The 72089-nt window shown below is 32.1% G+C and overlaps 3 protein-coding genes across 3 annotated transcripts; all 3 read right to left on the minus strand.

Moving 5' to 3' along the window:
* Positions 1–24219: 24219 nt before the first annotated feature.
* Positions 24220–27209, minus strand: LOC130903092 (uncharacterized protein K02A2.6-like). The gene is made up of 2 exons (XM_057815353.1): positions 26951–27209; positions 24220–25210 (listed from the first exon to the last, which is right to left on the minus strand). The coding sequence occupies exons 1-2, from the start codon at positions 27207–27209 to the stop codon at positions 24846–24848; spliced, it is 624 nt and encodes a 207-aa protein (XP_057671336.1). The 3' UTR covers positions 24220–24845.
* A 6988-nt stretch (positions 27210–34197) lies between these two features.
* LOC130903033 (uncharacterized) lies at positions 34198–36725 on the minus strand. Its single transcript, XM_057815299.1, has 6 exons — positions 36225–36725; positions 35665–35868; positions 35268–35576; positions 34886–35178; positions 34633–34804; positions 34198–34530 (listed from the first exon to the last, which is right to left on the minus strand). Exons 1-6 carry the CDS (start codon positions 36505–36507, stop codon positions 34358–34360), a joined length of 1434 nt encoding a protein of 477 aa, XP_057671282.1. The 5' UTR covers positions 36508–36725; the 3' UTR covers positions 34198–34357.
* An 8748-nt stretch (positions 36726–45473) lies between these two features.
* LOC130903093 (uncharacterized) lies at positions 45474–46892 on the minus strand. Its single transcript, XM_057815354.1, has one exon. It carries the CDS (start codon positions 46890–46892, stop codon positions 45474–45476), a length of 1419 nt encoding a protein of 472 aa, XP_057671337.1.
* Positions 46893–72089: the final 25197 nt, after the last annotated feature.

Genomic DNA, 72089 nt, shown 5'->3' on the forward strand with positions numbered 1-72089 from the left:
CTTCAGTAAAAACGGCATGCACATATCCTGGAGCTGATATATCCACATCTGCCGGCATAAAAATATCCCTTTCAAAGGCTAAAAAGGAAGCACCAAGACGTACAATAGCACTAGATAAACTGCATAGTCCAACCATTAAATCTGTATTAACGAACCGATTAAACTCTCAGATACAGAAGTTAGAGTTCACGGTCGAAGAGGACGACCCCTCAAAATCATGGGTAAAAATAGCAAGTGTTTTAAGAAATACCTCACAAAGTGTTCTAGGATTCAAAACTAGAAATAAAAAAGAAAAATGGATGACCGATGAAATTTTGCTCTTAATGGATGAGCGTAGAAAACTAAAAAAGGACATAAATAAGTACAGAGACTTACAGAGATTCATAAGATCAAAAATTAGAGTTGCAAAAAAAGAATGGCTTAAAAACGAGTGCAACGAAATAGAACAACTGCAACGAAGACACGATGATTTCAACATCCATAAATGATTAAAGGAAGCCGCTGGTATATTTAAAAAACGAAGTCTGGGTATAATAACCAACCAGGACAACCAGATAGTTATAGAAGATCATGAGAAATACAGAATATTGGAAGACTATGTAGAAGAACTTATTGACGACAATAGACCAGACCAGACCAGAGAACTCGATGCAGAAGAATGTCTAACTGGATCTTCTATTACCAAAGAAGAGATAGAAAAGGCTGTACTAGTCGCTAAAAACTATAAAGCAGCTGGTCCAGATGAAATACCATCAGCAATACTGAAACTACTGGACGAAAGGGGCATTAGAGTAGTGCTTCACAAGCTGTTCAACAAGATATATGATACTGGTCATTAACCTGAACCTGGCTATCTTCGGTTTTTAATCCTATCCCAAAAAAATCGAACGCACGAAAGTGTGAAGATCATAGGCTAATTAGCCTTATGAGCCACTCCCTAAAAATATTCCTAAGAATAATACATCAGAGATTATATAGAAAATGTGATAATAATATAAGCGACTCGCAATTTGGATTTAGACAGGGGTTAGGTACAAGAGAGGCCTTAGTCGCAACACAGGTCCTTGTACAGAACTGCTATGACCAAAGAAAAAATGTTTGTCTATGCTTCCTAGACTACATACATAGACTTCATAGACTACATCACAAACTTATGCAGCTCCTCAAAAAATTGGATTTGGACGAAAAAGACATTCGTTGTATCGAAAATCTGTCCTGGCACCAAAAAGCGCAAGTTAAAGTAAATCATGGTCTAACTGAGCAAGTTCGGATTCGCAGAGGAGTACGTCAAGGTTGTATATTGTCGCCGCTCCTGTTTAATATATACTCTGAAGCCATCTTTCGAGAGTCACTTGAAGCTAGAGACATTGGAACCAAAGTCAATGGAGTCGGGGTCAACAATATACGTTACGCCGATGACACAGTACTGATTACAGATAATATAGATGACCTACAACAACTAATTAATATAGTAGGCGGACATAGCCAAAACATGGGATTAAACATCAAAAAAACTGATGATGATTATCACTAGGGAAGCGAATACGTTTAGAATATCTAGAGTAACATATAATGGAAAACCTATAGAACGGGTAGAAAAATTTAAATATCTAGGAACATGGCTATATGAAGAATGGTGGTCGGTCGGTGAAATAAAATGCCGAATTGAACAAGCTCGAAGTACATCCATGGTCCATGGTCAGTGCTTCTTTACGGGATGGACGGTTGGACACTTAGGTGAAAAACATCAACAAATTAGAGGCATTCGAAATGTGGGTATATCGTAGAATCCTGAAGATACCATGGACTGCCAAAGTGAGGAATGAGGATATTCTCAGGCGTATCAATAAAGACCGTGAACTCTTTAACATCGTGAAGAAACGAAAGATTGCATATCTTGACCATATAATGCGAGGCCATAAATATCAATTCCTCCAGCTGATAGTCGAGGGCAAGATTGAAGGTAAGAGAGGATTGGGGCGGAAGAGGATGTCATGGTTGCGGAACGTGAGGAGGTGGACAAGTATATAAGATATTCAGACATTGATCCATACCGCTAGAGATAGAGAAGCCATGAAAAATGTGGTCGCGAACATCAATTAATGGGTAAGCATCAAAAGAAGAATTTTTTAAACAAAAAAAAATAATAGTTCGATGAAAAACCGTTTATCTCGATTTCTTGCAGTCTTAAAGAAGTCTAATAAAAAAAAGTTAAATGACAAAGTTGTAAAAAATTAAAAGATCTATAACTTTTATTTCAAAATTTTTTTCCATATACTCAAAATTTGTGTTTGATTTTTTACGTAAAAAACCCACATTCTAATATCTAGTTCTAAAACAATAATTGACAGCTTATATATCAAAATTGACAGATCTGTTTTGACATCTGTCATAATTACTGAATCGTTTATTATAATAATAAACATGAATATATTGAGAAGAAGAACCAGCGATACTTCCACGCAAACAGAATGTACATTCCCCATTGTATTTTTGGAGAAATTACCTCGAATACCAACAAGATTCGTGAGTCCAGTTGAAAGAAGCTTTGAAGATTTGAAGGTATCTATTATGTTAAGCGAACTTTCTAGTTCTAAACAAGATCTCAAACTGGTTACTATTATTGAAAACGATAACGAAGATACGATAATACCTCAACTAGAAGTAGCTTTCGATGAAGACGCTGTCAATACTTCTAATCGTGAAGAAAAACCAGACAATGATTCCGAAAATTTAGATGATGTTGGAATAGTTACTATTAGAGCTCATACTGTTATTATTAACAATCATTTTTTCAAATAAATAACTTTAATTTGTTAAATTGTATGAATAAATTTATTTAAATATATATAAGTTGTTGTTTTTTGAACATTATACAAAATTATAGTTTCTGAACATCGTCGTTACTTTAACAGCTTCATTTTACCACCGTCTGCAACTTTTATTACGAATTTCCATGTTTTATATAAAAGTACACTGAGAAACATGTAAAAAATTAAAAATTACCTACTCTTACTTTTTAATTGTTGATATTACGAAAAAAAATTATTCTTTTTAAAATGTTTTGCATGGTTTAAAATCTATTAGATTTAGAAAATTTTCACTCGTATACGAGATATGATAAAATTATGAATTTCATTCAACTTAAACTAACAAAACGCTGCAATTTGATAAAAAATCGCTTAAATTTTTATTTGTTTTGACTATTATTTGTTCTTTTTCTATTTAGATGCGTTTTGCGTTTCTAGACCGTTTCTACCATAGTCTTTCGAATATATCTTTCGATTAAATTGATGAGTTTTTCAACATTTTTCTTGGTGTAATTTTTAAATGTAGAATTCTGCAATATATGATTCTATTTAATAACAGGGGTCGTAAAAAGCTCTTTTACGTCCCGTTGTAACATTCATTCTTGAATCTTTTAGATACTAGCTAGGGAAAACCATGTATAGCGATGTTTTCAAAATGAGAAGTGAGAAGAAAATGATTATCTTTTTGGGAAAAAATGAACGAAATTTCATTTTGCGAAGGATATTGACTATAAAACTGTCTGAAATCTCGTGGATCGTTCAGTTTATTCATAGCAAACATACTCGACATGTACATCGTGTTTTAACTGAAAATTTTGACATTAGAAAGTTGAGTACAAGATGGATGCCGCGTTTGCGCACATTGAAACAAAACCATCGACGCGAAAATGTTTCCATCGAGCGTTTAACAGAAATAAAACCGTTGTATGTTATAGATGAAACGTGGGTTCATAACAACGTCCGCGAGATTGGGTTTCATCACCGAATTCTTCAACATTAGTTTAATCTACGTCGAAAATCGTAGTAAACAACACGATCGTCATTACAAATGTCAAACTTTATGATGACAATGACAGATTTCATATATGTATTCACATCAGTGTTGCCGTACATATTTAGTATCCTTTTTGTCTATTTTTCGACATTATTTCATTGAATTTTCTTCTTCTTCTTCTTGATTCTAGGCCTATTCCGTTTTTTTTTCGTAATTTTTGAAATACAAATAAAAATTTGACGTTTTTTAAAACAAAAGACTCCAAAAATCAAGAAAATCTAGAAGTATAAACATATTAAAAGGTCTAAAAAATAAGAAATTAAATATTAACATATACAAAAGTCAGACAAAGCTTTCGAAAAATCAGATATCTATGCAGGAGCTTTCGAGGGCTTAAATGCACTTAGAATACACAGTTTATCTTCAGTTTCTGAAGATGATATAACTTGGTTATCGAAACGAGCGTCAATCTATATCGGCGTGAACAATGTATTCAGTCTGTTTGGTTATATAGCCACTGCTTTTTATGAATAAACCCCAGGCAGTACTCTCTATCACGAAATAAACTTCTACATTTCGTATAAACAGTATAATAATCCGTATAAAACGGATATTTTAAATTTCAAGAAGTCATAAAAAAACATCACGAATCCCTAATAAAACAAACAATATCCAATAGAAAGTTTGAGTATTGAATTAAATTAAATTAATATTAAGTTTTACGAATTGATAAACGTAATTGGCTAAAAATCGATTAGTTACGATTAAATAATAATCGATTATGATCGAATATTCAAGTGGTAATCGTTTTGATTGTCAAGATATGCCAAAGCATTACATTACGCAATGAAATTCGAATTTCCAGAAAATGTGGCTTGAAATATAAGAAAAAAGTTTTTCCTAAGCAATTATTCACATCTTTCTTCCGGTCAAGTGTGAAATAAGGACTCAAAAATCCCAACCGTTTGAAAGGTATACCAATTTAGTCCAAAATTTAATCCCTTCTGGCGTTTAGATTAATGCCACGACGTTAAGCTGATTTATATTGTTCGTTAGTCTTACCAGTTTAGTAGAAATTGTGGAACATTACTCCGCAAAGAAAACTGTCGGCTTTTTATTTATCTTTCGGATTTTAACTAAATTAAAAATTAAAGTAAATCAATCTACTAACTAAAATCTACAGTAAAATATCAATACCATCACGATCGAGTCTTCAATATTGAAACATTTGGTCTTCGAAGGTCGTACGGTCTCGTATAAACTTTGCTACACAATATTTTACTGTTTATAACGAACTAGCAATCTCGCCCTGCGTAGAATTCAGTTCAGCTTTCATATTATTTAGGCTAACGCCTTTCAAATAAAAGTTTTGTATAGATTGTGTACTTTTTAATATTTTTCAAATAACTACCTCCATCTTTAGGTCAGGCTAGGTACTTGTGGGAGCACCCACTACACTGAAATTTCTCTAAAACGGCCTCGTTGAGAATTTTTTTATTCGGAATATTTTTCGCAACGTATTTTATTTTGGGGGATATTTTATGTCTTTTTTTTCCAGGATGTAAATGAAGCTCTAACGGTTTGTAAAACTTTACTTTGTATACGTTTTTATTAATTCATCCTCCTTAATAAATAAAAGCGTGGAGGGAAAAAAGTTGGAAATGGAAAACAAAAGGTGAACCTCCTAGTCGAGTTTATAAACTGTGTTACAGAGTAATTTTGTTGTAACTCATTAAATTAGATCGTTGAATACAATTATTGTTGATTAAATAGTCGAAATTATTCTATTTTGAAAATGGACGTTCACATGTATTGTTTGATATATAAAATAATCTCGGATCTTATTTTCCTTAGAGGTTATGTATCTCTCCCTAAGTCCACTTATTTCTGGTTCCTAGAAATTTTTCTTTTTACAAACTTTATTTAATCAATTCGTTGGTTTGTCTGTCTATCTAAATAAAACATCCACCAACATTTTTTTATGATAACAGAAAATTTATTTTTGGAAAAAACGGTTTCTATAAACAAATTTCGTTTGTTTTTTCGAATACGATAGTTCTGGAAAACAAACGTCGGTTTATTTTTGAAGTTTCTGAATATGCTTTCTAATTGCAAAAGAAAGTCTCTTGTGATAATATTTTTTTGTTTTCGAAAAACAAAGTTTCTAAAGACGAATTTTGTTTTTTATCGAAATGGCAATTCCCGAAGGCAAATTTTGGTTTGCTTTTCCAAAAACAAAGTTTGTAAAGACTAATCTCATCTTATTTTTGGAGAAATGAAATTTGTACAAACAAATTTTGGTTTCTAATTGAAACAGAAAGTGTCTTAAGACAAATGTCTATTTTTTTTTTTTTGAAAAATAAAGTTTCTAAACACAACATTTGGTTTGTTTTTCCATAAACAGAAATTTCTAAATACGAATTTTGTTTTCTATCGAAATGGCAATACCCGAAGGCAAATTTTGGTTTAATTTTCGAAAAACAAAATTTCTTAAGACGAATCTCATCTTATTTTTGGAAAAATGAGGTTTGTTTAAACAAATTTTGGTTTCTAATTGAAACAGAAAGTCTCTTAAGACAAATGTCTATTTTTTTTAAATAAAGTTTCTAAATACAAATTTTGGTTTGTTTTTTCAAAAACGGAAAATTCTAAATACTTATTTTGGTTCATTATTGTTCAAATGTTTTTGGTTTTCAAAAAGAATGTTCGTTAATACCAATGTCAGTTTTTTTTAAAAAAAATAAGTTTCTAAAGACGATTTGTGTTTTTTTTTAAATGGCAACTCCCAAAGACAAATTATAGTTTGTTTTTTGGAAAACAAAGTTTCTAAAGACGAATCTCATTAACTGATGATAAATACAGAGAGTAGGTACCGCTAACAAATGATCGCTTGAACTTTAATTCAAAATTACTTCTTGAACCCACCGTGAACAATATTTATTTTACCGATAAACTTATAAAATCCATGAGGTGTCGAAATTGATAATCGGAAATATTTCCGATTATGGAATGTGTTTATACAAATTTAGTAAATAATTATTTAACGACGTCCATGTTTATTCGATATATCTATGGGGGGGACGTTATTTATGCATAGCAACTACCGGAGCCCACAGGGCTGGAAAGTATTAAAACGAACCGCAGCTTTGCGGCGGACATGTTCCTCTATCCTTTAGGCGAAATTATTATTTTGTATGAATAATCAATGATATGTAATTTGTATTTGGGCATATGATATGTAGATATGCCGCATATATACACGATTCTCTATTTGTTAGTTTAGTTAGTTATTGCCCTACGTAGATATTTATTTGGTTTTCTTTCAATAGATACTTCAATGTTTTGTTAAAGAAAAAGTTCGCATACATAAATATGAAAATTGAAATAATATCCCCAATATCCATACGGGGTATAATATTGAATTGCATATAACATTCAGATCTGAAACGACACTCGAAAATGATAAAACAGTCATCATGTTATTAAAAATTTCGTTCGTATCTTCGTCATATTTGAAAAATGAACGTAAACCACTGAACAGTCACGCAAAGCGACTCAATTAGTGATTTCTCTTTTCAAAAAGTGATAAGCAATCGACTCACCAATTGGTTTCAAAGAAGAATATATCAAAATTGTTACAAAACCAAAGGAAAACCACCTCTACGTCGAATGAATGAAAGTTTTAACTACAAAACAGAACCATGTTCTAATTAAAACTGTCTTGAAGTTCTGTGAAACTCTACCTGTCGAATAAGTCTTGGAAAAACTGCTCTAGGTGGGGATTTTGTTGAATAAAGTTGTTCGAATCTGGACCTCGTATAATCACTATGGATTTTTGATCTTGAAGAAGACTTTGTAAAGCTTCCTCAGTTAAATCGACAACATTCACAAATACACTGATTGATTCGCATTTATATAACTATGTTGTCGTCTTCAAAAACTGCAGGTAAACATTTCAGTGGATTATCATTATAACAATCGTCGTTTTATATTCCTTTCATACAATATATTTATTTTCGTAATCACATCGACAATCGTTTTATTGGTAACATATTCTGCGAGTCCAAATTGAAAGAGTTAAAAAAAAGTTACTTTCTGACGCATATTCCATATATCTTACGATAAAACGGAAATGGTCTGGTAGGTGATACAGGACTTTGTTGTAATGCGGCTATTTTACGGTTTTCCGATAAAGATGATCCCCTTAAACGGCCGTGGCGACGGGAATAACTCCTAAACTACGTAATCTTCTGGTAGAACTGGGACAGTGTTTAGTTGAAAATACAATGAAAAAATATCCACATGACCCATTTCGTTAAACCACAAACTGAAAACGCGCGAGAAAGACTCATTGAGTAAATAAAAAAGAAATAAAAAAAGTTGAACCAAAGAAAAAAAATTGAGGAATGTATGGTCAAATCGTTTGACATACATAAATCAACAACAACCAAAGAAAGTAAAACGTTTTGGGTGTCCAATAGCCCCCACTGAAATCCTCCAATCATATTAGAATAAAACACCACAATATGTTATGCGCAGTGAATAACTCTCAAAAAAAACTTTATTAAAAACGTTAGCCCAACTTTATTGGGATACATAAATAATAGTAATACTTTAGCCCAACTTCCTGGGGATACATAAATGATAGTTATACTTTAGCCCAACTTTATTGGGATAGTTATACTTTAGCTCAACTTTATGAGGATACATAAATGATAGTTATACGTTAGCTCAACTTTCTGGGGATACACAAATGATAGTTTTACTTTAGCCCAACTTTATTGGGATACATAAATGATTGTTATACTTTATCCCAACTTTATTGGGATACATAAATGATAGTTATACGTTATCCCAACCGGGTTTAAATCACAGTCCCACCAAGTTTAGGACACTTGGTCCAAGTCTGGGCCTATACTGGACACATCGTAAAATCCCATATGGGGAACAATAAGATGCTTTTATTATGGAGCTCTTCGAGGAAGTCTTGAGATTAAAATTGATTATAATACACGTATATAGAAACGAAATTTTATAATAAAACTGAATTTGCATTACAAACAATTTCGTATTGAAACACGAGAGAATTCTCTTTTGAATATATCCTTGGAGAAACGGGCAAAACTACACACAAACTCGGATGAGATCTGATATCAGCTCCTTTGGATTCTCTCTAATTAATTAAAAGTACAATTTCAATCATTATTTCGAGATAAATTGTACAGTACAAAAGCTCAACTGTCCTCATTATCAAAAATAAAGATTAATAACGTCATAAGCTCGAATTCAGTATCAAAACGGTACGTTTTGAACAACGCGGGGTGATTTAATTATTGAGTTAACCTCGAATCAAAAGTTCGTAGGTTTAAATAATTAATTTTTGAAATTTGAAAAATTTCTGTTTCTGTTCAAGAAACGTCAATTATTTAATTCTTTTTTTTTTGGATTGGGTAATTTAAAAATGGTAATGACTGCGCGTCGTCGTTTTATAACCCAACGGCTTTTGGGGTGCTATTACGTTTAAACAAATACCAGTTTAAGACTCAAAATTTAATTAATTTAAATCTTCATCCGATTGAATTTGTGATTAAACTTAATACCGGAATTGTCAGAAATATCACGAGGCTTTGAATACTACGAGGTATATGCAAAATTTAAGTTCCGTTTTTATATCTTTTAGTAGCAGTGCTTTGATCGCAGCTTCGACATGATTATTAACATATCGCTTGTCCAGTTCAAGACTGGTCTAACTCAAAATAAAGCGATTTTCAGTTTTTTGCATGAATTATCTTCAAATTGCCTCTACTAACTCTGTGCAAGACCGTTTCTTAAAAAACTCAGTGGATCACCCCTAGATGGAGTGCATGTAAGTGGGTCATCTTTGATTTGTGGAGGGGGGGCTGTGCAAGAGTGATTCTTGCCACACATAGAGAGAGTGGAGTTCTATTGTGCAATAGTGGGTTATTATGTGATAAACCGACAGTAAGTAACTTTTTCATATCAATCTTTAGTACAAAACTGAACTATTATGATAATGGCTCTATTTTGAATGGTAAATTAACTTATTTCCCTCTAGATTATCCTCTTCAAGAAAGAGCCAACTTGAGATAGCCCTCTTTAGCTCTTAAATTTTCAGAAATTATTGGAGACAACCTGAGATAGCCAACATAAGCGAGGAAACGCGCATAGAAATTTTTACTAAATACTGGAACCTCTCGAATATCCATTTGCAAAGAGCGTTCTTAAACAGTTGTCTTTCTGAAGTCAACCCCCGATACCGATACGGCCGATTAGATAAAACACCAAGAGCCCTTAACAAAGTATTTTATTTTACTATTGATAAGAAAAAAATACGTGTATGCAAGATCTTCTTCTTGGCCACTCTCAATATCAGTGCTCGAGCTCTCAACACTGCGATAAGAAAAGAAAAATCCAACATTGGTGGTATTTTTGAATCAGACCAAAGAGGAAAACACCATAAGCAACCCACTCTTCCACCTGAGATGAAGGAAGGTGTACAAAATCACATCAACTCCATACCTCGGCTCGAAAGCCACTACTGCCGATCGAATAGTAAAAAGGAGTACATTGAAGGAGGAAAGTCTATTGCAGATCTGCATCGTGATTATGTCGGGGTTCAGAAAGAGGCAAGCCAGCCATTCGTTAAGTATTCAATGTACGCCTTCATATTCAACACCGAGTTAAACATTGCTTTCCACCGCCCCAAAAAAGATCAGTGTAATTTTTGTTTGGGCTACCTGAACGCCTCTGAATCTGAGAAAGCACAGCTCGAAGATAATTACCAAGAGCATTTAAGAGAAAAGTAGATGGCTCGATTAGAAAAAGATACAGATAAAGGATTAGATAAAATTGTGACCGTTTTTGATCTACAAACTTCCCTGCCTTGCCCTCAAGGAGAATCATCAGCCTTTTATTACGTGTCCAAATTAAACGTGTATAACTTCACTATGTATGAGCTAAAGTCCAAGAAGACATATTGTTACATGTGGCATGAAGGCCAAGCAAAACGGGGTGCCAACGAAATTGGCAGTTGCATCTGGTTATACTTCGAAAACCTAAACAGAACTGTCAATACCCCAGTTGATGTCATTTTTTACAGTGATAACTGCGGAGGTCAGCAAAAAAACCGGTTTATTTTTGCCCTGTTCATGTTTGCCACTTGGGAGCTTAAAAATATCAGATCTATAGTGCACAAATTCCTAGTAACTGGACACACTCAAAACGAGGGCGACAACGTTCACTCTGTTATAGAACGGGCTATAAAGAAATATAGAAAAGCCTCACTTATCTACGTCCCAGAAAATTATATTTCTATCATCTCACAAGCAAAGAAGACACCTCCAGCAAAGCTGACAGCTGACTTGACAATAAAGGACGCTTTGTTCAATGAAGACGGTGTTAAGGTACCAATCGCTGATATCTGTGTGATTGAGACCCACAAAGATGAGCTTGGATTTTTTCGATATAAAACATCATTCTCTCAGCAAGATTTCAAATCTATCAACATAGCAAACCAGAACAAGAAACGTCGAAGCAGTTCATCTGCTTCTTGCAGTTTCAGTTTCACTCCAACTGTAACACTCTCCAAGGCCTATACAAGAAAGTCGAGCATCACTAATAAAAAAAAAGCATTACTTTCTCTTTTCCAGGAAAAAACCAATGGTGTAGCTGTCATGCCTCTGTGTTACAAAGAGTTTTACAAAAATTTATAAAAGGTGCAAACTAATCGCTTCCTTGGTTTTCCTACAATTTTTGTTATTTTATACTATTATTATTATTTTCATTTTTTTCCAAAGCAATTGTATTGTTGATTTCCTACAATAGGAAACGAATTAGCCCAGTATTTTTCTCTCTCTTTTTTTAAGTATCTAGTTGTAAAAGTCATTACATGCATTTTTTTCCAAGTAATTGTATTGTTGAGTTCCTTCAGTAGGACACGAATTGGCACAGTATTTTTTTTTCTCTTTTTGTAGTATCTAGATATAAAGTTTTACATGCATTTATTGTACAAAGTCATATTTTGTAATAAGCTGTGATTATCTTAAAATAATGAAAATGTTTTTTTGTCTACAATTTGTGATAAGAGTGCCTACCTAGTCTGAAGAAAGACGTAGTTACCACTGAGAATAAAGACTCATGACTTTTTTTCACTAAAAATGTCTCACTAGTCTCAAGGATTTTTGAATTCATGAAGATATTTATTATGTTTTACACTTTTGTTCTTATTTTTGTACTTGTTTCATAAAAAATAAACAGCTTTTGAATGATTAATAACTGGAGTTATCTATAAAAACCTGAAATATTTCGGTGCAATATAGGATCATCTTGGAGTTTTGCTCATAATTACTCATAAAAAAAAATAGTATAGAGAGAGGGGAAAACCTCTGTAAATCTATAGAGGAGTACTTTTATTGTGATGATTCGGATAATGCAATCATCGGATATCAATTGAAGAGAAAAGCATAAACTTTAATCAGCTCTCCTGAGAAATCGCTTTTTTTGAAATAAACCAGTCTTGAACTTGACAAGCGATATGATAGTTGGAAAATGCAGTTTTGTGGTCACGTATATTTCTGACACAGCTACCTGGGAAATCGCGCGCGGAGTTGTGCATACAAAAACTAATAGTTTCCCTCGTTATTACATTTATAATAATTTAAAATCCCTTACGGCTCAAAGTCCCGCAGATTTTTCTACAAATAGAGTTTATTGTACCAAACATCCGTACGAAAAATATTTTCGTAGTCTGTTATAATGTAATTTTGAGCAAAAATCTATCATGTACCCCCACGAGTTTTTTTCAAGTTTTGGAAAATTCGAAATAGGTTATAAGTCACTAAATTTAACTGCTGCGAATTTTTTTTGAGGGGCTGTTTAAAGTCAAAAGTTTATGTTACATTTATGTATCGAGAATAATGATCTAAAGATATTAGATGATGTGAAGATTGATTTGGAAAGAAAAGGGGTGAGAAACTAGAGGTTAATAACTATGGTTAGGTACAAATGGAAAGTATCGGTAAATAAGAGTAAGTTTGAGGATGAACTTACCTTGAAAAAGGCTGGAAAAGAAACTCCCGGAGTTGGTAGTAAATACGAATAATCGTAATAGTTTAAGAAATTGTATAATAATGATTCTGAATATCTACATTTTGTGCTTCAATTAACAAAACTCTTTCGCTATTCTTAGTTTTATCCTTAACATTGTCTTTTTTATAAGAAAATTTATTATCTTCGGACGTACCGCAATTAATAGATGTAATAACACCGTCCGATTGCATTTTAAATCTCTTCATTCTTCGATGTTTGATGTTTTCTTCTTTGGTAGCTTCGGGTGTTGGTTTAGAATTATCTCTAGCGCTCGAACTCGTTGGGATGCTACTACAATCGTTATTACTATCCGTAGCGGGTGTCTCATTTCTCAAATTTTCCATAATTTTGCGTTTATAACTCAAAGGACCCGGTTTAATTGCATCGCAAAAGCACCGCTTCTCTTTTCTCAATCTAGACATATCGGTTTTCAATTTATATCAATATTTGACATACGAACGACGTTGATATCAAATTTAACTAACTTAACCTCAAAAAAACATTTTATTTATTACAATTGATTATTTGTATCCAACATACTCATTATAACCTCGAAATATCCTTCTTCTTTTTTATACGTCTGAGCGGTGTCAGATTCAATTAGACACTGTTTGAATCGGATTACGCGGTCTAAAAATGCTAATAAAAATAAATGGATTTCCTCAAAAAAAAGTAACTAATGTAAATACAAATTTAGATTTCGCAAATCACTTTGTGTGCTAAGAATTAACGTTAAATATTATTTTTAGGAAACGAAAGAATATTTGTGTAAAATGTTGAAAAATGAGTGAACTTCTGAATAGAAGAGAGCAAATTTAATGCATAAATTTGCCGTATTTGCACAATGCAAATGTAAGAAAAGGGGCATTATCAGGTCCATTATATTAACATACGCGGTTCCAGGTAATTGGAAGACAAAAAAAAAACAAATTTGAATCGAAATCCACACATAAACGTCGAATCTATCTTCAATATTATAATTACATTAAAATCCTCGATCATTTCCTTCAACAACTTCCTGTTTTTCGTTTTTTTCCCGCTAGTTTATAAGTCCTACTTTCCTAAAGTCCTAGAACTGCAGTTTCAGTTTCTCTGATTACATCACATCGTACTGTATATTGAATAGGGACACAGAAATACGCATTTGAAACTGAAGATGAAAAAATCAAGATCAAATGGTTCGAAAAGTATTTGTCAATGTTTGCAAACATAAATCTAAACCTAGACGTCTGAATAGGATTCATGGAATGTTATTTGTGGTCAGTCCTTCTGTAGAAAAAGAAATTTTCACCTGGATAGCTCAAACGATCAAACAATTTGAGACACGGCTCTATAGACGCATCTTGAAGACACCTTGGACTGACTGAATCACCAACGACGAAGTACTAAGACGCATTAGTCGCAACAAAAAGCTGTTGACAATTATTAAGATTGCGTACGCCGTGGAAACAACCGTCATACATAAAAAAGAAGAAGAAGAAGATTGCAAAAAAAATAAAGAAATAGATGGGAGGAGAAAATGTGAGGTATAGAAAAGATTAAATTTGGCGAGACACATAATGAGAATAATTGTAAGAATAATAGATACCTCTATGGTCTATGAGCTAGAAACAAAGACAGATGAGGAAATACCTGTAGAAATCGAATTGAAGGAGAAGACAGGACCAAAAAAAAACTGCAGCAAAAACCTCAAGGGGAGTAAACCACCCCAATAAAAATATATTACGAGACCTTAGTTTATTCTACAGAATTAAGCTTCCAAGTGGTTTTTACTGGTCGCACAATAAAATAAGAAAATTGTAAAATAATTCAATCTACGAGTTTAATTTTTAACCTCCGATTCTCCAAATATCTATGAGAACTTTTGTAAGAAACCTCGTATAATAATCAAGTTTGCACAATCAACCGTTTCGACATTGGAGTTCTCACTATCAACAGTCGAATGTCTAGGTTAAAACGAAAAAAAAAATTAGGGACTTCTTCGGTGGCGGAGACGGGGGGAGTCGAGGACGTCATTAGACTAAGCGAATGTCTTTTAATCTCAAATTCGGCATGACACCATTTTAATTAATAGCGTGTGCTTTAGTCGATATCATTTCAAAGAGCAGACGGATGTAAAAGCAGACATAATTTATTTGATGTATATGCAGCAAATGTCGCTGTTAGTTTTTTTGTTTATCACATGAAAACAACTCAAATTTTAAAACTACTCGGACCACCGAACGTCTATTTTCGTAAATTCAAACATCAGATATTATAGCGTAGATTTCATCAATGTTTGGCTTTTGAAAAATCTTCAATAATATTGATAATGGTTATCCATTGAGGAAAAGTCTTCTCGCCTTACTAGGAAAGCAAGAAGACTTAAACATTATCCTAATTGATACCATTAACTCCCAAGATACTTCCCAGGAGCTTGCCTGTAAAACACAGACACTGGATTATAGCTCTAAACGAATTATCCTTTTTTGAACGAAACCAGATTTGTTTTATTCGATGATAGTAGTTTGGAGAGGTCTAACGCGTTCAGAAAGACTAGATTTTTCCAAAAAACGTCTTTCCATACTAAAGAGGAATAGTCTTTTTTTGGGTACAGATAGCATTTGGTGGAACAAACAAGATTGTTCTCCATTAACAGACACTAAGAACACAAGACGACTTAAATATCGTCTATTTTCAGGTGAATATATAAAAATAAGTGTTCAGAATATCTATTTTCAAAGAAAAATGTCTCGGTTGCAAAATATCAAACAACGGACCTACCTACACGATATAAAGTTGTTAATACAGACGAAATAATAAAAAAATTTCAACGCAAACACCCATTAATGGATAGTATTATAAAAATGATCCAAATCGCCTAAACTTGCTGGAACCGATGTAGGACACTATCAAATATACCCAGGATACTTCTCAGAAGCTTGGCTATAGAATGCGAACACCAGATTTTAGATCTAAACTAATTATCCTTTTTTGAACGAAACCAGATTTGATTTAATCGATGATAGTAGTCAGTAGTAAGAGGTCTAACGCGTTCAGAAAGACTAGATTTTTCTAGTTCCATACTAAAAACGAACAGTCTTTTTTGGGTACATATAGGATTTGGTGGGACAAACAAGGTTTTTTTCCATAAACAGACACTAAGAACACAAGACGACGATTTTTACTGGACACCCTATTTCAAGAAAAGTTGTAGATGCAAAGAAAAAAAGTATGGACAAATGTTGACTCGTTTTTCCTGAATATTCTGTATCTGAGTTGAGAAGCTATGTGCACATCCATGTACCCTGCTAGTGCACTAAATACAATTAACAGGACCTATTCGTATATTCAAAAGGAGACAAACGTCGTTGTCATTGTATAGTTTTGAAAATCAATTATAAAATTACAAACGATAATGACAAAGTTATTGACAATAAAACTTCGTATACGAAAAAAATCTATATATGATATAAATTGTATCAAAATATTTCGATTGAGAAGTGAAATTCTGGTAATACTTGAAGAAATTAACACTAAAGACTTCAATTAGATGCTAATATAAAGGATGTCCATCGCATTTTATAATTTTAATCCAAAGTTCGTTACGACAAGTTCTTTAAGACCTTTGTCTTTGGATTTAGATACCAGAAACTGTCGCACTTTATTTCTGAATTGTCAATTACTAATTTAGAAACCTCATATATCATTAATATTTTTTCAAGTGTCATTTTTCCATTTTGTTAAGTATAGTATCAATTACTTCATCATATTTCGACCCTCGGCGAGACTTAATGACCATGTACACTTACCACTCGAGACGGAACGTAAAAAATAATAGAAAAAGAATCTCGAGTGGAAACGACGCACAGACGTTTTGAATAATTTTTTTTTTCTATATGGAATTTCGCTTCTTTACCGATCAAAGTTCCTAAAGGAAAATTACGTGGTTTGAAAATAATAACTGAATGTTTTCCATACGTCACACCCGAATGTTCGTCCTTGAAAAGGCACTTCCTTTGTACTTCTGAATGATGCGAGATTACTTGGGTTTGAAGAGTAGTCGATTAAGGAATTGGAAACATCATTTCGTGACTTACGGATTTGGGATGTTTAGTATTTTCTCTTCTGGGTACATTAGTTTGTTGGTTACCATTCAGAACAGAAAAGGCCATAGAAATTAATTAATTTAATATTAATATCGACTTTATTAACCTTAATATATTTACTATAACTGACTTATTCAGCTAAAATATTACTATTTTCCACCAAATATTACTTTCATTTCACCAATTTACTTTTTTACTTCACTATGTGAGTCTTCACTTACTAAAAATAAATTATTTGTAAACTACTTCCAGTATTGGTGTAGTGCCTATACTTGATATTAAAAAAGATAATCAAATACTTGCCAACATCATAAAAGCATTTAGCTTGTTTAAATTATATTCATCAAAATAAAACATTGTGGTGTGTACGTGAGCATTTTAAAATACACAAGTACGTATAGGTATATTAAGTTCAAACCTCTGACATCAATCAAAGGTGTACAAAATGTGCAAAATAATTGTACATACCTACTATAAGAATCAATATTTAATAAAAAATATACCTTTTTTGTCAAAATTTACTTCATAACTTAAACTATATTCACCTAATCTTCACGTATAAAAACTTAAACATAAGTAATTTTTCCAACTAGATACCATTTCCGTTCCTATCATTATAATGAATTACGAAGTTCTTTTGTTTGAAACTTTGGTTTACTTTGATCTTGAATGAATAAAAAAGATGAACCCAGCTGGCATGTTTGAATATAATTGAAGCCAACTTACAGTAAACCTCAATGTTGTCAAATTTTACAATTTATTTGTTTATTATCTAGATGCATAGTACGTTTCAAAAATATTTATTTATACATCGTAATATTATTAAAAATCAATAAGAATCTGGCTCTAATTCTTACTAAATTTGGTAAATACACAATATTTCCCACAATTGATCTAAACAAAGATCAAGAAAATAATTTTGGCGAGAATGTTTATGAAAAAATATAAGCTATGTAAAATTTCTATGTAACTGTAATCGTTTATGCTTTTGTTTTATCTAGCATAGAATGTTTGGATGAAATAATATCAAATACTAATTACCAGGAACATTTAAGAGAAAAGGAGATGGCTCGATTAGAAAAAGATACAGATAAAGGATTAGATAAAATTGTGACCGTTTTTGATCTACAAGCTTCCCTGCCTTGCCCTCAAGGAGAATCATCAGCCTTTTATTACGTGTCCAAATTAAACGTGTATAACTTCACTATGTATGAGTTAAAGTCCAAGAAGACATATTGTTACATGTGGCATGAAGGCCAAGCAAAACGGGGTGCCAACGAAATTGGCAGTTGCATCTGGTTATACTTCGAAAACCTAAACAGAACTGTCAATACCCCAGTTGATGTCATTTTTTACAGTGATAACTGCGGAGGTCAGCAAAAAAACCGGTTTATTTTTGCCCTGTTCATGTTTGCCACTTGGGAGCTTAAAAATATCAGATCTATAGCGCACAAATTCCTAGTAACTGGACACACTCAAAACGAGGGCGACAACGTTCACTCTGTTATAGAACGGGCTATAAAGAAATATAGAAAAGCCTCACTTATCTACGTCCCAGAAAATTATATTTCTATCATCTCACAAGCAAAGAAGACACCTCCAGCAAAGCTGACAGCTGACTTGACAATAAAGGACGCTTTGTTCAATGAAGACGGTGTTAAGGTACCAATCGCTGATATCTGTGTGATTGAGACCCACAAAGATGAGCTTGGATTTTTTCGATATAAAACATCATTCTCTCAGCAAGATTTCAAATCTATCAACATAGCAAACCAGAACAAGAAACGTCGAAGCAGTTCATCTGCTTCTTGCAGTTTCAGTTTCACTCCAACTGTAACACTCTCCAAGGCCTATACAAGAAAGTCGAGCATCACTAATAAAAAAAAAGCATTACTTTCTCTTTTCCAGGAAAAAACCAATGGTGTAGCTGTCATGCCTCTGTGTTACAAAGAGTTTTACAAAAATTTATAAAAGGTGCAAACTAATCGCTTCCTTGGTTTTCCTACAATTTTTGTTATTTTATACTATTATTATTATTTTCATTTTTTTCCAAAGCAATTGTATTGTTGATTTCCTACAATAGGAAACGAATTAGCCCAGTATTTTTCTCTCTCTTTTTTTAAGTATCTAGTTGTAAAAGTCATTACATGCATTTTTTTCCAAGTAATTGTATTGTTGAGTTCCTTCAGTAGGACACGAATTGGCACAGTATTTTTTTTTCTCTTTTTGTAGTATCTAGATATAAAGTTTTACATGCATTTATTGTACAAAGTCATATTTTGTAATAAGCTGTGATTATCTTAAAATAATGAAAATGTTTTTTTGTCTACAATTTGTGATAAGAGTGCCTACCTAGTCTGAAGAAAGACGTAGTTACCACTGAGAATAAAGACTCATGACTTTTTTTCACTAAAAATGTCTCACTAGTCTCAAGGATTTTTGAATTCATGAAGATATTTATTATGTTTTACACTTTTGTTCCTATTTTTGTACTTGTTTCATAAAAAATAAACAGCTTTTGAATGATTAATAACTGGAGTTATCTATAAAAACCTGAAATATTTCGGTGCAATATAGGATCATCTTGGAGTTTTGCTCATAATTACTCATAAAAAAAAATAGTATAGAGAGAGGGGAAAACCTCTGTAAATCTATAGAGGAGTACTTTTATTGTGATGATTCGGATAATGCAATCATCGGATATCAATTGAAGAGAAAAGCATAAACTTTAATCAGCTCTCCTGAGAAATCGCTTTTTTTGAAATAAACCAGTCTTGAACTGGACAAGCGATATGATAGTTGGAAAATGCAGTTTTGTGGTCACGTATATTTCTGACACAGCTACCTGGGAAATCGCGCGCGGAGTTGTGCATACAAAAACTAATAGTTTCCCTCGTTATTACATTTATAATAATTTAAAATCCCTTACGGCTCAAAGTCCCGCAGATTTTTCTACAAATAGAGTTTATTGTACCAAACATCCGTACGAAAAATATTTTCGTTGTCTGTTATAATGTAATTTTGAGCAAAAATCTATCATGTACCCCCACGAGTTTTTTTCAAGTTTTGGAAAATTCGAAATAGGTTATAAGTCACCAAATTTAACTGCTGCGAATTTTTTTTGAGGGGCTGTTTAAAGTCAAAAGTTTATGTTACATTTATGTTAGAAACAATGAAAGAAAAGAATGAAAATAAAAGTTGGATGATCGAGAATAGTGATCTAAGGATATTAGATGATGTGAAGATTGATTTGGAAAGAAAAGGGGTGAGAAACTAGAGGTTAATAACTATGGTTAGGTACAAATGGAAGGTATCGGTAAATAAGAGTAAGTTTGAGGATGAACTTACCTTGAAAAAGGCTGGAAAAGGAAGTCCCGGAGTTGGTAGTAAATACGAATAATCGAAATAGTTTAAGAAATTGTATAATAATGATTCTGAATATCTACATTTTGTGCTTCAATTAACAAAACTCTTTCGCTATTCTTAGTTTTATCCTTAACATTGTCTTTTTTATAAGAAAACTCATTATCTTCAAACGTACCGCAATTAATAGATGTAATAACACCGTCCGATTGCATTTTAAATCTCTTCATTCTTCGATGTTTGATGTTTTCTTCTTTGGTAGCTTCGGGTGTTGGTTTAGAATTATCTCTAGCGCTCGAACTCGTTGGGATGCTACTACAATCGTTATTACTATCCGTAGCGGGTGTCTCATTTCTCAAATTTTCCATAATTTTGCATTTATAACTCAAAGGACCCGGTTTAATTGCATCGCAAAAGCAACGCTTCTCTTTTCTCAATCTAGACATATCGGTTTTCAATTTATATCAATATTTGACATACGAACGACGTTGATGTCAAATTTAACTAACTTAACCTCAAAAAAACATTTTATTTATTACAATTGATTATTTGTATCCAACATACTTATTATAACCTCGAAATATCCTTCTTCTTTTTTATACGTCTGAGCGGTGTCAGTTTCAATTAGACACTGTTTGAATCGGATTGCGCGGTCTAAAAATGCTAATAAAAATAAATGGATTTCCTCAAAATAAAAGTAACTAATGTAAATACAAATTTAGATTTCGCAAATCACTTTGTGTGTTAAGAATTATTTTTAGGAAACGAAAGAATATTTGTGTAAAATGTTGAAAAATGCTCTATAGACGCATCTTGAAGACACCTTGGACTGACTGAATCACCAACGACGAAGTACTAAGACGCATTAGTCGCAACAAAAAGCTGTTGACAATTATTAAGATTGCGTACGCCGTGGAAACAACCGTCATACATAAAAAAGAAGAAGAAGAAGATTGCAAAAAAATAAAGAAATAGAGGAAGAACTGGGAGGAGAAAATGTGAGGTATAGAAAAGACTAAATTTGGCGAGACACATAATGAGAATTTGTAAGAAGAATAATAGATACCTCTATGGTCTAAGAGCTAGAAACAAAGACAGATGAGGAAATACCTGTAGAAATCGAATTGAAGGAGAAGACAGGACCAAAAAAAAACTGCAGCAAAAACCACAAGGGGAGTAAACCACCCCAATAAAAAGATAGAAAAATTTTGTTTCTTTTATAGACAAGGAGTTTGAGGGCGTTGTTAGGATTTGACGAGACTAACATTTATTAGATTTACGGTAATAAGATAACAGTACAAACCGATCACAAGCCAATAATTGGCATTCAGCAAAAAGATATTAATAAAATTACGTCCAGACTACAGAGAATGCGCTTGAAAATCTTAAAATATAATTTCGAAGTTGAGTACATACCAGGTTCAAAGATGTATGTAGCTGATCTTTTAAGTAGGTCATTCATAAAAGACAAAGTAAATGAAGATTGTGAAATGGAAGAGGTTGTGCATACGATTGACATTGAAAGACCCATTACAAATAGACGATTAGCTGAGGTAAGCAAGGAAACTTTGTATGATAGTACTCTTAAAAAAGTTACTGAATATTGCATTAAAGGTTGGCCAGATAAAAAAGTATTAGATAACACTGAACTAAAGCAGTATTATACAATAAAAGACGATCTACTGGTTCGCCATGGAATTTTATTTTTCAATGAGCGAATTTGCATACCCAAAAAACTACAAAATCATATGACTAGAGAGCTACATAAATCTCATTTTGGTATGGAAAAAACAAAGAAGTGGGCAAGGAAAATATTATACTGGCCGGGTATAATAACTGATATTGAAAATTTTATTTCAAGGTGTCGCATATGTGAGAAATTCAGCAGAAATAAAATAAAAGAACCGCTAATACCGCACGAGGTACCTAAATATCCATTTGAGATAGTGGGGTCTGATATATTAGAATATGCATCAAAATATTATTTACTTGTAGTTGATTACTACAGCAATTGGATTGAATTGAAAGAAATACAAAGAAAAAGTATAGATGAAATCTTAAAACAATTAAAAGTAATATTTTCTAATTTTGGGTTACCTGCAAAGTTTATATCTGATAACAATCCCTACAACAGCTTTAAATTTAAAGAATTTTGTAATCAATACAATATACAATGTGTTTTTACGAGTCCCAGGTACCCAAGATCGAATGGGTTGGCTGAAAAAGCCGTACACATATGTAAACAGTTATTAAAAAAGTGTAACAATGAAGACGAAATATTTGTTCATTTGTTAAATTAGAGTTACACCACTATGTGGTCTTGAGGCCTCACCTTCAGAGTTATTACAAAGTAGGTTACTAAGAACAGGTTTGCCTATATCCAACAGATTATTGGAACCCAAAACCACTAACGAGTAAGGGAAAAAAGTAGAAAGAAAGTTGGCAGTAAAAAGCTATCATGATAAATCTGCACGTAGCAGCTCAGATTTTAACGAAAATCAAGATATACTATTTAAATTGAAGAAGGATGGGTATTGGACACCGGGAAAAGTCTTATCAAATACTAATTCTCCACGATCATACTTGGTGAGTGATGAAAATGGCAGAGTTTATAAAAGAAATTCTTCCTTTCTAAAAAATACAAAAAATCCAACGGTTATAAATGCGTCAAACAACAACGAAAATATAAACATAAACTGTAAACCTAGTAGTGCTGATGAATCAAGTGAGAACACTTGTTTGTCTAATAGCACTGATGTATATAATGAAAACGATTGTGGAACTAATAATAATAAAACGGCAAATGAATGTACAAGTGTCAAGGAAGCAAATAGCAAATGCACAAGATCAGGTCGGGTCGTCAATGTACCAAATAGGTTAAGAGACTATTATACATAGCGGAAAAATATTATTATTAGTTTCATGTCTAGTTAATAGTATTAGTTAGTTAGTTAGTATTTCAATTATTTCAATATAAGTCCAAAAAGGGGAGATGTTACGTATATGACACTTCACAGTGCCAAATTTTTAGTTCTATTTCATCAATTTTAATACAATATTTCTTTTTTGATTTTTTTATTTTGGTATTCATGATGTAGGTAATCATTATTACTAAAAACATAAAAGGTTCTGAGAAAAAGAAGTTGAGGAAAAATAATATAATATAAATAAAACAATAAATTAAGAATTTAAATCTTTTAATGTGAAGATTTAGAAGGATCATTTTTTTGTTGTGCTGCTCCAACGTGCTTCTTTTCCTTCTCATAATTTCAGTTTCCTCTACCATTAATATTTTTTTCATATTTTTTTTACTTCTATCAGTGGATTGGCTATTGATCTAAGTTGTTGGTTCAAAGATTTTTGAGTTTACATGAATACTGTATTCACTAAAGTACACATTATAAGAATCAAGACATTTTTCTGGCTGTAACTTTCGCTGTCTGACACTACAGTAGATTTAGTCTGCAAAATACAACGGGTCACATGCAAAACATCAAATAACTTAGTCTTTGCTTCTTTCTACAAGTTTTCGTATTTAGCTTGGAGTTGTTGAATCTTTCCAAAATTGGTAGAAAGAACTCTTTTTGTTTCATTATCAAGAATCAACCAGAATAAGGAAAAAAATTACAATTGAAAATAATAAATATCACTGATTAAAAATAATTGTTGAATTGAATAATTGATATAAAAATTCTATAAATGACAAATCTGGACCTGTTGAGAGTGTCGACATTGGAAACAAGAATCGAGTCATATATCATTTTTTTCTCAACTCTAATCAAGACATTATATATATATATAATAACCTAACCACGAGTGAAAACTCACTAACTTTATTAATTGAAAAAAAAAAACAATTCGAAAATTAATATTACAATGGATTCAATCTGACAACAGTGTAATCGATGTTAACAGTTCAATGATTCGAATAGAAGAGTGCAGGCGAGCTCCTACTGCAATAAGGAAACTGTACATGCATACAATAAAAAATAACTCTAAACGCCTGCGCTAAATATTCGAAATATCGTAAATATAAAATTAAGAAGTAATAAGAGTTGCCTATGCTTATTGGAACAAATTTAATATTTAATGTGGGATACATTACACTTTCCCTCCCTAAAAAAAAAACAAAAACTAAAAATAAAATAAATTAATTACTTAAAAGTATTTCATTGATTTAAGTTTCCTTTTACTTCTTCTTGGGGTACAGACATCAGGTATTAAATTAGATGTAACAGGTTCAGCAGATTTACAATAATTATCTTCATCAGATTCATGACAATTTTTGTTTTCATTAATTGGACTGATATTTTTGGTAGGTTTATTACACATGTTATGGTCAGAAGAATGTACGTCAACTGAAAATTCAAAATCTACTATTTGATTTATGTGCCTCCTCCATGTTTTATCTAGACTAGGTATAAATACAAAATAAGTTTTTGAACCTATCTTCTTATGAATTATTCCCTTTAACCAAGAAGGTTAATTAACAACTCTATAATCCCTTACTGCTACATGATCTCCTATTACATTTTGTTTACTAATACTAAAGTCTGTTACATCAATAGCTGTATGATTTACAATATTTACATTGTTATTCCAAAAATCATAAACACTTCTTATGTTTATTTGAAACATTAAATTGGCTGGATATTTTCCTGTAGAACAGTGTGGTGTAATTCGATAAGATAAAAGAAAATTGTTTAAATTACGGTTAAGTTCTGACAATGAACTCCTTTTTAAAATCTTAAGTATTGCTTGTTTAACTGTTTTAACCGCATTTTCAGCTTGACCATTAGATGATGGATGAAAAGGTGCAATTTCTTTAAATTCTATGTTGTTTTTACCTAAAAATGTTTGGAATTCATTATATTTAAAAGTAGTAGCGTTGTCAGAAACTAAAGCAAAAGGTAAGCCAAATCTACAAAAAATATCCCTTAAAATATTTATTGTTGCACTAGATTTAGTGTTTGAAGTGACAACAGCTTCTAGCCATTTTGTATGAGCATCAACTAACACTAAAATATATTTATCAAGAATTGGACCTAAAAAATCAATATGAATTCTTTCCCATGGTCTATCAGGAAAATCCCAATTTTTTAATGGTGTTTTGGGAGGATCACTTTTAGTTTTTAAACAATATTCGGAAGATTTAATTACATTTTCAATATCATAACTAATTTGCTGCCACCATACATAAGAACGAGGCAAGCTTTTAGTTTTGATCATTCCAAAATGAGAAGAATGTAGTTGTTTTAAATTACAGGGAATTACGACTTTGTGTCCCAGCATCAAACAACCATCGACAACAATAAAGTTGTTTTTATAATTAAGATAAGGTTTACATAACTGTGGTATCTTTTTCGGCCACCCCATATTAACATATTTACAAGTTTGTTGAGTTTCCGTCTTGATCTGTTCCCAAACAATCGGCAAATCAGTATTTGAGGCAATAAAGTTTAACTAAGAACTCTCAATGTCAAACTCTTTTAATTCTTCCCCTAAGGGTAAACGAGAAAAATAGTCAGCTGTATTATCTTTTGATTGCACATACTCCACATCAAAAACAAAATTAGAAAGTATTAGAGCCCAACGTTGCAATCTATTAGTGGCAAGTGGTGGAATGCCTCTCTTATTTCCAAATAAAGTTACAAAACATTTGGCATCAGTTTTTATCGTGAATCTCCTACCATACAGATACTGATAAAACTTCTTCACACCAAAAACAATGGCTAAAGCTTCTTTTTCTACTTGAGAATATTTTTGTTGACTGCTAGAAAGTGTTAAAGATGCAAAACCAATGGGTTTTTCTACATTATTAATGGCATGTGAAATCATAGCTCCAACACCATAATAAGAACTATCAACAGTTAACTTTATTGGTAAATTTGGGTTATAATGCTCCAAAAAGGAAGCAGAGCTAATTATGTTTTTAATTTTATTATATGCCATTGTACATTGTTCAGACCAAATAAACTCAACATTTTTCTTCAATAAACTGTACAAATGCTGAAGTACTGAGGCCGCGTTAGGTATAAATTTATTATAAAAATTCACAAACCCCAAAAATGATCTAAGTTGAATAATATTTTGAGGTACTGAGCTTCAACAATCGCTCTAACTTTATGTTCACTTGTATTCAATCTGTATTTATCAATTGTGTAACCCAAATAATGTACTGAGTTTTTGAAAAATTCACATTTGTCTAATGCTACAATAAGACCACTTTTTTGTAACCTATCCAAAACTTTTTCAACCTTTTTTAAATAAAAACCCCTGATTTTTCCAGTAATTAAAATGTCATCTAAAAAGCAAACAACCCCATCTAAACCTAAGATTTGTTCCATTATTCTTTGAAACATTGCTGGAGCACTAGTAATACCAAAAGGTAAACGATTATAAATAAATAACCCCTTTGAAGTATTGAAAGTTGTTAATTTCTTTGACTCATTGTCTAACTCAATCTGCTGATATGCTTGAGAAAGATCAATTTTTGAAAACTCAACTCCGCCTTGTAGTTTCCTCAATACAGGGCAATGGGTATTTATCAATTAACAATACAGGATTAAGAGTAATTTTATAGTCACCACAAATTCTGATGGTTCCATTTTTCTTAGCTACTGGTACAATGGGTGTTGCCCAACTGCTGTATGATACTGGGCTCAAGATGTTTTCAGTGACAAGTCGGTCTAGTTCCGCCTCAACTCCTCGGCATAAGGCAAAAGGAATGGAACAGGCTTTGCAAAACTTGGGCTTGGCTCCCTCTTGCTTATCCAGTCGCAGAGTACCTGCATTAAATTTACCCAAGGAAGGAAAAAATACTTTAGAATACTTCTTCGATAACATTTTCATTATCTTAATTACATTTATATCCTCAATTTGTAGCAAGTTTTCATTTTTATCAATCAATCAATTATTAATGCCATTTACATTTAGTTTAAATAAATTGAAAAAATCTCTACCCAATAATGGAGGGCCCCCATTAGAAATTATATAAAACCGTATTGTTTTTGTTTTTAAATTAAAGGTCACTTCTACCTCATTAAATCCCAAAGGATGAATACTTGAACCATCATAACTTGCCAAAGTTTTGCTGGTTCGATAAACAATGAACTTATTCAAATGTTTTTCTCTAAATAGTTCAGAAATTACAGAGACCGAGGCCCCTGTGTCCAATTGAAAAGTAAACAGTTGCTTATTTATTGTTATTTCAATTGTGATTTCATCATTTGAAGCAGATAAATTAAAAATGTGATCAAACTTACTATTTTCATCAGATGATAAATCAGAATTATTAATATTTAAAAAATAATTACACCTCTTAAGTTTTTTCTGGCAAATATTGGCTAAGTGGCCTTTTTCATTACAAAAATTACAAAAATAATTTTTAAAAACACACTTATCTCTGTTATGTCATGTTTTTCCGCAGACCTGATTGACATTTGACGAGTTGACAGGTTGGCGTCAACTAGGGCCGGCTCCATCTTGCGAACTCCGCTCAAACTTGCGTTGCTGTCGGTAGCTTCCATTTTGTGGTACAGGAAACTGACGTGGTCTTCGCAGCGGCGGCGCCGACCCCTTCGTTGATGCACATGGTATTGATAGAAAATTTCTTCTTTCACGGTTATCATGTTGATTTCTTACAATACTGGCTATATATACCATTGCTCTGTCGAGGGAAATTGTCACCTTTTCTTCAAATAGTCTCTCCAGGACCTTGGTATTATCCATCCCCATGATGAACTTGTCTCTGAGCAACGCTTCTAATTCAGTTCCGAAATCACATTTCGAAGCCAGGTTACGTAATCTTGCGGCCCATTCAGCGACCGTTTCAGCACGACTCTTCGTGGCTTCATAAAACTTCTGGCGTGCTGCAAAGGCACTGGTTGTTGTTTTAAAATATATGTCGAAAAGCTTCACGTACATCACAATGAAGCAGGAATGCTTTGTGCTTACTTCACATTTCATCGCACAGAATGGCACAAAGTCGAGATTGCTTAGGCCGTGACTTAATGAAATTTACAACCTTAACTTATCTCTCAGTCGTCAGTCTAATACTAACAAAGGCTAATAGATTAGCCTGGCAAGCAACTTCGGTACTTTCATCAAGTTGAAGAGAAAAGTTTGTTTTAAAACTGTAACTGTGAATTTGACCGATTTTTTTGTTCCCTTTTCAGTGAATAAACTTTCGGATATTATTTGGGCTGATGGTAAAATATAATTCTACCCTACAGAGTGAGTTGTTCCATTTTTAGCTATCAAAAAGGATATTCGATAAGATTCAATTGTAGCTTGTCTATTTTGCTCACCAGAAATTGATGTTTTCATTACTGAGTGTAACTTTAAGAATAAGTTTGAATAAAGGGTGAGAATGCTTATCTTATCGACGGTCTGATAAAATCATGTCATGAACTGCAACGATATTTTCGGGGATTGACACAGAAACTAGTCTTCCCGATTGGTCATCATCTTCAACGGAAAATTCACCTGTTTTGAAGCTCGAAGTCCAATTTTTCACGGGCGCATACGAAGGACATTGATCACCAAGGTTATTGAGCATATATTCGTAAATCTGCTTACCTCTTAACCCTTTTAAATGCAGGTTTTTGATGATGGCTCGATACTCCAATTTTTCGATTTTCATAATTTCGGTGGACATATTTTTTCTTTTAATTTATTGCGTAACTCTGGTTTATTTTTTTGGCATGAAACTTTACACCAACACTTCTAATAAGTTATTAAGTTCGTTGCTATGATAACGCAATATTTTGTTTATGCATGGAACTGGTGTAGGCTATCTAGATATAAATACATGGTCGTATAGTTCAGATCAGGGACGACAATGACCCTCCACTTTGGGATTCTCAAATATTTGAGGTTATCTACTCGAAAATAACGTTTTCATCACTTTAGGGTTATGTAACACAATACCTATTTGTTGGGGTTTATATAGAGGATACAAAAATATTAAATTGTCCACAGTATCCAGTACAAGATGAGTAATTATTAAACTTACCACTGAATTTTTAAGTTGTTCTAATTCAGTCTAAGTAATTATAGCTAGTATTTCCTTCAAGAAATAATCCATCGATGATTTGCAGTTATTACAAATACCAAAAACAGTTGATATCTTATGAATCACCTCTTCCTGTAGTTTTTTGTTTCTTTCATAAAAAATGGATCAAATCACTCGGTAGTATTTTTTTGTTTTGTAGAAAACACATAAAAACTAGAGGGAACATCGAAACAGTCGTCAGACAGTGTAATAGTGACTGTGTTGGTAATAGGAGTAGTAAATGCAGCACACAAATTGTCTTCACGTATTTTATGAAATAATCATTACTTTTCCCCTTTTGTTTTCTATTATCATATTATTCATTAGCCATTCGAAGTATTATCTGATCTGGAATTGTCAGTATTGTTATTGCCATTCGTTTTTTTAATGCTTATTACATCTCAATTCGTCAGTCCTCAATCGAATCAAACGTTTATTCCATAATTCTATCCATTCAGGTTTGAGATCATTATTGGAGGTATCTACGGCTTCATTATCTAATTCTTCATACTTATACAATCATACATATTATGTATGATTGTACCATTCAATGTACACATTACTACAAATATTTCGAAATATGTTGTTTAAGGTAGTTTTAAAAATAATAAATTGATGCAATTAAATATTTTGTTGTTGAGCTAAGTGGTTTTTAAAATATTTATTTTGCCAATCTATTACGAGATTTAAGAATATCAAATATGAAAAATTTGAAGAAATTCAGTTGTAGCACCTGCATTATGGAAATATGTATTAATATCTGTTCTCGATAAATAAAGAAGAACATCTGTTGTACTTTGGGTTGCCAATTTAACTTTCATAGCTATTATGAGAGAGAGAGAATGAAAAAAAAATCTAGCTGCACAGTAACCATCACAAAAAGCCATTACATTGTCTTCACCTTTGCATTGATAAATTTCGCAAATCATGCAACTTCGAATTTCGTCGAAATGGTCCAATTACAACTCTGGTTAGCAAAAAGATATCGAAACAAATTATATATCGTTAAAAAATCTACACTCTAGCGATGTTTATAAAAAAACAACAGCTTCCTATCACCTTTACTTTTTTTTAAACGCATGAATTGTTGTAATAATATGAATATTTAAGATACATTGCATACTGTAAAAGTTACGAAGTTATAACTTCTTGCATAAGTTAAAATAAGAAGAGACATGAAAATCAGAAAAATTGAAGAAAATAAAGTGAATTATTGAAGAAATGAGTCGTTTTAGAAAATATCTTGTTTAACAATCAAAAAACTTTCAAAGTAAAATTGGGTTGGACGTCAGTAATTTACAAAAAGTTTTTGTCCTAATAGTACAGCAAGTCAGCAATGTAAAAAATGCGCGTTTCCTCGCTTATGTTGGCTGCACAATGAAAGCGACATTTAGTTTCATTGCACGGTGGCTGTACCTTCCTGGCTTCCCTCAACTTGACGAATTTTTCTTTGGAGACATCAGGATTTTTCCGCACTCCCAATGATTCGTAACTTCTTCCAGATATCTCCATAATAGATCACTTACCAAGAACAATATTACTAAAAATTTCAGTGTTAAAGAGGGCTATCTCAGGTTGTCTCCAATAATTTCTGGAAATTTAAGAGCTAAAGAGGGCTATCTCAAGTTGGCTCTTTCTTGAAGAGGATAATCTAGAGGGAAATAAGTTAATTTACCATTCAAAATAGAGCCATTATCATAATAGTTCAGTTTTGTACTAAAGATTGATATGAAAAAGTTACTTACTGTCGGTTTATCACATAATAACCCACTATTGCACAATAGAACTCCACTCTCTCTATGTGTGGCAAGAATCACTCTTGCACAGCCCCCCCTCCACAAATCAAAGATGACCCACTTACATGCACTCCATCTAGGGGTGATCCACTGAGTTTTTTAAGAAACGGTCTTGCACAGAGTTAGTAGAGGCAATTTGAAGATAATTCATGCAAAAAACTGAAAATCGCTTTATTTTGAGTTAGACCAGTCTTGAACTGGACAAGCGATATGTTAATAATCATGTCGAAGCTGCGATCAAAGCACTGCTACTAAAAGATATAAAAACGGAACTTAAATTTTGCATATACCTCGTAGTATTCAAAGCCTCGTGATATTTCTGACAATTCCGGTATTAAGTTTAATCACAAATTCAATCGGATGAAGATTTAAATTAATTAAATTTTGAGTCTTAAACTGGTATTTGTTTAAACGTAATAGCACCCCAAAAGCCGTTGGGTTATAAAACGACGACGCGCAGTCATTACCATTTTTAAATTACCCAATCCAAAAAAAAAAGAATTAAATAATTGACGTTTCTTGAACAGAAACGATTTTTCAAATTTCAAAAATTAATTATTTAAACCTACGAACTTTTGATTCGAGGTTAACTCAATAATTAAATCACCCCGCGTTGTTCAAAACGTACCGTTTTGATACTGAATTCTAGCTTATGACGTTATTAATCTTTATTTTTGATAATGAGGACAGTTGAGCTTTTGTACTGTACAATTTATCTCGAAATAATGATTGAAATTGTACTTTTAATTAATTGGAGAGAATCCAAAGGAGCTGATATCAGATCTCATCCGAGTTTGTGTGTAGTTTTGCCCGTTTCTCCAAGGATATATTCAAAAGAGAATTCTCTCGTGTTTCAATACGAAATTGTTTGTAATGCAAATTCAGTTTTATTATAAAATTTCGTTTCTATTTACGTGTATTATAATCAATTTTAATCTCAAGACTTCCTCGAAGAGCTCCATAATAAAAGCATCTTATTGTTCCCCATATGGGATTTTACGATGTGTCCAGTATAGGCCCAGACTTGGACCAAGTGTCCTAAACTTGGTGGGACTGTGATTTAAACCCGGTTGGGATAACGTATAACTATCATTTATGTATCCCAATAAAGTTGGGATAAAGTATAACCATCATTTATGTATCCCAATAAAGTTGGGCTAAAGTAAAACTATCATTTGTGTATCCCCAGAAAGTTGAGCTAACGTATAACTATCATTTATGTATCCCCAGGAAGTTGGGCTAAAGTATTACTATTATTTATGTATCCCAATAAAGTTGGGCTAACATTTTCAATAAAGTTTTTTTTGAGAGTTATTCACTACGCATAACATATTGTGGTGTTTTATTCTAATATGATTGGAGGATTTCAGTGGGGGCTATGGGACACCCAAAACGTTTTACTTTCTTTGGTTGTTGTTGATTTATGTATGTCAAACGATTTGACCATACATTCCTCAATTTTTTTTCTTTGGTTCAACTTTTTTTATTTCTTTTTTATTTACTCAATGAGTCTTTCTCGCGCGTTTTCAGTTTGTGGTTTAACGAAATGGGTCATGTGGATATTTTTTCATTGTATTTTCAACTAAACACTGTCCCAGTTCTACCAGAAGATTACGTAGTTTAGGAGTTATTCCCGTCGCCACGGCCGTTTAAGGGGATCATCTTCATCGGAAAACCGTAAAATAGCCGCATTACAACGAAGTCCTGTATCACCTTCCAGACCATTTCCGTTTTATCGTAAGATATATGGAATATGCGTCAGAAAGTAACTTTTTTTTAACTCTTTCAATTTGGACTCGCAGAATATGTTACCAATAAAACGATTGTCGATGTGATTACGAAAATAAATATATTGTATGAAAGGAATATAAAACGACGATTGTTATAATGATAATCCACTGAAATGTTTACCTGCAGTTTTTGAAGACGACAACATAGTTATATAAATGCGAATCAATCAGTGTATTTGTGAATGTTGTCGATTTAACTGAGGAAGCTTTACAAAGTCTTCTTCAAGATCAAAAATCCATAGTGATTATACGAGGTCCAGATTCGAACAACTTTATTCAACAAAATCCCCACCTAGAGCAGTTTTTCCAAGACTTATTCGACAGGTAGAGTTTCACAGAACTTCAAGACAGTTTTATTTAGAACATGGTTCTGTTTTGTAGTTAAAACTTTCATTCATTCGACGTAGAGGTGGTTTTCCTTTGGTTTTGTAACAATTTTGATATATTCTTCTTTGAAACCAATTGGTGAGTCGATTGCTTATCACTTTTTGAAAAGAGAAATCACTAATTGAGTCGCTTTGCGTGACTGTTCAGTGGTTTACGTTCATTTTTCAAATATGACGAAGATACGAACGAAATTTTTAATAACATGATGACTGTTTTATCATTTTCGAGTGTCGTTTCAGATCTGAATGTTATATGCAAATCAATATTATACCCCGTATGGATATTGGGGATATTATTTCAATTTTCATATTTATGCATGCGAACTTTTTCTTTAACAAAACATTGAAGTATCTATTGAAAGAAAACCAAATAAATATCTACGTAGGGCAATAACTAACTGAATTAACAAATAGAGAATCGTGTAGATATGCCCAAATACAAATTACATATCGTTGATTATTCATACATAATAATAATTTCGCCTAAAGGATAGAGGAACATGTCCGCCGCAAAGCTGCGGTTCGTTTTAATACCCGACTAGAATTTTGGGAGGGGTTCAGCTAGGGCCCTCACGAGGCTAGCCACACTGCCTCGTGGGGACCTCATGATGCTGCCTCATAGGGCGCACAAAGGGTATATAACGCCTTGCCTCATTCGTGCATCATTATGTATACCGCATGTGGACCTCATAAGGAAAATTAACTGTTACCCTATTTGAAAATTTTCAGGGAAATTAACCGAATTTCATTGGCAACATTAAAAATAATGTATTTTAAAATATATATAGATATATCAATTACAAACAATACATTCATAGTCATTACAATCTTAAAATACAATAAGTAATAAAGAACTATTTTTTAAATCAAACTTTCAGAATACAATATAATGCACGGGATAAACTACATAATGTATATTTTACTTTATATAAAAAAGTTACGCAATTAAGAATACTAATCTGAAATACTAGTCTAAATGCTCATTGTCTATTTCACTATTAGCTTCAGCAGGTTTCTTGGAACGAGCAGTTCGTCCACCGTCCCAGTCTTTACAATTATGTAGAGCTGAAGCCATAGCATCAAGAATATTTTGGTCTGGGACATCTTCGCCTGGTTTCGAAAAAACTTTTCTGAGCGTCGCTAAAAAGAAAACATTAATTTAGGACAATTATAAATATTAAATACAATATTTATTAATTATTTGTATTCATTTTGTGAAACTTGAACATTAATTTCACTAACCTTTTATAACTTTAAAAAGACATGTATCCTTGAATACATGTGATTTTTTTTTTGAAGTCTTAACTGGAGCGAACATGAGACCTACATCGCGAGATATACAATATCTTAATAATTCGCCAAAATTCCTAGTTATGGGTAAGCGTCTATTGACTTTTTGAAGTAATTTCCGAACCTAAACGTATAATTCAATATTCGGTAAGTATTCAAATCGTTAATATTATAATAAAAACTTTTTTTAAACATGAATACTTACGAATTTTTTTTGAAAATTCTTATCTTTTTCAAGTTTTTCATCGAACTGATCAAAATCTATTTTTGTTTTACATGGAAGTTTTATTTCAGCATTTTCATCATCACTATCGACTTCAATATCTGTGTTATTGATATTATTCTTTGTTAATTGATGCTGAATCTCAATAATTTTTCCACTTAACTGTCCAATTTGTAAAGATAATGAATTATATTGACTATTGAGTTTAGTGAATTTCTCCGATATTTCATTTGAAAAAGTCTTAAAGCGGGCATCAATCATACGATATAACTTTTCTGTAACATAAGAAAAGAATATACTTCGTTTCCCAAATGTTGATAATTATAATTAATAATGCGGTTTCTATTCATCTTTCAATACCTACCAAATTGGTCACCTTCGATTTTTTCAATTGAATGTTGGTTTGTTGACGAGCATAATAATACTGGTTGACAATTCTTATCTAGCTTTTCCATTACATTAGGTGTTTGTGGATTATTTTCATCAATTTTTAAATTCGAATCAGATGTACTGGACGAAGATATGCGAGATCTTTTGATATTTTTTCTGGTAATGATTTTCTTTTTTTTTGATCTAGATGCATCGTAACAATGTTCTTCGTCTGAGTCTGTGGAAGAATAATATCTATCTTGTTTATCTTCTTCTGTTGGTAACTTTTGCGATGATGGCTGAGCTAAAAATTTAAAATATATCATCACCTTTTCGTACTTACAAATATATGTTTTCCAAGTAACAAAATCTATATTTTCATCATAAATTACCTCTATTCACACGTGTTTTTTCACCTAAATCGATGTTGATTTCATTTAACATCTTCAAAGATTCATCTCTGAATGTTTTTCTATTTTTAAAAAAATGCACATCATTAGCAGCCTTTACTTTAGCTGTCTCTTCATTTTGTGTAGAATAAGCAAATGGCTTATATTCCAATTGGATAGCCAATTCATTAGCTTCTTCAAACGTTCCTGAATATTAGAATAATGTACTTAATAAAAAAAATCAATAAAAAATGATAACTGAAAAAAATAGAATTTTAGAACAAAGGAGTTTTTTTGTAATTGTTGCGAAAAAGTTTTTTTTCATTTAAATAATAATTACAGTATTGAAAACTATTTTTTATCACTAAAAATAATATAGTAATCATAATATCATGTTAGACATTGACATTAAAAGTTTTTTTAAGCTAGAAATATTTTTTTAATTGAGGTTGTTAGAAAAATGAATCCAACACAAGAAACATACCTTTGTTCTATTTATCTTATTTTCTCAGAGTATATAAATTCGAGATGAAATTAATCAATCGAATAATTTCACAACTTACGAGCTCTTCCTCGGATGTCTACTGAATAAACTGGCCAATCATTTATCGGTTGTTCACAATTCTGTACCATTTTTGATAACGTATCCGATCGCTTTACATCGTATGGTGGAGGCATAAATTTGCACTTGATTGTGTCTGTTTTTTCATCATAAAAAATCCAAGACGATGGCACTATGTCAATATCTTTTTTTTTTTTCTTACCAACAAAAACAACTAGTCTATACTTATAATCTGCAACCACTTCTGATACATCATCATTTGATGTACTATTATCAGTACTCATGGTGATTATTTTTCGAGAATATATCAACTATTTTAATTATATCACTATTTATTAACCTACAATAATTATATGGTTAAGAGTATACACGAACGACTGAACACGATTCAGAAATTAAACTGATTCTTACTGTTGACGCGTAGAAAAGATTTCTATACTGATTACCATCCACTTGAAAATATAAACATAAACAATACTCTTCGTAGAATAGATGTTTGTATAAGATTATGAGACTTAAAGTTTAAAGCCGTCAATACAAACGGCAGATTGTACCATATAAAACATTCTTATTTTTCACTTTTACATATGAAGTAGTGGTATCACATATATTTTTTCTTTATGTTCATCACTTAAATTTAGACAAACCATTTTTTTATCCACATCTATAATTTTACACGTCACAATATTCTCATTATTTGCAGAGACATTAAACATTTGTAGAAATTTAGCATTACATGGATATGTAAAAAGAGGTTTTCTTTTTCTTAGGATTTTACCACACATTTCAATAGTACTTATATCACCACGTGGAGGAATGTATATATCATTTATTTGTAAAATTTTTTGATTTGTCAGTAATATGGTGTTATTTGGCTCTTTTGTAGTTAGTAACACTCCTTTAAATTCAAGCTGTTTTATGGTAGTTCGACCTGATGAATCTGGTTTCAGTTGTCTTTTTATAACAACATTCGGAGGTATACCTGTTGGTTCATTCCAAACGTAAAAAATTTCATTGAATCTCCGACACAACTGTGAAAGAGGATTATTGCCATTTCTAATAAGTTTTTTCATTTTACCTAGAGCATTTTCAAATGGATACGAAGATATTTCATATAGAGGACAATTAAAATATGCTACATCATCGGCTAAATGATAAAGATTATGAACATTTCCTATAACAAATTCAGGTTTATATATAGCTGGTGCTATAGTGACAAATAATGTTAGAAAATGTTTTGCGGATGGCCATTGCACCATAGCTAACTGTTTAGAAAATAGAATTCTGCATGCTACATGTAATAACATGAAATGTTTAAATACTTCATCTTTTAAAACTTTTTTAAAAATGACTGGCCCTGCATATAGCAATAAAAATTGAAATTCGGTGGCTTTGAATTTATGAAATTCTGTTAAAGATCTCGTAGCCCTCTGGAATTCATTAGGCACTTTTATTTTCGATAACATATCAGTCAATAGTGACTTAAACCTGCTACTAAGTTTAAGTTCTCTGACGTCACCGTCTATCCAACATCCCAACAATTTTTTCATTATTCCAAGGAAAAGCAGATGCATGGAATCTAATGGAAATTGCTTGACTAAATCAATTTCCGGGTATATACGAAGTAGAGGTGATACACCTTGATGATGACCTGGAGTAGATTGATTCCTGAAAGACTCATTTGTTCTTAATTCCCCACATATTGGATAAATTCTTCTATTCATGTATTGTTGACCTTTTATTAAGCATCTTTCACACGCCCAGTATCCACCATGACCTACGATGCACTTTAAAAAAGAGCGAGCAGGAGTATCACAAATAAATGCTTTTACAGATACAATGAATTTGCGATTATCTATAATAATTCCTGTTTGCATTAAACTATTGAGTTCTTCTATAAATTTATCTAAATATCTCTGAACACTTTGTGGCTTCTGATCTCCACAATATACAGCAACAGGAAATGGTTTGTAAATGTTTGGATCATGATGGATTTTACAGAGTATTGGCCATAGCTGTTTTTTACTGGACTTAAACAAAGGTAAACCATCAACATTGAAAATCAGTTCTATGTTATTTAGCTCATGAATACTTGGGTTTAATTGAATTCTTATAGTTTTCTCTATGCCAAAGTATACAAACTTGCCAATATTATCAAAAACTTCAATATTATAATTTTCTGACGTAGTATACAAGAAAGTTTTTGCACATCTTGGTAGAGTAGGATAAGATCTTCTTCTTAAAATAGCTAATAATGATTCTAAACGACTATGAGGTATAGGCGGATTCATTAAAGCCCACTTGCGAATGTCTTCTACATCATAAACCGATTGATCAGTATCATCTACTTCTTCATCTATTGCATCATGAGTCTCGTTTTCTAGTTCATCGTCTGAGCTAACATCATGAAATAATAACAAATCGTCAAATTCTTCATGATTAACATCATCTCTATCATGACTTTCTTCATTCATCTCTTCTTCTACCACAGCTGATATTTCATCACTTATTGCTTCTTGCTCATAATTTTGCACTAATTCCAATTCCACTTCAGCATTTGAATTGGAAGCACTATGATCTTCTAGATTGGAATTCAAACTATTATCACTTGCTGTATTGTTGAATGACTCATTAATATCTGGTAATTGATTCTCAATGTTTTCTAAAACGTCTTCATTGCCAGAAGGCATCAAATTTTCTTGGTTGGAATTTGCTGACAGTAATTCTTGTCGAATTCGCCTGAATCTTTCTGCTCTCAAACGCCTAAGCTCGCGTTGTCTAAAATAATTATTCATGATGTTATGTCAATATTTACTTCAATAAATAATAATTTTCAACAATAATCAAACTGAAATTATTTACACTGGTAAAGATTAATGTAAATTTGTAACTGCTTATGAAAATATATATTTGTCTATATGTACTATGTACACTATGTGTACCTGAGCATGCGCAATACGATGTACATAAACGATATACTTTATGCAATACGTTCTAAAATATTGCAATTTCGTAAGGTAAATCCGATAAGACAACGATTAACAATTATTACAATTCATGAACAATTGTACTATTAACAATTAGTAGTAGTAGTAGTAGTAGTAAAGTAACAATTGTGACAAGTTTAATTTTACCAAAAATAGTATATTTGATATTTGTCAAATCGAGCCCTCATGGGGTAGACGAGGGGATTGCCCATCTCTTTAAAATACCATATATGTGTTAGGTTTACCCTATAATATCCTTATGGGAAACTCATACGGCATACCTCACTTCAATATTTATAATTTTTTCCGTGAGGTGCTCATGAGGAAGTTGCGGGGAAATCCCTCAATCGGCATGCCCCCCATTTGCCACATGAGGCCCACACGCTATATAAGGCATGCCCCCTCATAAATTCTAGTCGGGTACTTTCCAGCCCTGTGGGCTCCGGTAGTTGCTATGCATAGATAACGTCCCCCCATAGATATAACGAATAAACATGGACGTCGTTAAATAATTATTTACTAAATTTGTATAAACACATTCCATAATCGGAAATATTTCCGATTATCAATTTCGACACCTCATGGATTTTATAAATTTATAGGTAAAATAAATATTGTTCACGGTGGGTTCAAGAAGTAATTTTGAATTAAAGTTCAAGCGATCATTTGTTAGCGGTACCTACTCTCTGTATTTATCATCAGTTAATGAGATTCGTCTTTAGAAACTTTGTTTTCCAAAAAACAAACTATAATTTGTCTTTGGGAGTTGCCATTTCAAAAAAAAACACAATTCGTCTTTAGAAACTTATTTTTTTAAGAAAAAACTGACATTTGTATTAACGAACATTCTTTTTGAAAACCAAAAACATTTGAACAATTATGAACCAAAATTAGTATTTAGAATATTCCGTTTTTGGAAAAACAAACCAAAATTTGTATTTAGAAACTTTATTTAAAAAAAATAGACATTTGTCTTAAGAGACTTTCTGTTTCATTAGAAACCAAAATTTGTTTAAACAAACCTCATTTTTCCAAAAATAAGATGAGATTCGTCTTAAGAAATTCTGTTTTTCGAAAAGCAAACCAAAATTTGCCTTCGGGTATTGCCATTTCGATAGAAAACAAAATTCGTATTTAGAAATTTCTGTTTATGGAAAAACAAACCAAATGTTGTGTTTAGAAACTTTATTTTTCAAAAAAAAATAGATATTTGTCTTAAGACACTTTCTGTTTCAATTAGAAACCAAAATTTGTTTGTACAAATATCATTTCTCCAAAAATAAGATGAGATTAGTCTTTACAAACTTTGTTTTTGGAAAAGCAAACCAAAATTTGCCTTCGGGAATTGCCATTTCGATAAAAAACAAAATTCGTCTTTAGAAACTTTGTTTTTCGAAAACAAAAAAATATTATCACAAGAGACTTTCTTTTGCAATTAGAAAGCATATTCAGAAACTTCAAAAATAAACCGACGTTTGTTTTCCAGAACGTATTCGTATTCGAAAAAACAAACGAAATTTGTTTATAGAAACCGTTTTTTCCAAAAATAAATTTTCTGTTATCATAAAAAAATGTTGGTGGATGTTTTATTTAGATAGACAGACAAACCAACGAATTGATTAAATAAAGTTTGTAAAAAGAAAAATTTCTAGGAACCAGAAATAAGTGGACTTAGGGAGAGATACATAACCTCTAAGGAAAATAAGATCCGAGATTATTTTATATATCAAACAATACATGTGAACGTCCATTTTCAAAATAGAATAATTTCGACTATTTAATCAACAATAATTGTATTCAACGATCTAATTTAATGAGTTACAACAAAATTACTCTGTAACACAGTTTATAAACTCGACTAGGAGGTTCACCTTTTGTTTTCCATTTCCAACTTTTTTCCCTCCACGCTTTTATTTATTAAGGAGGATGAATTAATAAAAACGTATACAAAGTAAAGTTTTACAAACCGTTAGAGCTTCATTTACATCCTGGAAAAAAAAGACATAAAATATCCCCCAAAATAAAATACGTTGCGAAAAATATTCCGAATAAAAAAATTCTCAACGAGGCCGTTTTAGAGAAATTTCAGTGTAGTGGGTGCTCCCACAAGTACCTAGCCTGACCTAAAGATGGAGGTAGTTATTTGAAAAATATTAAAAAGTACACAATCTATACAAAACTTTTATTTGAAAGGCGTTAGCCTAAATAATATGAAAGCTGAACTGAATTCTACGCAGGGCGAGATTGCTAGTTCGTTATAAACAGTAAAATATTGTGTAGCAAAGTTTATACGAGACCGTACGACCTTCGAAGACCAAATGTTTCAATATTGAAGACTCGATCGTGATGGTATTGATATTTTACTGTAGATTTTAGTTAGTAGATTGATTTACTTTAATTTTTAATTTAGTTAAAATCCGAAAGATAAATAAAAAGCCGACAGTTTTCTTTGCGGAGTAATGTTCCACAATTTCTACTAAACTGGTAAGACTAACGAACAATATAAATCAGCTTAACGTCGTGGCATTAATCTAAACGCCAGAAGGGATTAAATTTTGGACTAAATTGGTATACCTTTCAAACGGTTGGGATTTTTGAGTCCTTATTTCACACTTGACCGGAAGAAAGATGTGAATAATTGCTTAGGAAAAACTTTTTTCTTATATTTCAAGCCACATTTTCTGGAAATTGGAATTTCATTGCGTAATGTAACGCTTTGGCATATCTTGACAATCAAAACGATTACCACTTGAATAATCGATCATAATCGATTATTATTTAATCGTAACTAATCGATTTTTAGCCAATTACGTTTCTCAATTCGTAAAACTTAATATTAATTTAATTTAATTCAATACTCAAACTTTCTATTGGATATTGTTTGTTTTATTAGGGATTCGTGATGTTTTTTTATGACTTCTTGAAATTTAAAATATCCGTTTTATACGGATTATTATACTGTTTATACGAAATGTAGAAGTTTATTTCGTGATAAAGAGTACTGCCTGGGGTTTATTCATAAAAAGCAGTGGCTATATAACCAAACAGACTGAATACATTGTTCACGCCGATATAGATTGACGCTCGTTTCGATAACCAAGTTATATCATCTTCAGAAACTGAAGATAAACTGTGTATTCTAAGTGCCTTCAAGCCCTCGAAAGCTCCTGCATAGATATCTGATTTTTCGAAATCTTTGTCTGACTTTTGTATATGTTAATATTTAATTTCTTATTTTTTAGACCTTTTAATATGTTTATACTTCTAAATTTTCTTGATTTTTGGAGTCTTTTGTTTTAAAAAACGTCAAATTTTTATTTGTATTTCAAAAATTACGAAAAAAAAAACGGAATAGGCCTAGAATCAAGAAGAAGAAGAAGAAAATTCAATGAAATAATGTCGAAAAATAGACAAAAAGGATACTAAATATGTAATTGTTATTGAAAATTTAATAAAAGAACGTCTAAAAACAAAAATATACAAAAACAAAAAAAAGTAACGTGTAAGTCTTACATTAAACGGAGTCAAAGAAAAATATTTAACAGTGTAATATTTATTTTAAAAAATGGTAGTTTCGTTGTTGTTGAGTTCCAACCTAAAATTCATCACCTTGTATATGTTGGAAACGATAAAAAAATCAAAAATAATTGCTCATAATGGATAGAACAAATTTTTAGAAAAATATAGAAAACCAAACACGTTTATCGGTTAAATAGTCACGCCCCGATTCACATCAATTTGCTTTGTACGTTTTTTTTTGTTGACGTGAAATATTTTTGGTTCATGGTTCATGCGCGCTTTTTTGCACTTATTTTTTACGACCCTTTTTCAATTAGAGTTTATTGGTTCGTGTTTAAGTATCCATCTTTTTATAGCGAGTGGAATAAATATGCATTTTTTGCAAATTGATCATCGTAATTTTGAATAATTAAAAATGTAATAACAAAACTCATTTACATTTTTTTAACATAAGAAATCCAAAAATGATAATGTATAAATTAATATTGATATAGTTTCCGCGTCCTGATCAAACCCTGTATAACAGAGTTATTTGATAGATACTTGAGTTTCGTGATACGGCAATACTGATGTGAATACATATATGAAATCTGTCATTGTCATCATAAAGTTTGACATTTGTAATGGCGAACGTGTTGTTTATTACGATTTTCGACGTAGATTAAACCAATGTTGAAGAATTCGGTGATGAAACCCAATCTCGCGGACGTTGTTATGAACCCACGTTTCATCTATAACATAAAACGGTTTTATTTCTGTTAAACGCTCGATGGAAACATTTTCGCGTCGATGGTTTTGTTTCAATGTGCGCAAACGCGGCATCCATGTTGTACTCAACTTTCTAATGTCAAAATTTTCAGTTAAAACACGATGTACATGTCAAGTATGTTTGCTATGAATAAACTGAACGATCCACGAGATTTCAGAAAAGATAATCGTTTTCTTCTCACTTCTCATTTTGAAAACATCGCTATACATCGTTTTCCCTGGCTAGTATCTAAAAGATTCAAGAATGAATTTTACAACGGGACGTAAAAGTGCTTTTTACGACCCCCGATATTAAATAGAATCATATATTGCAGAATTCTACGTTTAAAAACTACACCAAGAAAAATGTTAAAAAACTCATCAATTTAATCGAAAGATATATTCGAAAGACTATGGTAGAAACGGTCTAGAAACAAACAAAACATCATAGAAAAGAAAAAAAGGAAGTTTCAAAACGCATCTAAATAGGAAAAGAACAAATTATAGTCAAAACAAATAAAAATTTAAGCGATTTTTTATCAAATTGCAGCGTTTTGTTAGTTTAAGTTGAATGAAATTCATAATTTTATCATATCTGGTATACGAGTGAAAATTCTCTAAATCTGTTGATTGCATTTTAGATTTTAAGCCATGCAAAACATTTTAAAAAGAATATTTTTTTTTCGTAATATCAACAATTAAAAAGTTAGAGTAGGTAATTTTTAATTTGTTACATGTTTCTCAGTGTACTTTTATATAAAACATGGAAATTCGTAATAAAAGTTGCAGACGGTGGTAAAATGAAGCTGTTAAAGTAACGACGATGTTCAGAAACTATAATTTTGTATAATGTTCAAAAAACAACAACTTATATATATTTAAATAAATTTATTCATACAATTTAACAAATTAAAGTTATTTATTTGAAAAAATGATTGTTAATAATAACAGTATGAGCTCTAATAGTAACTATTCCAACATCATGTAAATTTTCGGGATCATTGTCTGGTTTTTCTTCACGATTAGAAGTATTGACAGCGTCTTCATCGAAAGCTACTTCTAGTTGAGGTATTATCGTATCTTCGTTATCGTTTTCAATAATAGTACCCAGTTTGAGATCTTGTTTAGAACTAGAAAGTTCGCTTAACATAATAGGTACCTTCAAATCTTCAACGCTTCTTTCAACTGAACTCACGAATCTTGGTGGTACTCGAGGTAATTTCTCCAAAAATACAATGGGGAATGTACATTCCGTTTGCGTGGAAGTATCGCTGGTTCTTCTTCTCAATATATTCATGTTCATTATTATAATAAACGATTCAGTAATTATGACAGATGTCAAAACAGATCGGTCAATTTTGATATATAAACTGTCAATTATTGTTGTAGAACTAGTGGAAATGTGCCTATGATGGACCCCTTAAGGAAATATCATTACAACTTTTTTAGTTTTGGACTTATTAATTTTTTTCACATGAAAATATATACTTAGCTCGAAGTTTATTATAGTATAGGAAGATTTTTCTGCCAAATAATTTCCAGTTTAATAGCATAGCTATTTTTAAAAAAGTAGTCGAGGGGTCCATCATTGGCACACATCTGCCCATGTCGGACCCCTTTAAAATAAATGAAAAAAAAAATGTCTTTAAAGTTTTATTAGAAAAAAAATACAGAACAAACTAACATCAACTTAGGTACAGAGCTCACAAATAAAAGACTTGCAATGGAAGGAAACACCAGCGCACTCATTATGGCACCACGAGTTACATTTTTGACAACGAATCCACTTTTCTTTTGCACGTGAGTGCGAGAATAACTCATTGCAGTAAAGACAGCTAGCATCATCATCTGAGTCATCTTGTCCCTTTTCCAAAAAGTTCTCTAAGGCGGATTCATCTTCATCAGAACTGTCATTTTCAATAACAAGTTTCCGTTTTACTATCCTGGCTTGTTGTTTTCTTATCTTTGTTTCCTTTTCTATAACCTTCTCTTCGAGTTCATGAATTTCTGGTGTTGAATTCAAATGACCAGTTTTTCCCCTTCTTCTGCATTTTTTTATCAGTACCAATTGCTACAGTTTGCGGGGGAGGACAAATTTCCTTTACAGAAATGTCGAGAACTGACGATGAAGACATGTTAAGACCAGATGTGGATGGGGTTTGAATTTCTAATTCCATTTGGTTCTCGATGATATCTCCTTGAGCCTCGGGAATCTGCTTATCCGTTGCTAAAGCTGGTGCAAACTGCCAGTCCTCGAAGACATGAGGATTGAAAGGATGAATGCCAGTCTTTTTGAACGAATTTATTGCATTTGATGTTACAGCACTCTTCAAATAAGCTTGATTGAGAAGACCTGCTATTTTGAATTGAGTCACTGCCTTCCCCGGGTTTTGACGAAGCCATAATTGAATTTCTTGATCAAAATACGTATGAAGAGGACGGAAGAATCCTACGTCCAATGGTTGAACGTGATGTGAACAATCTGCCGGGAAGCAGAACACAATTACCCCATTTTCTTTTGCAAACTGAAGAGATTCGAGACTCTTATGGCTACTGTGCCCATCTAGGAGCAAAAGAACCTTATTGTTATTAGATGCTTTCGTATACTTCACGAAATGCTTTAGCCATCTACAAAAAATTTCACTGGTCATCCAACCTTTTTCTTGTACGAAAGCTATGCTACCAACGGGAGCACCGTTCATAAGCTCATCGTTCATCCTTTGACGAGGGTAAATAAGAGCAGGAGGGATGTAAGTGCCCATGACATTCATTGCGCACACTACGGTCACGTGCTGCCCACGCTCTGCACTGCTGAGTGCACCAACTTGCTTCCGACCTTTTGAAGCGTAAATTTTTTGACATTTCTTTTGGACCGTAGTCAAACCTGACTCATCCATATTAAATATATTTTCGGGAGGAAAGTTGTACTGCTCCAGAGTGTTAGATAGTGCATTGAAATAGGCTTGAATATTAGGCTTGTTAAAAGCCTGGGCTCTAGCTAATGATGTACTTTCTGGACTACGCAAAGAAATTCGTGGATTGCGCTTCAGGAATCCCCTCACCCATTTCCAACCTGCTATTTTTGTTTCACGATTGAAACGATGCTCTATTTTATTTTTTTCGGCTACTTCGAATACCATCCGCCGCAAATATTTAGAGGTTAAACCAAAAAAACGTGTTTCCATATCAATAATATATCCTGCAATCTCCTCTTCGATGGCTTTAGAGAAAATTGCGGTTCGTCCTCCCAAATTACCCTTGGAACTGTCCTGTTTAGCCAAACGCCTTCGCAAAGTTGTTTTGGGAACATTGAAGGTCTTTGCAGCCAACTTAAAGCCCATACTGTGATCTTGTACGTTCTCAATATCCTGTCGCATATCATGCTCGTCCCACTGTTGTCTTTTTTTGGATGCCATCTCTATAAATGGAAAAGAAAAACTACTAAAACAATATATTTATTTTGTTTATTTCAGTTCCAATGATGGACCCCTGGTCCATCATTGGGATCCGTTAAGTAGTCCATCATAGGCCATATTGCATAAATCAGATAAAAATCTCAATTTTTTTTGTTCTCCGCCATAACCTCAATTTTTACTCGCCAATCAACATGCAACAGTTCTATCAAGCTGTAGTATCAAAATCAGATTCTAGCTAAGAGTAAAACAAAAGTTATCTAACATCATGCCATGCTACTTTGTTATATCAATACATACCAATTTCAATTTATTTATTTATTTTCAAAAAAATGGTTTAGATTCGCAAGAGCGCTTGTAAACAACTGACTATAAGGATCAATCAACCCAACCAATATGGTGGTAGTGTAATATGCGCGGTAAATTTGAAAATATAGCTAGTGGTCCATCATTGGCGGGGGTCCATCATAGGCACATTTCCCTTACAAAAACCATATTTCAAATATTCAGCAATGTACTTACGTTTCGGTTTTACCTTCTAAGGGATTTCTTTTAAAAATTCTCAACTAGCCTAATGGAAATAAGTTTTGCATTGAGATGTTTATTATTATAAATTATTGATAAATGAATTTTGTCTTATCACTTGTTTTTAAATAAGAACTTTCAAGGCACTTACCATTTAACCAATCTAATCACTTTGTACAAATTCAACATTATATGTGCAAATCGAACTAAACGAGTAATGTCCTCAAAAGTTCTGATTGTATGTGAGTTGGTTGAGTAATTATAGATTATAATAGTGACTAGCTAAAACGTTGAAATAAGGTGTGAGAATGCTTATCGTTTCAATCGTAAATGAAAATGATTTTGTTGAATTTCTCTGAGCAAAATTGAATCCTATTTAACAAATTATTTTTTTTAGTATTTTAACATTATGCTTAGATTTTATGTTTAAGGAAACTTAACATTTAGTTGAAAGATATTTTAGGAAAGGAAAAGTAAGTCCTACCTCTGTTTTATGACCCCGGACACATGGGTCACACAAAGGACTCTTTTTTACTTTTCGGAGTAATGCATATATTTTAGTAAAACATCTGTAATTTTACTATTCTTAAGTAGAGGCTTAGACCTCATTGTAAATATTTTATTATTAGTTTTTAGTTAGTACAAACCGACTCTTTCAAGCGTGAGGACGGTTCTCGAAAACGTAGTCTTTTAAATAAAGACTTAATATATGAATGTTAACCACTGTGTATTTCATTTATAAATATAAAACCTAATAATCAAGATTACCTATCCATAACTTTCAACAGATTTCTTTCTGAATTTGATTGATACAATCATACATAATTTCGAATTGTATAAGTATGAAGAATTGGAAAATGGAGCCGAAGATACCTCCAATAATGATCTTTAACCGGAATGGATACAATTGTGCAATAAATGTTTGATTGAATTGCATAGTGGCAAATTGAGGAGAGTTAAATGAGAATTGAGAAAACGAATGACAATACCAATACTAACAATTCCAGATCAAATAATACTTCGAATGGCTAATGAAGATGATTTTTTAACAAACTTTATTGAAAAAATTAACAATTTTTCGCTTCGTCTTTCTCGAAGATTTCGCATATCTATATATGAAGCTGTACTTTTTGAGTCTGTTGAGCAGCTTCATTTTGACGGCTTTTTTAGCCTGTTTAACGGCTACATCCATCCTGAGATTGAATTTATTGAATTTTTCGTTCAGCACAAGGTTATCGTCGATATTTTTCAAGAACGGTTTCAAATTTTCGGCCTTCACCCAAGATCTATTCATTGTGTCGGAATCGAAAAATGCCACGTGGTATTGCGTCTGAAAATAATCGTTATCCGTCAATACACAGTTTGACTAACTCCATTATCGAGTACCTTGTGTCGTTTCAGGTATTTTATCAAGATAGATTACGGAAAAAAGTCGATTAATCACACTGTATATAGCCATCAAAATTTACAAACTCAATATAAAAAATAATAAACCTGTATATCAGTTTACAAATTTCCCACTCTCCACTTTCAATTGATTAAAAGCTCTCCTTCGAAAAGTTCATATGGCAACGCTACAGTTCATTGGTGGTGACGAATCGAACTTATCTGCAGGAGTCACTATAATATTTTTAACGTTAGCATATTTTTCCTCCTTTGGAGCTTGGAATGATACCATTGAGTTTTGGTTTTGATAAGTTTGTTTTTTCTTCTCCTTAACCAACTTCAACCAGTTATTGAACTTTGTCACTACCAAATATTTGTAATACAAATTGGTTTCTTTACTCAAAGACGACGGCATTTTAAAACTTATATAATTTTAATATACAAAAAATACTTATTTACCGTCTTATTTTCATTCACTTGAAATAATATTTCTGACAATTGTTGACTTTTGAAATCAAACACATTCAAATATTTATCTCGTTAACCAATCGAAATCATCAATTGATGATATCTTTACGTATCGGAAATGAAAAATAAGAAAAAAACGTATTTTCGCGTTGCACATCACGAAATAAAACCGCTATAGTTACGATGATTTAACTATCTGAAACAAATAAAATTAAAATATGTAGATATATATGTAATACCAACTGTCCATATAGGAGTCTTACCTTTATGAGTAATAATAGTATTACCATTGTATTAAGAATATTCTTTATACAATGATATTACAGTATATGTAGACATCGTAATATAACCAAAATAATATTTTACAACGGTGCCTAGAAATATTTTTTGTGTTGAAAGGGAAAACGGCAACATACCAGTACGTTGTGAAGTTGACTTCTAGTGTGATTAGACAGCTTAGGTTATTGCGTATCTGTCATTATATTAAGTTATAAACATAAAAAGGATATTTTTATTCTAATAATACCAAAAACAACAAGTTATGCATCCGAGACTTTTCAATGCATAAATAAATAATTCGGATTACGAAATTAAAAACGAAAATTCATTAGAACAAAAAACTCTTTTCTGGAAACCGTAAAATAAGTGGAATAACTTTAAAAACATATAGAATTATGGACTTGCTTATAAACCGCATACCAAGTAGTATTCATGATTATGATAATATCATAATTATATTATAAATATGGATTTGTCAACACATATTATGAGCTGTACTTGTAAATGATAAGGAAATATTTGAAAAATTGTCTAAGCTGTATGAAGGAGATACAGAACAATTAAAAGGTAAGGTCACTAAAAATTTTTCAGCTATACCTATAAGAGAAATGACAATATATCTGTATTCATAAGCGATAATAATAACCACAATGAGAGGCGATGAGTACACATTTAAAAAACTAGAAGACCAGAAGCATGATGAAATCTGCAAAACGTGACATAAGCATAAAAGGTATTGGAAATATACATTTTGATGAATGCTTTCTTCAGAATGTTATAATATTTTCACTGGAACACAAAAGTTAATTGTCAGACTGGATAATAGAATACATAAAAATGATTGAAACTAAATTTGATACAAAAGTTCATAAGTAAGAGCGGAAATGATGGAGAATCTACAAGTAAACGAATGAAAGAATATATGAAAAAATGAGGTATTATTCTTGATTAACTCCAGCATACTTTCCATAACTTTATGGAAAAGTGGATTGAGGGTAAATGACGGACACTAAGTAATCTAAGTGTATTTGGCTTAGATGCTTATGCTAAACATTTAGAAAAAACCTCAAAATTTGACAAGAAAAATAAAAAACTTCAGGTGATAGGATACTCGAATGGATATCGGTTCTGGAATAAAATTGAAATACAAAATATAAAAAAAATAACTACGATATTAAAAGATAATGAAGAAACCATAAGTCAAAAACAAGATAAAAGTAATGTGAAGAAGAGCCACGATGAGGAAAATGATGTTGAAAACAAAAAACAAGAAACAATAAAATGAGAAGTGTAAAATAGTATCGAGGACAACAAGGTACAGGAAATAAGGATATGAAAAAGAAAAATATTAATTCCTCAAGAAGCTTGAACAATCTTAACAGCACTTTACCTCTTGAGAGCCACCTTACTTCACAATGAAGCTGGTATGCTTTGAGCTCACTTCCCATTCTATCACACAGAATAGCAAAAAGTCGGGATGCTTAGGCTGCGACTTGATGAAATTTACAACCTTCACTGTATTATCAAGCGCCGATGGTTAAATTCTTTTTCTGTTCAAGGTCACATGCCTTCAAATTGATAGTTATGCTGCAGTTTTGTCATTTTTCAGTTTTTAGGAAAAAATAGATTAGATAGTTACGTATTTTTATGTATTTTTATCGTATTTCTACGTCACAATCGTTGTAAAGAAGTGATTCATGAGAAAAAATGCAAATAAAATTTGAAAACTCCATTTTTTTGGCCAGCTTATATAATATCAACCAAATACTTTATCAAAATAAAAAACAAACTAGACTAGGTACCTAATCATTATAATTACCTAATTATAAAATAATATTTCTGGCTTTGTGAGTGGCAAATTTATCAATAATTTCCGTAAAAACTATTTTTTCACAGATTTTGAATTTAATTTGAAGATAGATTTTCTTTGAAGAGTCACTCTATTTTTCAGAATACTCATATTTTTTCTTGACCTTCATCAGTGTATCGAAATCAGAACTGCTGAACTGTTGCTGTAACCAACAAGAACATTTTTCTTGTTGGTTACAAGAGTTATTCATACTTTCAGAAGCACTTAAAGTTTCAGGTGAGTGAAATAATTAAATTTCTGAAAATTTGGATGAAGCGGCTCTTTCAGACTGATGTAAAATACAAAATCAGCAAAAAGTATGCATTAACAACATTTTCCCAACGGACAATAAATACCTTTCAGAGGTTGAGTCTAAACACTGCCAAGAAGTACCTGTTTTAATATCCCCAAATTTAACATAACTTTTTGCCCGAAAACGATATTCTCTGTAAATAAGCGAATTCTTTTATCAATCACACATTCTTTTACAAAAATATTTTTTCAGGATTTTCCTCCATTGAAAATTGTCTACTTTGAAATGAGATCCACAAATATAAACTTCTTCTGGTAAATCGAGTAAAAATGAGACAGCAACTGAAATAAATGAGGAAAGACCGTTTCGATTCGAAGCCAGTCTAACAACATCCATAGAGAAGAGACTATTGTGCAGATTGGGAAATATAACGATAACCTTCAACGAGGAACATCAATCCCATTTAATACTGCTAGAGGAAAATAACGATAAATCTCCAAGGAAAAAATTATGTCTAGTTAAGATGTCTCGATATAATTCCGCAATCCCGCTAATATCCAATGGATCCAGTGAAAACGTTAGCCCTCCAAATCTATATCCACTTACAACTAAACCACAAACTGACATCTAGTCAAAATGGTTCACAAACTAGAATACATGAAGAGAGAACATATTCCGCAATTTTACCGACATCGAATCAGTGTAAGACACCGATTGAAATAAATGAAAAAAACCCATTTCAATATGGTTCCGCAAATCTGTCGCCATCCAGAGACATTAGTGTACAAATTGAAGAAAAATAACGACATTCTTCCACGAGGAACATCGATCCCGTTTGACGCGGCAATGCCGTCAACATCTTATGAAAATAAATTAGAAATGGATTTTTGTGACTGCATGAATTTAAGACGACATGGTTGCTTTGGAGAAAGCTCAAAATGTACTTCTAAGAAATGTGGACCAGAATCTAAATTTAATCGACCGTTTTACATTAACAGATTCATTTATTTCTTCTTCTTCTTCTTCTTTCATTAGGACTAGGTCCTGTATTTTCATCAAGGGTTTGCCAGGAGTAGTTGAGATGCTGAGGACCAGCTTTCATACCACCTTATAGGTTGTCGTCCAGGAGGTCGAGATGTGTCTGGTTTCTTTTCCTTTGCAATTTTTGCTAACCGTTCATTTGGCATTCTGTCAACATAGTCTCACCATTCTCTTCTATGGCTTCTTGCCCATCTTACTACATCCTGAATATCGCACATGTCCCTTTGAGATCAATAACAGGACATACGTTACTCGATCGGAAGAAAAATGAAGAAATAAGGGAGTCCGCATTTCTTGACGTGATTCATTCATTAGAATTAGATATTGTCAACCTTTTAAAAGCATTTAGCTTGTGTAAATCATACTCATCAATATGCATATTTATTGCATATTCTGTATTTTACATCAGTCTGAAAGACCCGTTTCATCTAAATTTTCCTAAATTGAATTATTACACTCATCTGAAACTTTAAGTGCTTCCAAGAGTGAGACTCTCTTATAACCAATAAGAAAAATGTTCTAATAATGTCACTGATATTGAGGTTCCACTAAAAAAATTAAAACAGGAAACAAACATTAACACTGATGAATTACCCGAAGCAAGGGATCTATTGGGTACTCCATTTTGCAAGGACAAGGAAAAACTAATTTACAAAAAAAATGCCTTGAATTTATTCATGAAAGTGGGGATAGATGTTTAGAATTTAAATTTTTTAAAAACATTTTTTAACATCCCATCACCTAAGAAAAGCGAAGAGGTTTTTAGGAATCTCAAATATTTGAGTTTATCTACTCGAAAGTAGCTTTTTCATCACTACGGGGCTTCATATAAAATCACATGATTTTTTGGGATTTATTTAAGAGATACCAAAATTTAAATTTTCCACAGTATCCAGTACAAGATGAGTACTTATTGAACTTACCACTGAATTTGGAAGTTGTTCTAATTCAATATGAGTAATGATAGATTTTCTTTCAAGAAATAGTCCAAATGGATCAAATTACATATTTTGTTCAATGCCTTTAGTGAGTTTACTAAATCAATCAATTGACTATCTTAAATCCAATTATACTCGGTAATATATTTTTGTTTTGTACAAAATACATAGAGACTAACGAAGAACATCGAAACAGGCGTCAGACAGTGTAATAGTAAGTGTGGTAATAGTAGTAGTACATATCTTGGATTTCTCAATGTGAATATTCTTCTTATCTTCATAGTATTTTTCAAGGACTTTTACTTTTGTGATATGTTCATTCAACAAATTTTCGGCAGCTGTCTGTATGTCCTCAGTGTCGATTAATTGTACAATCAACCAATCAACATGTATACCATAAGTTTTTACATATATTTATTGTAATTAAATAATTTTTTACCTCTATTATTCGATTCACTATCCCGATTTTGTTTTCTATTTTTAAAAATATTTTCTGTTGGAATCCAAATTTCCGTTCAAATTTTTGATAAAAATTTGTTAATTTTCTCAAATAAAGTTTGTTTCAAAATCCTATTTTTCCATTATTTTCATGCAAATCATTTTTTATACCAAATTTTATCATTTTCATGCCTTTTCCTTAAATTTCCAAATAAAAATTCAATTATATTGTCTTAAAGCGTCATAAATATGAGTAATTCCATGATTAACACGTTGACCGCATTGCCAATCATTTTTATGTCCCTTTCCGTCAATTCCATTTGGCACAGAAATTTCATAAATATGATGTAAATTTATTCTTTGACTTTCAAGCCGATAATTTTTCTTATGTCCAAGTCAATCAATTTTATTTATTTTTCAATAAATTCCAATAAAACAACTTGAAAATAGCAATTTTTTCGCATAACCTGGATGCACAAATGAAAGATTCTCAACATTTTTTCCCGTCACAATTAGGGGAGAATATTATTGCTTATCCTAAAGGATATATAGATTTAGAATATTATTGCTTATTGAGAAGCTATGTGCATATCCATGTACTCTACTTGGAGTTGAAGGTAAAGTTATTCCAAGTTTCTCAGACAGAACTAAGACACTGAATGAAAACTCTTACGACAGAATAGATATACTTCAAAATTCACTCATTTAAACATCTATCTAAACATAGAGTTTCTATGGAATTATCTCAAATTGTTTTTGATGTATTTATTAAGACAAGAATCCCGAGAAAAAAATCGTAGATGAACTTGGCTCGATACTCCAATTTTTCGATTTTCACAATTTCGGTGAACATATTTTTTCTTTCAATTTATTGCATAACTCTGGTTTAAGTTTTTGACGTAAAACTTAACACTAACACATTTAATAAGTTATTGTTCGTTGCTATGGTAACGCAATATTTTATTTATGCATGGAACTAGTCTAGGCTACCAAGTTATCAATACATCGTCGTATAGTTCAAATCAAATTGTGTGATATGTAACACACAATACCAATTTGTTGGGCTTTATCTAAGAGATACAAAAATTTCAAATTGTGCACAATATCCAGTACAAGATGAGTAATTATTAAACTTACCACTGAATTTGAAAATTGTTCTAAGCAGTTTGAGTAATTATAGCTAGTATTTCCTTCAAGAAATAATCCATTGATGATTTGCAGTTATTACAAATACCAAAAACAGTTGAATCACCTCTTCCTGTAGTTTTTTGTATCTTTCGACCAAATGGATCAAATTCCATATTTTATTATTATATAAATTGTACGCGGTAATATCTTTGTTTTGTACAAAACACATAAAAACTACAGAACATCGAAACAGTCGTCATACAGTGTAATAGCGAGTGTGATGGTAGTAGTAGTAAATGCAGCACACAAATTGTTCTCACGTATTTTATGAAATAACCATCACTTTTCCCTTTTTGTTTTCTATCATCATCTTCATTAGCCATTCGAAGTATTATCTGATTTGGAATTGTCACTATTGATGTTGTCATTCGTTTTCTTAATGCTTATTCGACACTTTTCAATTTGTCATTATGCAATCCAATCAACCGTTTACTCCATAATTATATCCATTCAGATTTAAGATCATTATTCGAAATTATGTATGATTGTACCTTCATGATTCAGAGAGAAATCATGCTCATATACGTTTCAAACGATAAGCATTCTTACTTCTTTTCTGCATAATTCTCCCCATCATGGCTCTTCACATTACTACAAATATTTTGAATTATATGTTTTAAGGTAGTTTTAAAAATAATAAATTGATGCAATTATATATTTTGTTCTTGAGCTAAGTGGTTTTTAAAATATTTATTTTGCCAATCTATTACGAGATTTAGAAATATCAAATAAATCATTAAAAATTAGAACAAATTCAGCTGTAGCACCTGCATTATGGTAATATGTATTAATATCTGTTCTCGATAAATAAAGAAGAACATCTGTTGTACATAAAATTTGGGTGCCAATTCAACTTTCATAGCTATTATGGTTGAGCGAGAATGAAAGGAAAAATAACTGCTCAGTAATTATCTCAATAATCCGTTACATTGTTTTTACCTTTGCATTGATAAATTCCGCAAATCATGCATCTTGGAATTTCGTCGAAATGGTCCGAATTTAGTTTCTAGCAATAATTTGCGACCAATATTAATTTTTATTGGTCATGTCCTTCACCGAGATTCTAATAAAGAAAGACCTGGATATTTTTTTATTACCTGAATAGATAGAAAATGCCTTTATATATATATATATATATATATATATATATATATATATATAAATGCATTTAAATGTTTTTGATTTTAGGTCTCATCTGTTACAAAATTAGTTTTTTTTTTGATAGTTTTTCAAAGAAAGATAGATGTTGACGTTTCGACTTCTCTTTAAGTCTATCAAAATATGATATTGACACTGACAATCTGCTTATTTATATTGATATAAATTATAATTTTGAAACAGAATAGGCCTAAAATCAACAACATTCAGATGTATTAATATATCAAAAGGTCTAAGAAACAAGAAATTGAAGAAGAGTAAGATAAGGTTAATGACCCTCAGAGTTATTGTTTAATGGAAGTACCGTTAATGAATCAAAACAAATAATAGCATATACTGATGATTTAACTTTAATAGAAAATCAAGAAAAGTATAGAATAGCTAACACTATATACGCTAATACAGTCACATACATGTCTTTCAACAGCAATATTTCACTTACTCCTGATACAAATTCGGAATAATGAGAGTATTACAAAAGACTCACTCACTTCAGAAATAGTGAATTGGGACAACAGATATTTTAGAATCGTAAATTGTGGCTTTATACACTTTAAAAACAGTACGTTGTGGCAAAAGATATTTACGTAAAGTAAATGATTGTGAATTGTGGCAACAAGCACTTTACAAATGTGATTATTAGCAATTGGTACTTCAGAAGTGCAAAATTTTGGTAACAGATACTTTGGAATTCGGAAATTTGGCAACGAGCGCTTTAGAAATACGGAATTGATGAAATAAGTGACTAGATATAAGACCAAAGTTTATTAAAAATTCTAGATGATGATTTTTTCAGTAAATTTGTCTTGTTAACAAAGCTTGACGTTAAGGCTTTAGTAGGCTTATTTTATAATAAATAACTGAAACGAAATGTTTTAATATGAAAATTATGAAATAAATTCGTGAATTCGTACATCCGACACAATCTAAAACGGGAAACTTTCATCAAAATTAATACCCCATCGAGTAGACGAGTTTAACTAGTGAAATAACTTTTAATTAGCCGCGTGTTTATTTCGACGGTAAATGAAAGTTTGCCGCGTGTACAATATATACACTGTGTTATGCATAATTAGCTAATTAAGAAGAACACAACCCCATAAACTTCGTACTTACTTTCTGCAATATAAATTAGCGGCTGATTACGATGTCAGAAAATCCACTTAAAATTAAACCATAAGATTGAATTATAGCAGCTGCGAAACACCCTTATTAACGAAATTTTTTTATTTCTAAACTACGACTAGATAAAATTTTTGTGTTTCATAATGTTTGTTCTCACAAAAACGTTTTTGAATTGATCATCATCAAACATCAAATTGATGAGTCGTACTTAAATTTAAAACCCGATGAATAATAATATACGGGGTGAATTCGTTTTATAATAGATAAAAATCATCGGAATTTATGAATTTTTTGTCATTATTCAGTACACTATTAATTTATATTACAATTGTTTGTAGTACATCTATTGCCGAAGAAATTGACAAATACAAAAATATTTTAACCAATTTCAGTTTTAGTTTCGTAGATGTAAAAAAAGAAAATCAAAAAACAGCAATAGTCGGAAATCGTTTCACAGCAACTCTAAGTCTTCAGTTCTAATTTGGGTGTTTTATCTCTTCGCCACACTCCTCTCCATACGTTTTTTTTTCATTTACCAAGTCTTCTTCAGTAAGTACCTTTGGGAGTTTTGTTATTTTTTGATTTGCCATCGACTCAAATCGGATCCCTTTCAAAGCAGATAGTTTTTCTAAGCTTTCAAGGAAATATGAGAAGACCCGTTGACGCCAGCGCTTTTGATCAGGAGTCAGATTTTTGTTTCTTTATTTATAACACCATAAGGATGTTCATCCGACGATCTGCACGTACAATTTGATTGATTGTTTCCGGAGTTGAAACAGTCACAGGACGATCTGGGTACCGGTAATCTACAGCAACAAAAGAATGTTTACAATTTGTACATCGTTTTATACAATGTTTTAATATCTTTCCTACAATTTGACAATTACAGTTATTTGGTTCGTCAATTTTTATCATTAACTTCGTAATTTTGTATCACTTTAACGTTAAAATGTATTCAGACGTTTTTCAAGAAAGAAACCAACTACTTTCCTGGCTAATAACTCGTCGAATATTGCATTATATCTACTTTGAATATCGTTATGTGAATTCGACTAGCGCCGTCTATAAATCAGTAGAAGAAAATAGAAAAACTATATTTTATATGTATAACAATTTTCGACCTGTTCTACGCACTTCCGAAACACCGCCATATTGCCATGCAATCATAATATTGTTGTTTTGTAAATAATAACCTAGACAGTTATATTATTTTAAATTATTTAGCTCAAACAAAATTTTATATTTTCTTAAATCAAACATTGATTGACGTGAAAAAAAAACAAACAAACAATAAATGAATGTAATTGTGTCATCATAGCATCCCAACATCTAAATCCGCGCAGTCTTGTGATTGGCTGCATTTCCAATAAGGTGGCGTTTTAGAAGGTTTTTTCATTGGTCGTGCGCGAGAACACACCTTGTCTCTATTACACCATGATTTTTATGATAAACCATTTTAATTTGAAAGCAATATGGTGCGTGTTGTTGTAGAATTAAGTAAATTTCGCATTTACACAGGAAAACAAAAATAATCAATCTTCATATTGAAAACATAAATTTGATAACGTTCATTGCTTTAATAGCTAACTGATGGGGTTTATATTTGTCATATTAGGGTGTAAAAAGTAGAACGGAATTGTGGTAAAAATTTTATTTTAAAAAATCACGGAAAAACATTCATAAATTCATTGCAAAATGACAAAACGTAAACACGAAAAAGACATCCTACCGGATTTTCGTTATATAAATACTTTCAACGCGGATTAAAATAATAAATATGACAGAATATGAAGGCTGTAAAGCTTTTAGGAGGAAAATCCGATGATAGTTTTCCTAATTGAACAAATTTTTATGAAACACGAGAGATATTATTTGGTCCAAGTCTTTTTTCTTACATTCAGATTCAATATATAAGGATCGTTCATTTTTGTGGTGTGTTTTGACACGATCTGTAGTATGGCCGCTCATTACAGAGACTAATCACGTGCATAGTGCACGAGAGAGAAATTGTAAGCCTGAATCACACCATACACAACACTAAAAGGCATTTAGTGGCAAATTTGAATTGAATTTTAAATGCTTTTTTCAAACTAACATTTCTATTTGAATTTTAAATACTTTATTTTAATATCATATTATATAAATAATACTTTTGTTTATCAATTGCATAGCATTCATACATTAAAATTTTCGTTCACATAGTTAACTACTAAATGTTATACCTACATATTTCACACGTTGCCTTGATTTTTTTAAAAGTATCTATTAATATATATAATTATTATTTTAACCGTAATTTTATTTTCCCTAACCTTAAATAGCTAGACAGTTTTTCAAATTTATGGTATATTAAATAAAAATGTAAGGGTACCTAATACTGTAAAGTAATATCTAAGAAAGAAATGTCGTGCTATATGTTTTATTCAAATACGTATCAAAGGTTATAAAGTAAATTCGTACAAAACGATATAAATAATAATAATAATCTTTATAAACAACACAAGGTCCTTTCCTGAATAAATTCTTTGTTTTCAAAAAAGGTGGTTGAGAGGGATATAAGGGCGGATGAATTTTTATTTTAATCTAAATCGGAATCTGATTCCGACGAGGACGAATCAGCTCTTAAATTTATTATTAAAGGTTCCACTTGTTTTTCCATTAAATTATCAATGTCCCACATTTTATTTCGAAAAAAGCGGACATATTGGATTGCCTTACTCCAATTGGTTTGGGTAACATTATTTAAAGCTTTAGTAAATAAAGTTTGGACATCACTAATTTTAAATATTGTGTTTTTCCTTGCCACCTCACCCTTGATTTGTGCCCATATGAGTTCAATTGGGTTGAATTCACAATGGTGAGGTGGAAAACGTAAAACAATATCATTTTTCTCTTTGGCCATCTCATCAACGACATATCTTTGGACTAATGGCCGATTCTCTTTAACCAATGCCAATAGTTCTGCCCGCACCATATTGTTTTCAAAATTAATATTTCGTTCCCTTAACCACAGTTGTATGTCCGCTTTTCTTGTGGAACTTGTGGGACATTGGTCTAATTTTCTGGAATGGTAGGATACATTGTCCATTACAATGACTGATCCGTCCTCAAGTTTATTTAAAATTCCCTTAAACCAACCCTCGAACCTATCTGAGTTCATTTCCTCACGATAGTAACCCGTTTTCTTGGATTGAAACATATCTAGACCATTCTCTACAAAACCATTTTCGGAGCCAATATGTAAGATTATTAATCTTTGTCCTTTGCCCGTCGGGTTTTTTAAGCCCGTTGAAAGGCCACGGATAAATGCATCTCGTGCACTTAAGACTGTAGTATCAGTCCATACTTTGTTCACTGTGTGACCGGCATTCGCCCAAGTCCCGTCAAGATAATATATTTTTCTTCCTTCCTCCTCGAATTTTTTAATATCCCTTAGAAATCTTCTTCTCCAATTAATTATTTCGTTTTTTTTTTCTTTCAAAACACAGTTCCTAGAACGGCCCTTGAAACTGCAATGAACAAAATATTCGAGAAAAGTTTTCTTTAAGGTCGGCAAGTCTTCATGCCGTTCAATAGCCATCATTATTTTTTGGACAGTTCACAATTCGTTGATTGAGAAAACAGAATGTACGATTCTTCTAATCGCCGCCTTCTGTTCGTTATTTATATTATCCAATATGGGCTTTGGTCTAGAATATTCTTTAGGTTCCGTCAAAATGTTTTCCTTTTGTTCTTTAAGGACTCTATATACTGATGCATTACTTGAACCTAAAATAATAACGTAATATTAAGCCATGTGCTTATCTATATATTTAAAATAACACGGTAACTCAAACTACTCCTTTATTACTGAATTAATTTACATGCGGTAGACTAATTGCATTGATTACTTACCCGTTGCCATAGCTACAAATTCAACGTGTTGAGATTTAGTCTTGCTTGGGCTTTGTAGCAGATTTGCCTTGAAGACATTTGTAATCATTATTTTCTCCTCTAATGACAGATGCCTTTGCACCCTTTTTTTAGGAGATGATAGTGGTGGCATTGCCATCAAATCATCCATTTGTAAAACAGATAATAAACACTTAAAGGCAACTAATCGAAGACGTAACAGCAAAAAGGCACGAACATGAGTGAGTCATGAACTCAACAAGAATTTGTAAAAGGCATATACAATTATAGTAAAGCGATGTGCATTCGAATGTGACATGCTTCCTCAAGTCACGCCCACAGCCAGGCGGAAGATTTGAAACTACCAAAATGTTTTGCAAAATAAGAACTAATTCTCGCAGCTGTTACATGAACGACCTTGATAAATAGACAGTTTAAATTTAGTTCGGTAGGGCCACCCATGCCGGTAAGGTCTCGAAGTGATGAAGGTGAAACTAAGAAGATTCCCACGCAGCGTCTGACCCAGAGTGGGCGGCTGCAAACAACGTCTGTTCTCCAGGTTAGGAGCGGTTGAAGCAAAACTAGGAAGGCAACGGGAAACCACCTAGTGTATTTTTCCCAAGACAACCACATGGATACATTCGAGCAAAATTTTCCTGAGTCTGAAATAGTCCCCCGATCGGATCTCCGGGGGGGACTGACTTGAATGTCTTAGAAGAAAGACTAAACTCACGTACAACTTTAAAAATTGGAACTTGGAATACCCAAAGCCTTTTCGAAGCTGGGAAATTGGCAAATCTCGACTCAGGATAGATATTCTCGGAGTTGCAGAAACTTGGTGGCCCGACTCTGGAATATGTCCCGTCGAAAATGGTGTCTTCTATTATTCAGGAAACCAGGACAGAAATCACAGAAAAGGGGTAGGAATGATAATATCCAAAAACCTGATAAAATATGTCGTAGACTTCGTCCCTTACTCCGATCGTACGGCTTTAATAAAATTTAGAGCTAAATTGCAATTCTGTCAAGAAGAACATATGACATAAACCAACACATGGTATCAACATCACCCTCGCCGCCTATATACCTGGAAATCACCAAGAGACCAACCAGAGAACGTTACCCGTAACCAGATAGATTACATCCTTATAAACTCCAGATTTGCTTCTTCAGTAAAAACGGCATGCACATATCCTGGAGCTGATATATCCACATCTGCCGGCATAAAAATATCCCTTTCAAAGGCTAAAAAGGAAGCACCAAGACGTACAATAGCACTAGATAAACTGCATAGACCAACCATTAAATCTGTATTAACGAACCGATTAAACTCTCAGATACAGAAGTTAGAGTTCACGGTCGAAGAGGACTACCCGTCAAAATCATGGGTAGAAATAGCAAGTGTTTTAAGAAATACCTCACAAAGTGTTCTAGGATTCAAAACTAGAAATAAAAAAGAAAAATGGATGACCGATGAAATTTTGCTCTTAATGGATGAGCGTAGAAAACTAAAAAAGGACATAAATAAGTACAGAGACTTACAGAGATTCATAAGATAAAAAATTAGAGTTACAAAAAAAGAATGGCTTAAAAACGAGTGCAACGAAATAGAACAACTGCAACGAAGACACGATGATTTCAACATCCATAAATTATTAAAGGAAGCCGCTGGTATATTTAAAAAACGAAGTCTGGGTATAATAACCAACCAGGACAACCAGATAGTTATAGAAGATCATGAGAAATACAGAATATTGGAAGACTATGTAGAAAAACTTATTGACGACAATAGACCAGACCAGACCAGAGAACTCGATGCAGAAGAATGTCTAACTGGATCTTCTATTACCAAAGAAGAGATAGAAAAGGCTGTACTAGTCGCTAAAAACTATAAAGCAGCTGGTCCAGATGAAATACCATCAGAAATACTGAAACTACTGGACGAAAGGGGCATTAGAGTAGTGCTTCACAAGCTGTTCAACAAGATATATGATACTGGTTATTACCCTGAACCTGGCTATCTTCGGTTTTTAATCCTATCCCAAAAAAATCGAACGCAGGAAAGTGTGAAGATCATAGGCTAATTAGCCTTATGAGCCACTCCCTAAAAATATTCCTAAGAATAATACATCAGAGATTATATAGAAAATGTGATAATAATATAAGCGACTCGCAATTTGGATTTAGACAGGGGTTAGGTACAAGAGAGGCCTTAGTCGCAACACAGGTCCTTGTACAGAACTGCTATGATCAAAGAAAAAATGTTTGTCTATGCTTCATAGACTACGAAAAAGCTTTCGATAAATTTCAACATCACAAACTTATGCAGCTCCTTAAAAAATTGGATTTGGACGAAAAAGACATTCGTTGTATCGAAAATCTGTCCTGGCACCAAAAAGCGCAAGTTAAAGTAAATCATGGTCTAACTGAGCAAGTTCGGATTCGCAGAGGAGTACGTCAAGGTTGTATATTGTCGCCGCTCCTGTGTAATATATACTCTGAAGCCATCTTTCGAGAGTCACTTGAAGCTAGAGACATTGGAACCAAAGTCAATGGAGTCGGGGTCAACAATATACGTTACGCCGATGACACAGTACTGATTACAGATAATATAGATGACCTACAACAACTAATTAATATAGTAGGCGGACATAGCCAAAACATGGGATTAAACATCAAAAAAACTGATGATGATTATCACTAGGGAAGCGAATACGTTTAGAATATCTAGAGTAACATATAATGGAAAACCTATAGAACGGGTAGAAAAATTTAAATATCTAGGAACATGGCTATATGAAGAATGGTGGTCGGTCGGTGAAATAAAATGCCGAATTGAACAAGCTCGAAGTACATCCATGGTCCATGGTCAGTGCTTCTTTACGGGATGGAGGGTTGGACACTTAGGTGAAAAACATCAACAAATTAGAGGCATTCGAAATGTGGGTATATCGTAGAATCCTGAAGATACCATGGACTGCCAAAGTGAGGAATGAGGATATTCTCAGGCGTATCAATAAAGACCGTGAACTCTTTAACATCGTGAAGAAACGAAAGATTGCATATCTTGACCATATAATGCGAGGCCATAAATATCAATTCCTCCAGCTGATAGTCGAGGGCAAGATTGATGGTAAGAGAGGATTGGGGCGGAAGAGGATGTCATGGTTGCGGAACGTGAGGAGGTGGACAAGTATATAAGATATTCAGACATTGATCCATACCGCTAGAGATAGAGAAGCCATGAAAAATGTGGTCGCGAACATCAATTAATGGGTAAGCATCAAAAGAAGAAGAATTTTTTAAACAAAAAAAAATAATAGTTCGATGAAAAACCGTTTATCTCGATTTCTTGCAGTCTTAAAGAAGTCTAATAAAAAAAAGTTAAATGACAAAGTTGTAAAAAATTAAAAGATCTATAACTTTTATTTCAAAATTTTTTTCCATATACTCAAAATTTGTGTTTGATTTTTTACGTAAAAAACCCACATTCTAATATCTAGTTCTAAAACAATAATTGACAGTTTATATATCAAAATTGACAGATCTGTTTTGACATCTGTCATAATTACTGAATCGTTTATTATAATAATAAACATGAATATATTGAGAAGAAGAACCAGCGATACTTCCACGCAAACGGAATGTACATTCCCCATTGTATTTTTGGAGAAATTACCTCGAGTACCACCAAGATTCGTGAGTCCAGTTGAAAGAAGCTTTGAAGATTTGAAGGTATCTATTATGTTAAGCGAACTTTCTAGTTCTAAACAAGATGTCAAACTGGTTACTATTATTGAAAACGATAACGAAGATACGATAATACCTCAACTAGAAGTAGCTTTCGATGAAGACGCTGTCAATACTTCTAATCGTGAAGAAAAACCAGACAATGATTCCGAAAATTTAGATGATGTTGGAATAGTTACTATTAGAGCTCATACTGTTATTATTAACAATCATTTTTTCAAATAACTAACTTTAATTTGTTAAATTGTATGAATAAATTTATTTAAATATATATAAGTTGTTGTTTTTTGAACATTATACAAAATTATAGTTTCTGAACATCGTCGTTACTTTAACAGTTTTATTTTACCACCGTCTGCAACTTTTATTACGAATTTCCATGTTTTATATAAAAGTACACTGAGAAATATGTAACAAATTAAAAATTACCTACTCTTACTTTTTAATTGTTGATATTACGAAAAAAAATTATTCTTTTTTAAATGTTTTGCATGGTTTAAAATCTAAAATGCAATCAACAGATTTAGAAAATTTTCACTCGTATACGAGATATGATAAAATTATGAATTTCATTCAACTTAAACTAACAAAACGCTGCAATTTGATAAAAAATCGCTTAAATTTTTATTTGTTTTGACTATTATTTGTTCTTTTTCTATTTAGATGCGTTTTGCGTATCTAGACCGTTTCTACCATAGTCTTTCGAATATATCTTTCGATTAAATTGATGAGTTTTTCAACATTTTTCTTGGTGTAATTTTTAAATGTAGAATTCTGCAATATATGATTCTATTTAATAACGGGGGTCGTAAAAAGCTCTTTTACGTCCCGTTGTAACATTCATTCTTGAATCTTTTAGATACTAGCTAGGCAAAACCATGTATAGCGATGTTTTCAAAATGAGAAGTGAGAAGAAAATGATTATCTTTTTGGGAAAAAATGAACGAAATTTCATTTTGCGAAGGATATTGACTATAAAACTGTCTGAAATCTCGTGGATCGTTCAGTTTATTCATAGCAAACATACTCGACATGTACATCTTGTTTTAACTGAAAATTTTGACATTAGAAAGTTGAGTACAAGATGGATGCCGCGTTTGCGCACATTGAAACAAAACCATCGACGCGAAAATGTTTCCATCGAGCGTTTAACAGAAATAAAACCGTTTTATGTTATAGATGAAACGTGGGTTCATAACAACGTCCGCGAGATTGGGTTTCATCACCGAATTCTTCAACATTAGTTTAATCTACGTCGAAAATCGTAGTAAACAACACGATCGCCATTACAAATGTCAAACTTTATGATGACAATGACAGATTTCATATATTCACATCAGTGTTGCCGTATCACGAAACTCAAGTATCTATCAAATAACTCTGTTATACAGGGTTTGATCAGGACGCGGAAACTATATCAATATTAATTTATACATTATCATTTTTGGATTTCTTATGTTGATAAAATGTAAACGAGTTTTGTTATTACATTTTTAATTATTCAAAATTACGATGATCAATTTGCAAAAAATGCATATTTATTCCTCTCGCTATAAAAAGATGGATACATAAACACGAACCAATAAACTCTAATTGAAAAAGAGTCGTAAAAAATAAGTGCAAAAAAGCGCGCATGCACCATAAAAAAATATTTCACGTCAACAAAAAAAACGTACAAAGCAAATTTTAGGTTGGAACTCAACAACAACGAAACTACCATTTTTTAAAATAAATATTACACTGTTAAATATTTTTCTTTGACTCCGTTTAATGTAAGACTTACACGTTACTTTTTTTTGTTTTTGTATATTTTTGTTTCTAGACTTTCTTTTATTAAATTTTCAATAACAATGACATATTTAGTATTCTTTTTGTCTATTTTTCGACATTATTTCATTGAATTTTCTTCTTCTTCTTGATTCTAGGCCTATTCCGTTTTTTTTTCGTAATTTTTGAAATACAAATAAAAATTTGACGTTTTTTAAAACAAAAGACTCCAAAAATCAAGAAAATTTAGAAGTATAAACATATTAAAAGGTCTAAAAAATAAGAAATTAAATATTAACATATACAAAAGTCAGACAAAGATTTCGAAAAATCAGATATCTATGCAGGAGCTTTCGAGGGCTTAAATGCACTTAGAATACACAGTTTATCTTCAGTTTCTGAAGATGATATAACTTGGTTATCGAAACGAGCGTCAATCTATATCGGCGTGAACAATGTATTCAGTCTGTTTGGTTATATAGCCACTACTTTTTATGAATAAACCCCAGGCATTACTCTTTATCACGAAATAAACTTCTACATTTCGTATAAACAGTATAATAATCCGTATAAAACGGATATTTTAAATTTCAAGAAGTCATAAAAAAACATCACGAACCCCTAATAAAACAAACAATATCCAATAGAAAGTTTGAGTATTGAATTAAATTAAATTAATATTAAGTTTTACGAATTGAGAAACGTAATTGGCTAAAAATCGATTAGTTACGATTAAATAATAATCGATTATGATCGATTATTCAAGTGGTAATCGTTTTGATTGTCAAGATATGCCAAAGCGTTACATTACGCAATGAAATTCGAATTTCCAGAAAATGTGGCTTGAAATATAAGAAAAAAGTTTTTCCTAAGCAATTATTCACATCTTTCTTCCGGTCAAGTGTGAAATAAGGACTCAAAAATCCCAACCGTTTGAAAGGTATACCAATTTAGTCCAAAATTTAATCCCTTCTGGCGTTTAGATTAATGCCACGACGTTAAACTGATTTATATTGTTCGTTAGTCTTACCAGTTTAGTAGAAATTGTGGAACATTACTCCGCAAAGAAAACTGTCGGCTTTTTATTTATCTTTCGGATTTTAACTAAATTAAAAATTAAAGTAAATCAATCTACTAACTAAAATCTACAGTAAAATATCAATACCATCACGATCGAGTCTTCAATATTGAAACATTTGGTCTTCGAAGGTCGTACGGTCTCGTATAAACTTTGCTACACAATATTTTACTGTTTATAACGAACTAGCAATCTCGCCCTGCGTAGAATTCAGTTCAGCTTTCATATTATTTAGGCTAACGCCTTTCAAATAAAAGTTTTGTATAGATTGTGTACTTTTTAATATTTTTCAAATAACTACCTCCATCTTTAGGTCAGGCTAGGTACTTGTGGGAGCACCCACTACACTGAAATTTCTCTAAAACGGCCTCGTTGAGAATTTTTTTATTCGGAATATTTTTCGCAACGTATTTTATTTTGGGGGATATTTTATGTCTTTTTTTTCCAGGATGTAAATGAAGTTCTAACGGTTTATAAAACTTTACTTTGTATACGTTTTTATTAATTCATCCTCCTTAATAAATAAAAGCGTGGAGGGAAAAAAGTTGGAAATGGAAAACAAAAGGTGAACCTCCTAGTCGAGTTTATAAATTTTGGTTTGTTTTCCAAAAACGGAATATTCTAAATACTAATTTTGGTTCATAATTGTTCAAATGTTTTTGGTTTTCAAAAAGAATGTTCGTTAATACAAATGTCAATTTTTTCAAAGTTTCTAAAGACGAATCTCATTAACTGATGATAAATACAGAGAGTAGGTACCGCTAACAAATGATCGCTTGAACTTTAATTCAAAATTACTTCTTGAACCCACCGTGAACAATATTTATTTTACCTATAAATTTATAAAATCCATGAGGTGTCGAAATTGATAATCGGAAATATTTCCGATTATGGAATGTGTTTATACAAATTTAGTAAATAATTATTTAACGACGTCCATGTTTATTCGTTATATCTATGGGGGGACGTTATCTATGCATAGCAACTACCGGAGCCCACAGGGCTGGAAAGTATTAAAACGAACCGCAGCTTTGCGGCGGACATGTTCCTCTATCCTTTAGGCGAAATTATTATTATGTATGAATAATCAACGATATGTAATTTGTATTTGGGCATATCTACACGATTCTCTATTTGTTAATTCAGTTAGTTATTGCCCTACGTAGATATTTATTTGGTTTTCTTTCAATAGATACTTCAATGTTTTGTTAAAGAAAAAGTTCGCATGCATAAATATGAAAATTGAAATAATATCCCCAATATCCATACGGGGTATAATATTGATTTGCATATAACATTCAGATCTGAAACGACACTCGAAAATGATAAAACAGTCATCATGTTATTAAAAATTTCGTTCGTATCTTCGTCATATTTGAAAAATGAACGTAAACCACTGAACAGTCACGCAAAGCGACTCAATTAGTGATTTCTCTTTTCAAAAAGTGATAAGCAATCGACTCACCAATTGGTTTCAAAGAAGAATATATCAAAATTGTTACAAAACCAAAGGAAAACCACCTCTACGTCGAATGAATGAAAGTTTTAACTACAAAACAGAACCATGTTCTAAATAAAACTGTCTTGAAGTTCTGTGAAACTCTACCTGTCGAATAAGTCTTGGAAAAACTGCTCTAGGTGGGGATTTTGTTGAATAAAGTTGTTCGAATCTGGACCTCGTATAATCACTATGGATTTTTGATCTTGAAGAAGACTTTGTAAAGCTTCCTCAGTTAAATCGACAACATTCACAAATACACTGATTGATTCGCATTTATATAACTATGTTGTCGTCTTCAAAAACTGCAGGTAAACATTTCAGTGGATTATCATTATAACAATCGTCGTTTTATATTCCTTTCATACAATATATTTATTTTCGTAATCACATCGACAATCGTTTTATTGGTAACATATTCTGCGAGTCCAAATTGAAAGAGTTAAAAAAAAGTTACTTTCTGACGCATATTCCATATATCTTACGATAAAACGGAAATGGTCTGGAAGGTGATACAGGACTTCGTTGTAATGCGGCTATTTTACGGTTTTCCGATGAAGATGATCCCCTTAAACGGCCGTGGCGACGGGAATAACTCCTAAACTACGTAATCTTCTGGTAGAACTGGGACAGTGTTTAGTTGAAAATACAATGAAAAAATATCCACATGACCCATTTCGTTAAACCACAAACTGAAAACGCGCGAGAAAGACTCATTGAGTAAATAAAAAAGGAATAAAAAAAGTTGAACCAAAGAAAAAAAATTGAGGAATGTATGGTCAAATCGTTTGACATACATAAATCAACAACAACCAAAGAAAGTAAAACGTTTTGGGTGTCCCATAGCCCCCACTGAAATCCTCCAATCATATTAGAATAAAACACCACAATATGTTATGCGTAGTGAATAACTCTCAAAAAAAACTTTATTGAAAATGTTAGCCCAACTTTATTGGGATACATAAATAATAGTAATACTTTAGCCCAACTTCCTGGGGATACATAAATGATAGTTATACGTTAGCTCAACTTTCTGGGGATACACAAATGATAGTTTTACTTTAGCCCAACTTTATTGGGATACATAAATGATGGTTATACTTTATCCCAACTTTATTGGGATACATAAATGATAGTTATACGTTATCCCAACCGGGTTTAAATCACAGTCCCACCAAGTTTAGGACACTTGGTCCAAGTCTGGGCCTATACTGGACACATCGTAAAATCCCATATGGGGAACAATAAGATGCTTTTATTATGGAGCTCTTCGAGGAAGTCTTGAGATTAAAATTGATTATAATACACGTAAATAGAAACGAAATTTTATAATAAAACTGAATTTGCATTACAAACAATTTCGTATTGAAACACGAGAGAATTCTCTTTTGAATATATCCTTGGAGAAACGGGCAAAACTACACACAAACTCGGATGAGATCTGATATCAGCTCCTTTGGATTCTCTCTAATTAATTAAAAGTACAATTTCAATCATTATTTCGAGATAAATTGTACAGTACAAAAGCTCAACTGTCCTCATTATCAAAAATAAAGATTAATAACGTCATAAGCTAGAATTCAGTATCAAAACGGTACGTTTTGAACAACGCGGGGTGATTTAATTATTGAGTTAACCTCGAATCAAAAGTTCGTAGGTTTAAATAATTAATTTTTGAAATTTGAAAAATCGTTTCTGTTCAAGAAACGTCAATTATTTAATTCTTTTTTTTTTGGATTGGGTAATTTAAAAATGGTAATGACTGCGCGTCGTCGTTTTATAACCCAACGGCTTTTGGGGTGCTATTACGTTTAAACAAATACCAGTTTAAGACTCAAAATTTAATTAATTTAAATCTTCATCCGATTGAATTTGTGATTAAACTTAATACCGGAATTGTCAGAAATATCACGAGGCTTTGAATACTACGAGGTATATGCAAAATTTAAGTTCCGTTTTTATATCTTTTAGTAGCAGTGCTTTGATCGCAGCTTCGACATGATTATTAACATATCGCTTGTCCAGTTCAAGACTGGTCTAACTCAAAATAAAGCGATTTTCAGTTTTTTGCATGAATTATCTTCAAATTGCCTCTACTAACTCTGTGCAAGACCGTTTCTTAAAAAACTTAGTGGATCACCCCTAGATGAAGTGCATGTAAGTGGGCCATCTTTGATTTGTGGAGGGGGGGCAGTGCAAGAGTGAATCATTTCAGTTTTGATCCTTGCCACACATAGAGAGAGTGGAGTTCTATTGTGCAATAGTGGGTTATTATGTGATAAACCGACAGTAAGTAACTTTTTCATATCAATCTTTAGTACAAAACTGAACTATTATGATAATGGCTCTATTTTGAATGGTAAATTAACTTATTTCCCTCTAGATTATCCTCTTCAAGGAAGAGCCAACTTTATTTGGATTATTGGAGACAACCTGAGATAGCCCTCTTTAACACTGAAATTTTTAGTAATATTGTTCTTGGTAAGTGATCTATTATGGAGATATCTGGAAGAAGTTACGAATCATTGGGAGTGCGGAAAAATCCTGATGGCTCCAAAGAAAAATTCG

This window comes from Diorhabda carinulata, chromosome Y, assembly GCF_026250575.1.
Source record: "Diorhabda carinulata isolate Delta chromosome Y, icDioCari1.1, whole genome shotgun sequence".
NCBI classification, from domain to species: Eukaryota; Metazoa; Arthropoda; class Insecta; order Coleoptera; family Chrysomelidae; genus Diorhabda; species Diorhabda carinulata.

Coding starts and splice junctions, on each gene's coding strand:
- LOC130903092 (XM_057815353.1), bottom strand. CDS start 27,209: ATGTTATCGAAGAAGTATTCTAAAGTATTTTTTCCTTCCTTGGGTAAA. Junction 25,211..26,950: donor TGGAACCATCAGAATTTGTG/GTGACTATAAAA, acceptor AAACATTTTTAG/GTAAAAACAACATAGAATTT.
- LOC130903033 (XM_057815299.1), bottom strand. CDS start 36,507: ATGAGTACTGATAATAGTACATCAAATGATGATGTATCAGAAGTGGTT. Junction 35,869..36,224: donor AGACATCCGAGGAAGAGCTC/GTAAGTTGTGAA, acceptor TCTAATATTCAG/GAACGTTTGAAGAAGCTAAT. Junction 34,531..34,632: donor TCTTTTTAAAGTTATAAAAG/GTTAGTGAAATT, acceptor TTTTCTTTTTAG/CGACGCTCAGAAAAGTTTTT.
- LOC130903093 (XM_057815354.1), bottom strand. CDS start 46,892: ATGGCATCCAAAAAAAGACAACAGTGGGACGAGCATGATATGCGACAG.